Genomic DNA, 60,948 nt, shown 5'->3' on the forward strand with positions numbered 1-60,948 from the left:
GCACACTCCCCCCTACAGTCTGGAGCAGCAGTTCTCAGCCAGGGCGCTTTACTCCCCAGGGGATGTTTGGCAGTGGCTGGAGGTGTTTTGGGTTGTCACACAAGAGTGGAGGGGGCTCCTCCTGGCACCAGTAGCGATCAGGGATGCTGCGAAACATCCCATGTCCCCAGGACAGCCGCCAGACGAGGAATTATCCTGCCCCAAGGGTCGACAGCACCGAGGCTGGGAGACCAGAAGGAGAGGGCAGCTTGTGTAAGGCAGTGAGACCGTGGCGCCCCTCTGCTCACAGCCCTCTCAAAGCCCGCATCTTCCCAGGGTAAAATCCGCAGTCCTCACACCTCCCTTTTTTCTGTCTAACAGCTTTGTTGACATTATAATCTGCACAGAACCCATCCTTCTAACATTTAAAATCCAGTGGCTTTTAGGAATCTGTCATGCTTCCATCGCCACCATGGATTTAATGTTTTATTGGTGTACTTATTTTTTAAAAAATAGTCTATTCATTTAGTTTTAGCTGTGCTGGGTTTTCGTTGCTGAGGGGGCTTTTCTGTGGTTGCGGTGAGCAGGGCTCCTCTCCAGTCGCAGTGCGCGGGCTTCTCAGGGCAGTGGCTTCTCTTGTTGCGGAGCGCGGGCTCTAGGTGCACAGGCTTCTGTCGTGATGGCTCGTGCGCTCAGTAGTTGCGGCTCCCGAGCTCTACAGCACAGGCTCAGCAGTTGGCACACGGGTTTAGTTGCTCTCCGGCATGTGGGATCTTCCCAAATCGGGGATCGAACCCATGTCTCCTGCATTGGCAGGCAGGTTCTTTACCACTGAGCCAGCAGGGAAGCGTTCACCATGGATTTTGGAATACTCTGATTATTCCTCCCAAGAAAACCCACCTACACCCCCTAAGCCATCAGTTCCCAGTCTCGCCTTCCCGCCAAGTCCTAGGCAAGCACTGGTCTACTTTCTGTCTCTACAGAGTTGCCTATTCTAGACATTTCATATAAGTGGAATCATACAATATGTGTGTGTGGTTCCTCTGTTACCAACTTCTTTGACTCAGCGTAAAGTTTTCAGGGCCACTCATGCTGTAACGTGTATCAGTGTTTCATTATTCTTTTCAAGGAATAACACTCTACGGTAATGATTTGCCACATCTTATTTATCCCTCCAATAGTCGATGGACATTTGGGTTGTTGCTACTTTTGGGCGATCGTGAAGAGTGCTGCATGAACATTTGTATACAAGTTTTTTTTTTTTTTTTTGCAAACATGTTTTCATTTCTCTTGGGTGTGCATCTAAGTGGTTGGCTGATCTGAAAACTCTATGTGTAACCTTTTGAGGAGTTGCCTGGCTGCTTTCTCCTCCCTTTTCTCTAAGGATACACATCTGACCAACCACTGCAGGCTGCGGTTCTTCCGCCCGAATGTGCGTCTTCCTCTGTCTCCAGACTTCTCACCTGGATGGCCACAGTGCCTCCTAATAGGGACCCCCGGACAAACAGGGACCCCAGAGCACTTCCTGCACCCTGTCTGGAGGCTGGCCCGGGCATCAGCCTTTCTGATGCTCCCCAGGTGGTGTCGATGGACGGCCTAGTGGGAGAACCACAGCGCCTCCTTCCCTCCAATTGGTCATCACCCTGCTACCTCAACGCCATTTTCTAAACTAAATCTGATCGTATCACCCACACGCTTCTCGAAACCCCTCTTTGGCTCCCCCACAATAAAATCTGAACACCCCGGGATGTGCACAGGTTTCTGTGATCTCCATCTGCCCACCTCCCAGTCTTTCCTCCTTTCCCTTCCTGATTCAGGGCACAGGCACACCCGGCTATGCTGAGGCACACACTCTTTCTTCCGTGTGCCCACTCGCCACATGTCTGTGCCCTTTCTCCAGAGCCTTTTTTCATCTTTCCAGCCTCCTCCGGCAAGTCTTGCCTGACTGCTTCCCTGGGGACCTGGCTCAGGCTGAGTGAGTCTCCCTTTGGGCAGCCTTCCCTCCCCACGCTGTCATGCCTGTGTTCATTGGCCTCGCGTCCGTCAGGGCCAGGGCTTGTATGTCATCTATCTCTGCACCCTCCGCCTGCTGACACCCAGGTGCCGTTTGTCTGTCTGGGTTGATGTGAAGGGTGAAGAGGTAAAAGCCTGTTGATCCACGGGGGCAGGGACCAGGGAGGTGATCCTACCACTTGCCGAGCGGTCCACTCCCGAGTCCCAACAGAAGCCCTGGGGCAGCCAGCAGGCTGCTCAACGGCCTCCCTGCCCGGACCCGTGAGTCCCCATGCCTTCCACCCTGCATCTTCATCCAGCTGCGTCTCCCGCCCCGAGGTGTGGCCAGCAGGAAAGGGGGAGGGGGGCCGGGCGGGACAGTCCTTCTGCAGCTAAAGGCCAAGTACCCCAGCGCAGAGATAAATCAGATGCTTCTACTTTCAAAGGGCCCCAGTGGGGTGGAACGTCCCCTCTCCTGTCTTTGGCCATAAACCTCCAGGCTCAAGAAGTTAATTGCTCTCCACTGGAGAAGCTATAAAGAGCAGGGCTCATCAACGGTCGGCAGAGAACACAGGCCGGACCGACCCCCCGGGCGCGGTCCTGGCTGCAGGCGCCCCACCTGTTCAACCTCCTGGCCTTCCCCTCCTGGGGTGGGCCACACTGTCTCTGGGGGGACCTATTGGAGGATGCAGGCCTTGACTGCTGGTGCTGGAGGCCCCCGGGGGGTTTGCACCCTGTAAATCCTGGGCTCCTTTCTGCGGCTCTGTCTACAGGGACGCTGCTTCACTTGCTGTGACTAAGAGGAGCACTGGAAAGGGTGTCTGGCTCTGCTGTCAGCCACGTGACCGTGGGCGAGTCCCGTCCCCTCTCGGGCTCGTGGTTCCCTCTGAGGTTCGGGGATGGGGTGGGGTGGACCAGGTGACCCTGAAGGCGGCTGTCAACTCCAGTGTCACAGTTTGTCCCACCTGAGCGCAAAGCTGTGTGACGTCTTCCTCTTAGGGCCTGAGTTGTTAGGAAAACTATAGTTGGGAAGATCTGAGCCAAACACAGCAAAAAAAAAGCAAACTTGAAAGTAACTCCTCTTTGTGTTTTCATTTGTTCTACGTCTGGCCTCTGCACACACCAGGGGAGAACAGCACTGCACGAAGCGTCTCCCAGACCTGAGTTCCGCTCCTGCTCTGACAGGCAGTGCCCTCTGGGGCCAGTCACTTTCCCCTCCGTAGGCCTCAGTTTTCTGATTGGAAAATGGGGACACTCATATCTCTACCTGTCATTCAAGAGACACACGCTGAGAGTCTCCTGTAGGCGTGGCCTAGCCCCAGCTCGGGGAGGAGATAGAAGGCGGGTGAGATGTGATGCGAACGCGCAAGGAACTCCAGGTGGAGCCAGGAGACAGCCACATACACGATTGTGGTCCACGATAGTGAGAGATGCAAGAATCGTAGTAAAAAGAACGACAAGAGCTGGCATTCAGCTAGGGCTTCTCAGCACTGGGCTCTCTGCCAGGGGCTTGCTTGTTGCATTCAGTCCTGTATCGACCCTACAAGCTGACACCACAAACATCCTCGTTTCACAGGTGCTCAGGAAAGGTGCCCTAGAGGAAAGGGTGCGTGTATCTGTCGAGACCTGCAGTGTGTGCAGGAGCTTGTAATGTGCAGTCTGAAGGGTGAACCAAGGCCTCGGCCCACAAGCCCATACAGCTGGAGCCCATGTAGGGCTGGGTGGGTTGGGGGCTGGTGATGACAGGGAGGTGGGGGAGCAGCCATGAGGGCTTTTGTGAGCCATGTGAAGGGGTGAGGAAAGCCCTAGGGAACCAGCTTGGTGGCCGATGGCTCAGAGAATAGGTTGAGCAGGCTGAGAAAGGAGACTGGAGCCCCACAGACCTGCCAGTGACTGAGGGCCTCTTGGAGAATGTTGTCATAGTTTTCAGGAAGAGGTGAGGACCTGAGCTGAGGGCTGGAGGGCAGAGGCAACTGATGGCCTAAGCGGGTGACCGTGCATCATGGGGGCAGAGGGTGATCAAGGCCAGTGGGATCATGCACCAGGCAGGCTCCTGGAAATCTGGAGCCCAGGTTCCAGCACCAGGTTCATTGCCAGAATGACCACTGGCCCACCTGCCACCTCAGCTGTCAACATGTGGGGAAGGACCCAGAGGTGGAGAAGGACCAAGCTTTCCTGGCCTGGCAAGGATTCTGCAGAACAAAGATGCCAGGAGGCCAGACCTTACAGAAAAAGAAACTTATGGACATTTGTTAAACGGGAAAATTAAAAAAAAAAATTTCTTCCTCTTACAGCTTATATTCATTTCCTCTTAAATACGAGGTGTTTAAAAGTCAATACTAAATGTTCAATAATGATTAGCTGCATCTGAGATTCCCAAGCGAAAGCTGGAGTCAAGTGCCCTGTCTAGTCAAGAAAACGAGGGCAGAACCAGACTTGTCTGGTGGGTCATCTGGCTACTGAACTTCCTACTACAAAGTCCAAGAGTTAAAGAGGGTTGGGACGAGCATGGGGATAGAGGAGCAGCGGGATGAAGACCAGGGAGCATACACAGTCCTGCGGGAAGATAAGATTGTGGTGACTGGGCAAGGAGGCACGGCAGACCCGGGGGGAAGGATGGCGTGATCACTGTTTCTATTACTATACATCGGTGGTTCAGCACCCGGCTGCCTGCTTGGGAAGGCATGGAGTTATCTCTCTGCCTCACCACACACATCCCCCGCAAAACTCTAACATCTATGGGAGAGTGCATATAAATCAACAAACACCTGGAAAACAATGTCCGATAGAGAACTGGATATGTTATGGGATACTGATGCTATGAACTATTATCAAATCGTTGAAGTCAGGTTTTAGAATATTTAGTGCTCATGGTATATTATTAGGTGAAATGGCAGGCTACAAGAAAGTATACAGGTTATAACCACAATTTTGTTGACTGTTTTCTGACAATATATCTGGAAGACTGTTTATTTATTTATTTTTTTGGCTGCAAGGCACGTGGGGTCTTAGCCCGTGGAGCAGGGATCGAGCCCTGTATTGGAGGGTGAAGTCTTAACCACTGTACCACCAGGGAAGTCCTGATAATAGAGCTAATCTCAAGACATTTTTACTTACATATTTGCTGCTGTTGTTCAGTTACCCAGGCGTGTCTAACTCTTTACGACCCCGTGGACTGCAGCACGCCAGGCCTCCCTGCCCCTCATCATCTCCCAGAGTCTGCCCAAGTTCATGTCCGTTGAATCAGTGGTGCCATCCAGCCTTCTCATCCTCTGTCACCCCCTTCTCCTTCTGCCTTCAAGCATACTTACATAGACTTACTGTTTTGTTTTTTCTTAAACTTCCACAATGAAGATCCGTCACTTGTATAATATGAAAAATCGAGAAATGTTATTTAGAAAATAAACCTAATATTAAAATGATTTAAACCCTTTGGTAAAGGAGAGTGGAAGCAAGCTAGGGGAGCCTCCCTCTTGAAGGCTGGGCTGCAGTTGCTGGAGCAGCTCTACTTCTTCCTGATGTCCTGCGGCGGAATGACCACACACGGCTATAAACTTCTGGAACCTGACACCGCGTGTGGGTTGTGCTTCTCTGCTGAGGGAACCTGCTGGCCCAGTCTAGGAACCTGCTCTTGTGTGACACCAGACAGTCAAGGGGTGACCGTCTCTCCGTTTCCGGGGGTGGGGGGGGAATTATGTTCATGGTTAGCATTTTCTCAATTAAAAATGTTCTCCTATAAAATGTTCTTAAACATTTGATGCCTGATGTTACCCTGATATATTAGCATCCAGTTTTGAGAATGTACCAGATTTAGTCCTCTTTTTTTTTTTTAGCTGCACTGGGTCTTCATTGCAAAGCGCAGGCCCTTCATGGCGGTGTGGGGCCTTCTCTAGTTGTGGTGTATGGGCTTCGTTTGTTGTGGAGCACCAGGTCTAGAGCAGGCGGGCTCAGTAGCTATGGTGTGCAGGCTTCTCTAGGTGGGGGCTCGCAGGCTTAGCTGCCCTGCAGCATGTGGGATCTTAGTCCTCCAACCAGGGACTGAATCTGCACTGGAAGATAGATTCTTAACCACCGGACCACCAGGGAAATCCCAGATTTATTCTTGATTATATATCTAACTGTCTTAAGTCGATGGGCTTCCCTGGCAGCTCAGCTGGTAAAGAATCTGCCTGCAAGGCAGGAGACCCCAGTTTGATCCCTGGGTCTGGAAGATCCCTTGGAGAAGGGATAGGCTACCTACTCCAGTATTCTGGCCTGGAGAATCCCATGGACTATAAAGAGTCACAAAGAGTTGGACATGACTGAGCAACTTTCACTTTCACTTTTTCACTAAGTTGATACATCAACATTTCAGTACGCACTGGTTCTTGAAAGAATGAAGATTACAACAGCCTGGGTGTCTGTTTTTCAAGTTCTTCTACATGATTCTGAAACATTCCAGCTTGAGACCTCCTGTTGGTGTGTGTTCTAAAGTCGGGGGCCTCACAGTTTGCTATAATTAGAATTATTTGTGCGATTTTAAACCTCCCCATGGCAAAAGTACACCCCAGAAGATGGGGGGAAAATGGAAACAGTGGCAGATTTTATTTTCTTGGGCTCCAAAATTCCTCCGGATGGTGACCACAGCCATGAAATTAAAAGACGCTTTCCTTGGAAGAAAAGCTATGAAAAATCTAGACAGCATATTAAAAAGCAGAAACATAATTTTGCCAACAAAGGTCCATATAATCAAAGCTATGTTTTTTCCAGTAGTCATGTATGGATGTGAGAGGTGGACCATAAAGAAGACTGAGTGCCAAAGAATTGATGCTTTCAAACTGTGGTGCTGGCGAAGACTCCTGAGAGTCCCTTGGACTGCAAGGATATCAAACTAGTCAGTCCTAAAGGAAATTAACCTTGAATATTTATTGGAAGGATGGATGCTGAAGCTGAAGCTCCAATACTTTGGCCACCTGATGTGAAGGGCCGACTCATTAGAAAAGACGCTGATGGTGGGAAAGATCGAGGGCAGGAGGATAAGGGGGCGACAGAGAATGAGATGGTTGGATGGCATCATTGACTCAATGAACATGAGTTTGAGCAAACTCTGGGAGACAGTGAAGGACAGGGAAGCCTGGCGTGCTGTAGTCCATGGGTTCACAAAAAGCTGGACACTTCTTAGTGACTGACAACAACAGATCACTAAACTCAGAATTGGTATTTTTTTAAGTCCCCCAAGTAATTCCAATGTGCAGTCCAGTTTGAGAACCATTGTTTTAAAGCAACCTGAAATTCAGGTGCTGTGGTTCCCGAGCCTGAGAAACACAGCTTTGGTGAAAAGCCTGCGTCTGACTCATTTTGTGTCCTCTGTCTCCATCTCTTGGCCATTCTGCTACATTGCTATAATTTGCGGTTTGAGTTTCCAAGACATGCTGCTGCTTTTAAGAATGTTTGTCAACTAGTGAATATAACAAAAACAGGAAGGAGTTTCACGGATACAGAGAACAAACTAGTGGCTATCAATCGGGAAAGTGATGGGGGAGGGGCAAAATAGGAGTAGGAGATTAAGAGGCATAAACTACTATGTATAAGATAAATAAGCCACAAGGATATACTATATATAGCTCAGGGTTTATAGCCAATGTTTTATAACAACTATAAATGCAGTATAACCTTTAAAGGTTGTGAGTCACTATGTTGTATGCCTCAAACTTATATAAATTTATTTATATATATATAACTGCAGCCCACCAGTCTCCTCCATTCATGGGATTTTCCAGGCAAGAGTACTGGAGTGGGGTGCCATTGCCTTCTCCATATATAACATATATATGTATTATATATATTTATGTTTATATATATTATCATATAATATATAATGTTATATATAAAAAATATCTCAACTTTTAAAAAAGAATATTTACTGAAAGAAATTAGAGAACCAAAAAAAGTTAAAACTTTTAAGTAACAGAAATAGCTGCAAAATATATTCTTATTTATAATAGGATGATTTAAGTGTTAGAAAAAGAAGTAATGTAGTGCATCTAGGATCTTTTCTGTGTTTGGCAAATAAAAAGCAACCAATGGGGTAAAGAATCCACCTGCAATGCAGAAGATGTAGGAGATGTGGTTTCGATCCCTGAGTTGGAAATATCCCCTGGAGGAGGGCATGGCAACCTACTCCAGTATCCTTGCCTGGAGAATCCCATGGACAGAGGGGCCTGGGCGGGCTACAGTCCATGGGGTCGAAAGAATCAGACACAACTGAGTGTTATAAATTTCCATCAAAGCCTTGCTTTAACTGTACCTATACATTTTGATATGTTATATTTTCATTTTTGTTAAGTTTCAAGTATTTTCTTATATGCTTTGAGACTTCCCCCTTTGACCTATGGATTAATTAGAAGTATATTATTTATTTTCAAGTACTTAAGAGATTTCCTGGTGATTGATTTCCGGCTTAATTCCATTATGGTCAGAGATCACAGACGGCATGATTTCGACTCTTTCAAATCCGTCCAGGTTTGTTTCATGATGCAGAATATGGTCGAGCTGTTCTGTTGGTTGCTGAGAAAGGAGTGAGTGCTGAAGTCGACAACGGTAATTGCTGACTCGTCGTTTCTCCTTTCAGGTCTATTGGTCTTTGCTTTGTGTGTTTTGAAGTTATGTTGTTAGGTTCACAGCCATTTAGGATTGTTAGGCCTTGTCTGTGACGTGACACTCTTATCTTTATGCAATTTCCCTGTTTATTCCTGATAAGTTTTCTTGCTCCAAAGTCTATCGTGTCTGATAGCATATAGCTACTCCAAATTCTTTTTTATTAGTACTAATATTTGCATGGTATAGTTTTCTTTTTTTCCTTTCAAACTTTACTAATTTTAAATGGGTTTCTTATAAATAGCATATAGTTGGATCTTGGATGGGCTTCCCAGGTGGCAGTAGTGGTAAAGAACCCACTTGCTGGTGCAGGAGACATAAGAGACGTGGGTTCGATTCCTGGGTCGGGAAGATCCCCTAGAGAAGGAAATGGCAACCCGCTTCAGTATTCTTGCCTGGAAACCCATGGACAGAGGAGCCTGGCGGGCTACAGTCCACAGGATCGCAGAGAGTCAGACACGACCGAATCACTAGCCTTAGCACAAATCTTGGGTATTTTTACATTCTGACAATCTCTTTTAATTAGTATATTTAGACTGTTCAAAACTTAATGTAATTGTTGATATGCTTGGATCTACTAGTTTGGGTTTTCTATTTGTCCCCTATGTTTTTCATTCCTGCCTTCTTCTGTATTATTTGAATAATTATTTGAATAATTTTTTCTGTGTGTGTGCATGTGGTTTCTCTAGCAACTACAAAATACTTAACTTTTCATAGGTTGTTTGGAATTAACATTTTATTGTTCAAGTGAAATGTAGAAATCTTACTACCATATAGATCTCTTTACCCTTCCTCTTTAGATGATAATTTTTACGTGAATAATTGGGCTTCCCAGATGGCACAGTGGTAAAGAATCTGCCTGCCAACACAGGAGACAAGAGATGAAGGTTTGATCTGTGGGTTGGGAAGATCCCCTGGAATAGGAAATGGCAACCCACTCCAGTATTCTTGCCTGGAAAATTCCACGGACAGAAAAGCCTGGTCACACACAGTCAGACCCGACTGAGCACACACACACAAACATACCTATATTCACTGAAGATTCTATCAGACAATATTAGAAGTTTGTACATGTTATGAAAAGCTTAAGATGAGAAAAACAGTCTATTTACCCAAATATTTCCCACATCTATTGCTCTTCCTTCATTCCCAAAGTTTCAGATTTCCCTCTGGTGTCATAGTTTTATCCACAAAATGTTCCCATGTCGAGAGGTCAAGTGAGAAAAACGCAGAGAGCAAGAGAAAGCAATGGGCTTCCCTCTCTTGCTGTTGGGACCACACTTCCTCTGGTCAAAGAAGGGCTCCCCTCCCTGAAGCTTTAGGCACCTTCCTGGCTGTGACAGCCATAGCTGCATTGGAATAGCCAACGGGCAGGGGTGGAAGGGGAGAGAAGCAAGAAACAGGGGTGTCCCCCTCTCTCCCTGACCCACACAGTCAGTCCCTCATGCCCCATCCTAGGGCCAGAAACAGAGAGCTTCTCTGGGAGCTCTGTCTGCGTGGTCCAGGATTCTGTCCGTCTAGCTGGGTGGTGCTGAGTTCCCCTCTCCTTCCCTGGTCTCCCTGTTATGCTTTCCTTTTCAAGATTAGCAGCTGCACACATTGAGTCTCGGCACTCTAGCTGTGTTCAGTGGGAGGGAGAGGGTGGACTAGCACTGGAGTGAGAATGAGAGATGGATTTTTATATCACAAACAGAGCCGTGGATTTACAAAGGCTGAACAACGCGATGCACCCTTAGGGCACCCTGTAGTGTATAGTGTATAGTGTATAGTGAAGTCGCTCAGTCGTGTCCGACTCTTTGTGACCCCGTGGACTGTAGCCTACCACGCTTATCCGTCCGTGGGATTCTCCGTCCGTGGGATTCTCCAGGCAAGGATACTGGAGTGAGTTACCATTTCCTTCTCCAGGGGGAACTTCCCGACCCAGGGATCAAACCTGGGTCTCCCGCATTGGATGCAGACGCTTTAACCTCTGAGCCACCAGGGAAGCCCTAGGGCACCCTAACTGAGGATAAATTCTCTCCCTGCACACCCTCCCCCCTTACCCCTGACCCTGCTCCTCCAGAGCACAGTGTGGTGGCTAAAAGTCAAATTCCTTGGTTTGAATTTTTATGTTCGTTTTTCCAGATGAACTTTAGAATCATTTTGCCATTAAAAGTATTTTTTTTTTTATCTTGATAGGAATTTAGCTAAATTTCTGGATTCAGAGAGGAATAGTCTTTTTATAATTTTGGGTCCTTCTATCTAGGAACATGGTATATCTTCTCATTTTTTAAAAATGTCTTCTTCAATGACATTTAAAAAAATTTCAGTTAAAAAATTTTTTTTTACAAAATACTTGTTACAATTTGGTTAGAATACTCCTGATATTTTGTCACTACTGCGATGAGATCTTTTAAACATAAAATCTTAATGGTTATAGTTGATATATAGCAGAGCTATTGATTTTGGCCTAATTTGTAACCAGCTACCTTATAAAACTTTTGGAGTTGATTTTCTTGATTTTCTACAAATAATGATTCATGAATTCAGTCTCTCAGACTGGTGTTTTACAAATAATGCTAATTTGGAATCTCTCTTTGAAAAAACTTCTGAAAAATTCTGCTTTTGGTTTATTTAATCATATTGACCATCAAATCTTATACAATGTTAGGTAACAGTGGTGATGATAGACTTGTCTTGGTTGTGATTTTAGCAAAGTCACTCTTCAAGAAATATTTCATGATGTTAATGAAATATCTTTTTAAGTTCTTTTTAAAAGGAATTTTGATCAGAAAAGGACACTGAGTTTTATCAAACACTTTCAGTATCCATAAAATGCCCATTTGCATTTTCTTACTTGACTTATTAATGTGGTAATATGTTAATAGAACTTCTAAATTAAGAAAAACACCTGTGTTCCTACAGTCAATCCTAGTAGGTCACAGAATAGATTGCAGAGCAATTAATTCTCCAAGGAAGGGCTTTTCTGCAACACAGGTGCTTTTCTTTGAATTATGTCCCGGAGAGGCCATACCACCACCACCTTCCCCCTGGATACTGTTACTGGTGTCAGCATGAGGGTCCTTGGGAGTGTTGGGCAGAAATGGCAAATGAATGCTGGTTTGCTGAGAATTTGGCCCAATCCTAATATAATACTTTGGCCACCTGATGCAAAGAACTGACTCTTTGGAAAAGACCCCGATGTTGGGAAAGATTGAAGGGAGGAGAAGAAGGGGATGATAGAGGATGAGATGGTTGGATGGCATCACCAACTCAATGGATGAGTTTGAGTCAACTTTGGGAGTTGGTGATGGACAGGGAAGCCTGGTGTGCTGCAGTCCATGGGGTCGAAGAGAGCTGGATACGACTGAGCAACTGAACTGAACTGACTGAATATAACATCCTCACCCACTAGAGCTGAGCTTTAGTTTAGACCTGAGGACTCAAGGACTGTACTAGATTAGAAGCTCCTTCCCCAAGATCCCACTCCAGAGATCTCACCCTAGTGAGGAGACAGTAAGCCCAGGGAGGAAGTTAAAGAAAAGGGTAACGAGGGCAGTGTCTGCTTTGTGCTGGCTCCAAGATAATGCTTTACACGTATTATGTGACTGATTCCTGAAACTCTATGAGGTAGTTATCCCCTTTTTACTAATTAGAGGTCTAGAAACTTCCCCAAGGACATAATTACTAAGAAGAGTTGTTATTTAAAAAACGGGTGTAATTCCGAAGTTTGTGTAAACTGGATCTGTAATTTCTGAAGACTGGCTCTCAGGGACGGGTCACAAGGCAGAACTCACTTGCAGTCCTTGCCCTTGCCCATTAGGGATCTGTGGGGACCCACAGGGGACTGTTTCTGGCTGGCCACAGACGTCCTGGGGGCAGTGCCCATCCCACCCTGCTGGATCCAGGTTCACTGCCTAGAAGTGCAGTCAGGGGATTCCAGCTGTTCAACCGGCATCACAGAAGCGCATGGTGTGTTGACAGCTTCTGCCTGGTGCTCTGAAAATTTAAGGAAAACAAACAACTGACTTTATGGAGTACCAAAAGTTGTTTTCGGAGAAGGCAAAGGCACCCCACTCCAGTACTCTTGCCTGGAAAATCCCATGGATGGAGGAGCCTGGTGGGCTGCAGTCCATGGCGTCGCTAAGAGTCGGACACGACTGAGCAACTTCACTTTCACTTTTCACTTTCACACATTAGAGAAGGAAATGGCAACCCACTCCAGTGTTCTTGCCTGCAGAATCCCAGGGATGGGGTCCCACAGAGTTTGACACAACTGAAGCGACTTAGCAACAACAACAAAAGTTGTTTAAAGAACTTTCCATGTATTAACACGTTTCACTGTTGTAACATCCTTGAGGCAGGCACCATCATCCCCATTTCAAAGATGAGAAAACCAGGCATAAGAGGTGAAATGACAGTCACAGATGGAGAGCAGAGCCAGGATTTAAGCCCAGGCTCTCAACCACTGCACTCTGTTAATGACATGAAGGCCGAATGAACCAGAGTAACTAGAACTCACTTAAGCTGGTGGTGAGCTTCTGCTCCTGGTCTGGATTCACGCACAAATATCAGAATCAGGGGAGCTGTTGCCTGGTTTCCTCGACGAGGTTTCTGTCTGACCTCTCATCACCTTAGGGCACTGACTCTACCATTAACTAAATCTGCAAGAGGTTACAGTGCATCTTCCTTGGGCTCTAGAAGTGGGTTTATTATCAGTGAGTTTCACAGCAAAGGTTGGAAGGTAAGTGATGTTTCCTAATGCTCTTGATTCAATGAGTTTGCTCTAGACTTCTGTGCCAAGCTGACTCCTCCTCCAAATTTCTTCTTTTAAATATCAGGAGAAACATCGGTATCATGTATCAAAAGAAAGTTCAGAATGTGGCATTCTGAATCAGAGCCAGACTTCCTACTGTTTCTGCAGCACATAAATCCTGGCCCTTTATTCTCTGGGTGGCTTCCTTCCATGACGGCAGCTTTCCAGAGCCTTCAGCCTGGGTGTACAGCCACAAAGTCACAGGGCGAAGAGAAGTAGCATCCGACCCGGACAGAAGCCCTCAGTCCACACTTACGAATTTCTGGGAGTGCTTATTAGCCTTGGTTTCTTCCTGCACATGAATGTTAATATCTGTTTTCAGAAACCTGGAAACCTCAAAGGCAGTGAAAGGTTTAGAAAGAAAAAAATTTTATTCAAAGTAAGCAAATGGTTAAGAGTGAATCAGCAAGGGAAACCGTTCAAAATCATTTCAGAGATCTTTTATCAAGAAACCCACCAGTGAAAGCTCAAAGAACCAGGCATGAGTTATATATGGCATATTTTTACTTTTATGAAAATAGCAAGTAAACAAGCTGCTACTTAAGAATATACTCCTTCAAGAAAAGGAAGTTCTAAGATTCAAGACAGGGTTGGTACAGGTTCAACTCAGTTCCATGGGCTCTATAACAATTCTTGCCCAGAATCCTCCAAAGAAAATCAAGTCTAGACAATGTTTCATGTGGTGGTTTTTACTGTGCTGGTAGTCTCATGCTGTGGAAACTGGTATTCTACCAACAAAAAGAAGTGAGACTTCAGCTATTTGAATACTCTGCTCCCTAGTCTCTGCCTAAACGTATTTTCTGAACAAAGCAACATAGATGGGAGAGGGTAACTTAAGGGTAAAGGAGAAGAAAAGTACACATGGATGCTCTAAAATACGTATTTTAAGCGAAGTAACTGCAGTTAAATGATATACTGCCAAATATCGTTAGTCACTCGGTAATGTCTGACTCTTTGCGACCCCAGGGACTCTGGCCCACCAGGCTCTTCCATCATTGGAATTCTCCAGGCAATAACACTGGTGTGGGTAGCCATTCCTTCCTCCAGGGGATCTTCCCAACCCAGGGATTAAACCTGGTCTCCAGGATTGCAGGCGGACTCTACCGTCTGAGTCGTAATCTACTGCCAAAACTCACTCTATGTACCCTGATTCTTAATTATCCACATCAAGTGGAAGTGTGGGATCTTTTATCATATATCCCTAAATTCCTGACTGAAATCACTTACAATAAAGTTGGTGGTCAAGAGACATATGCAAAATTTAAACATAAATAATGTTTCAATGAGAAACGACTTTTATAACTGCTTGGGCATTATCAAAATATAATCTAAAAACTTCTCCTTGTAATCACGTAAATTAAACAAATAATCCTTTTTAAGGCACAAATCCAAAGGTGGCAAAATCACCAAAAATTCAGCATAGGGGACCACATTCTCCTAAGGGGCGTTAGGACATTCAAATAGGTGCTGATGTTATGGCCAGGCTGAAATGGACATGGGCCTTGGCCAGAGGGCCCTGAACACTAGTTCATCTTTACAGGGCTGTGGGAAGGCATGGAGGGGGCTTCCAGGGGTGCCACTCGGGGAGCTCAGTGCAATAGCTATTTATCAACCCGAAAGGAACTGATTCAGTATTTTAGCAACCGATATAGCTGAACCAGCATGAACTGGCTGAAGAGCAGCTCTGCTTGCTGCTTTCTATAAATGCAACTTGACAAAAATGGTAGACTACGGGCACACTGCTTTACATGAGTTTATTACAAAAGAAAAACAATTCCCAGAGGCACAAGATACAACATTCTAACTCCTAAATCCTTTTGCTTTTTCCTTTGTTTAATACGCTTCTGAGACCACTCTTTAGAACCCAAGCCTACTCAGTCCACAGGACAACCCAACTCCTTGGCTCCCAGATGCACAAGTCAGAGGTTCCCGCAGCCACAGCCACAGCCACAGCCACAGCCACGGCAGTGGAACCACTCTGCAACGTGGATGAGCCCTCTGAGAAAAATTTCATTAGCTGCTCACCCGTTCTAAATTAACAGTGAAAGGACTGTTTCTGCCCCTAAGATGAAACCCCACACATCTGATGCTCAAGCTCAGGTCTTCCTGTTTCCACCTGACACCTGGAAAGTATGGTGGACTATTCACCGATGGGTTAATCCTAAGGGTGCTACTTGAGATCCAGATGAGTCAGAATAAATGGTCAGGGTATCTTCCAAAAAGGCCACGATGGCCCTTTTGGCTGGGTCGCCAGCCAGTGCCTGGACACTGTTTATGTGCCCCAGGGCCGTTCTGACCATCTGGTCTCTTTCCTGCGGGTGGTGGGGTGCTCCGGTGTCATCTCTCTCTGTTCCTGATTTTAAAAACTGTAGGATATAGGACTGGACCATGTCCCCGTGCAGTTCGAGGGTTTTCCTGATGCAGGACAGGTCTGAGGGGCTGGCCAAGCTCAGGAGGTGAATCAGCGCCTGGCAGATTTGGGTCCGCAGGCTGGCACAGTACTTGAACTCCAAAAAGTCTGTGGTGTCTTCGCTCTTCTGCAAGGCGGTGACCAGGGCATCCCAGATCTGAGCGTACTGCTCGACCGACCCATAGTGCTCCCTCCTGCGGGGGACGGCCAGGGCGGCGGCTGATCTGATGCGCACTTTGAAGTTCTTGCATGATGTCACAACTGATGTCAGGGCGTCGTAGGCCTGGGAGGTCCACGGGGCTGTTTCTAGAAAGAATCCATAGTCATTAGAGCAAATGAAGGTTTAAAAGTAAGTGGGGGGAGAGAGAGGGGAGCTGAGGGAAGCACATACACTAGTGCTCAAGTTAGTCCTTCCATGTTTTCACTTAATTCTCACTTAAAAAGCGGGTCCTGCATTTTATTGCAAAGGAAAGGAAAATACTGTTTAGGTAGTGACTGGGGGACAGAGCACTCAGATTAACTGGAGGCTCAATTTCCTAATACTGAGAAGATGATGCTCAGATTTCTGTCTTTGCTCCCTTCCTGTTGGCCCCAGAACGTCAGCCAGCTTTATTTTCGTCAGAGCTACCACTACACACTCTGTTTTGGGAGTTCTTATTCCTCAAGATGGGCAGCAGAGTAAACTGCAGCTTCCTTAACGCTCCCAGCCCTTCCCGACTCCTCTGCTGCCTCTGAAGACAGGAGGGAGACACCCAGTCCAAAGAGTGCCAGTGCCGAAGGCCACTTCAGGCTGCTTCCTCAGTGGATGAAGCCCCGAGGCTCCCGGCTGACTGGTCTGCCTGGACACTTCTGGCAGTACAAGGAGCAGAACAGACCTCCCTAAGGCGACGTAGGTTCTGCTGGTCCAGAAGAACGTCACCTCTCCAGGAAGACACCCTTGTGTTTCAGAAATGCTGGCAATTCCAGCAAGTGGGATCTGGAGGCTGTGATCCAGACCCCAGAGCAGCTATCAGCCGCTGATGATGTACCGAGGTGCGGGGCCTGTCATCCTCAGAGGCAGATCCCTCCCTGCCTGCAGCATTCCACCCCGGGGCCAACATCTCCTGTGGGATTTCCAGTTAAACCCTCTTTCTCCCATGTCTGTTTCCCCTTTAACTTTTTTTCCTGTTTGCTAAAACAATGTATGCTCACTGCAGGAAATTTTGAAAAAGCAGAAAAGAATCCTACTTATCATCCCATTGAGAGACAATCACTGTCAATATTTAGGTTAATTTCCTTTCAGTCTTTTTTTCTACCCATTTATTGAGATCATACTGTAGAAACAATTTCCATATCTCATTTTCATTTGCTTAACATCAGAACTATCTTCCCAGATTATCAAAAACTTTCTGTAAATGTAATTTTAAGTGGCAACACAATACCCCTTTAAATATATAGACCATGATTTACCTCACTTTTCCCTTAAACTGGGGTGTTCAGTAAAATACCATGAGTAACAATGTGGTTTTATTAATAATGGAGACAGGTGTGTATTGCCCAAAGAAGCCTTCCATCAGAGAGAAGGAGACGTTCTTACCGAGGGGAAGAGCAGGATTTTTAAATACATTTCCCATCGCATAACAGGCATTCCATCGGACTTTCATGGCAGCCTCAATCAGAACAGTAGAAATCAGGGCCTGGATAGCCTCCTCAATGATTTCAGCAAATCTGGGTTTTTCTATATGAGAAGGTTGCAGAAAATGGAGCAAATTCCCAAGGGCTCGGACTGCATTGCTTTTTACCTGGAGTAAGATGTAAAAGCATCAGAAATCTGTTTTGCCAAAGATATGTGTCAGAAAGTATAATTTTAGTTTAAAAAAAGAAATCGAAACACCAAACAGGAGGCCCAAAACATCTTAAAGCAATGAGATAATGAAAAATGTAGCTTGTAAAGGTGTAAGTTCTTAGAACTCTGCAAGGTCTCGTGGGGTCAACATTCTGAGTCATCAGAGAGGTGAGGTTCTACAGTTCCTTGCCCTGATTTTTTTAATGTCAGATGGGACTTCAGAGAGGTCTATCTTCCTTGTTTTACAGAGATGGTGTGTAAGGCCCAGGGGCTAAGGGACACGGTTGATTTGCAGCAAGGCTTGGAAAACCCAGGTTTCATAATTCCAGTCCAATACTTTTCTGCCTAAAGTCTCAAACTTTGCAGCATACTAGAATCATCTGGGGAGCTTTTTTTAAGAAAACAAAAACCAATTCTGATGGAATTAACCTATGGTAGGGCTTCCCAAGTCTTCAGAACCACTGACTAAGTCAAGCACTTGGTTTGGGCCTGGTGCTATGCTAGGTGCTGTAATAAAGGCATCATGTGCTGTAATAAAAGGCATCTTGGAGTCCAATGAGGTATATGGAATGATTTTCAGGTCACAGATGAGGAAATTCACCTTCAAAGAAGTTAAATAATGCACCAAAGGTCACTCAGCTACTAAAGGGCAAGCCAGGATTTGAACTCGGCTGATGTCTGCTGACCCTAAAGTGCACGTCTACACTTTTAAAACTTAATAGTGTAACAGGGAATATTCAAAGCCAAGCTGCTCATCTTTCTGACTTGTCAATTCTACTAAGAGATTTTTGGAAAAAGCAAGCATGGAATAGTCTTACAAACGGCACTGCTATTTTTCATGAGATAGGAAGGAAACTGTCAAGTATGGAGTGTACACTATACACCCTGAGCACTCTCTCCATCTCCTTTGAACAGGGATAAACCTGGTGAGATAGAACTGTAATACACTAAGTGTCTCACTGAGAAACATGAGGCTGTGCCGTCAGCCTACCTTGTCTTTATCCTTGCAAGCATCTACAGCTGACTGCAGCATCTTCAAGAGCAGGAGGCCTGAGAACTCTTCCTGGAAACTTGGGTCTGGTGTTTCCCTGTCCCACCCAAAGCAAGCGAAACATGTTAACTGTAAAACCCACCTACACATACACATGTGCAAATATACTCACTCAGTGTAATTACAGAAACAGCTCCACATATCTGTTCAGATTATACTGAGAACTTATTTAGGGTTTACACCTTTTGATTTAGTAGGTCTACATCTAGGGATATAACCAAAAAGGGTATCTCACAATGGAGATTTCACGCACAAAAATGTTCAATGCATATAAAAGCCTACACTAACACGAACGTTCAGTTACAGGGGAATGGCAAAATAATGAGCACATAGTGAAGACTGTGTAATAACAAATAACAACTTATAAAAAGTCTACAGAAGTCAGCAGAATGCTTATACATGTTACATGTCTAGAGTGAAGGAACAAAAAGCAAGATACTTGTGTATGTGTAAGAGCAGTGGCCTCTGGAGAGGGAAATTAGGGGATAAAGCTGTGAATACATTACTTAAAAATATACAAATACAGTATTTAAAAACAGGGCAACTATTACCAAGGTTTTGATTTTCTACTTTTATAGTTTTCACATTTTCTATAATGTGGATATATTACTTGTATCAGCATACAGTATTTTATATATATATATATTAAAAACAGGTTACTAATAGTATATAAAACAAATATAAATACAGAATATAAAACAAAACAAAGCAGCAAGACTGACTACATAATATACGGGAATTACTGCTAATTCCTTTCTAGTAGGATCAAAGATGTCCTCTTGGGACCTTGGCCTTGGCAGTCAACCAGAGACAATGAGCTGAGTCACCTACATGTTGACAATCAGAGTGTCGGTCAGGTTGCCGAGGGACCAGGCTGCTTTGGCCCGGACATTAGGAGACTTGTCCTGAAGTGACATCAATATTGCATTGGCTGTGTCTGCAACAAATATGACATCCTGTGAGGTAAACAAAACAGAACACTGTAGTCACCTTAAGAGTTCACACTGCTGCCTTCAAAGTTCTCAAATTTGTTTTCAGATAAAGCTATATAAGCCTTTACCACAAACTTGTATTTTTAAATCAAAATTCATTTAATCAATTTACTGTTTTCTTATATGAAATTTAGACACTCATTAAAATTCTACGGGAAGGTCTCCCATGATTCTGATACATGCGATACACACTCAAGGAGACTACAGATTTTGCTCTTGCAAACATCTTATAACCTGGCCTGTGACAATTATCTCTGAATCCTGCGCTTGGCTTGATGATCACCTTGGGAAAAGATGTGAACAATGAAACACACTTGTAAGCACATCCTGTTCACTTACACACTTCTCAGTGAGGTAAAGGTCACAAATAAAAGTGAAGGAGAAATTTGTTTCTTTGTATTAAAATTTTATTAATTTTCTAAATTATTACTATTGTATGGTAATGTCCCATTTCACTTCTTTTTTTCACTGTATATTACTTTAAACATTCACTGGCCTAGGGTCCTGGTCAGAGTGCAAAATAGTTAAATGAACTATCAGTTCAGTTCAGTCGCTCAGTCATGTCCGACTCTTTGCGACCCCATGAATCGCAGCACGCCAAGCCTCCCGGTCCATCACCAACTCCCGGAGTTCACTCAGACTCACGTCCATCGAGTCAGTGATGCCATCCAGCCATCTCATCCTCTGTCGTCCCCTTCTCCTCCTGCCCCCAATCCCTCCCAGCATCAGAGTCTTTTCCAATGAGTCAACTCTTATAGACATTAGCATATTTTAGTAGCAATTAAGGAAACCAGATTCCAAACCAATTTAATCGCCTTTACTGTCCACTTCAGGAGCTCTATATCATCACAAAGAGTAATAAAATGACTATAAAGTGGCACGGTGGAGTTATGTGGGCTCACTGACCTGTCTGAGACAAGGAAAAAGCACATAGACCCCGAGGGCTCTCGAGGTGGCAGCTTTCACTAAACGGTTCTTGCTGTCGTTCAGCCCCAGCAGCATCGTGATGCACAGGATCTGCCTGTCGCTCTGCAATAAGAAAGGGAGGCCACGCAAAAGCGTGAGTGAAATAGTTGTGAGCCACTGCCTTCGACAAGTGACTGTGACATGTCTGTGTTGAATCCACAGTCAGGGAGGTGAACACAACTGAGTCTTTGAGGCTAACTTGGCAGAGAACAAAGGTTCAACTCAGATCCAGTTAACATCAGAGGACCCACTCGAGACAGGGATCACACAGCCTCGTGACTACATGTAACCTCTACCACCGTGGGAATCAGGTCATTTTGTTCTCCTACTTTAATCATGCTGCCTTCCTTATAAAAACTAATTCATATAAATAAGAAGGGATGCAAATGCCATTAAGGGCTAAAGGAAGCAGCAGTCTAAACACAACATGTATTGGGCACCAAAGTAGGCATTTTCACATGCTTCACATTATCACACATATCATTTCCATCTTATAGGTGATAAAACTAAATTTTATAGAAGTTAAGATAACCAAAGAGCTAGAAGGCAGAAGAGCTACTAGGATTTAAACCAACTAGGATTCAAATCCAAAGAGCTAGGATTTTCTAACTTATAGATTTGAAATCCTAAAATATGAGTTCAAAGCCTCTGCTACTCTCCCTCCCCCCACCCCCAATCCTGCCTTCTAAGCACAGGGAGGAAAAGCTCCCCTGAGACATTAAGATTTCAGTGCTGTTCTCCTTTGCCCTCACCCTATACTCAGGTAGAACATGCACCTTTTCCTCAGAGATGATGAATACTGGTTCAAAAGAGTCAAAATCAAACTCAAGCTCTCATGCTTAGCATCACAAATTAAAGATGAGAAAACACCCCGAAGGTTACCGGCAGACTGCCGAAGGCTTCCGGCAAGATGGAAGACAGGGCGTCACAGGCGCTGGCCTGCAGCGTCGGATGCTCTGCGTTCTGCAGGGCTCTGGGTAAAGGACCGTTGAGCATCGCGGTCCAGAACGTCACCACCTGGAACAGGCAGAGCTGTAAGTGCGGCCGGGAGATGACAGTGGAGCCAGCACGCTGCTCACACTACCGCCAGGGACCAGTGACGGCGCGTTTCCTTAAAGCAGTCGCTCGCTGTAAACACCTTCACTAGTACTTCCTAACAGCAATGAAAGGAACTTCAGAAAGCAACTAATTAAACGCTTCCACGGTCTGCTACAGTGAGGCAGCAACAGTGACGGTAGTAATGGGGACAAGAAGAGGACAGCAACAGCTTATACTCTACAGAGCTTCCCAACGCCGGGTGCTGCGCTGCGTGCTTTCCACGTATCAATGCACTGCATGTTTAAAAAACATTTATTTATTTATTTGGGCTGTACTGAGTCTTAGCTGAGGCACCTGGGATCTTCTCTCGCTCGTGGCATGTCAACTCTTAGCTGCGGCATGTGGGATCTAGTGCTCTGACCAGGCATCAAACCCAGGCCCCCTGCTCTGGGAGCATGGAGTCTTAGCCACTGGACCACCAGGAAGTGCCCCCATGAACTCTTTAATTTCAGCCCCACTAAATGAAGAATATATCATTACCTCCATTTTCACACGGGAAACTGAGGCACAAAGAGGTAACCTGCTCGTGGGCAGCAGGGCTGGACTAGAATCAGATCAACCGACCCACAGCCAGGCGCTCGTTCTAGCTGCCCTCGGTGGGCACAGGGTCGGAGCTCCAGGGTGGCCCAGAGGCCGTGTGCTGGATCCAGAGGCAGAGCTGGGGCTGAGGCCTCCAGCCGCTGCTTCCCGTCTCTGCAGCCTTGGGTGGTCGCTGAACCTAAGTTTTGGTTCCTCTTCAGTACACGCAGGGCAAAGGCGTCTACTTGGCTGAGCTTGTGTGATAATAAAATGTGAGACTGTGTGTGAAGTCTCCAGCACAGCGCCCGGTGCACAGTGGAGATTCTTCAACTGAACAAAAAGCTCTGTTTTGAGCACTTGGAAGATGTTCTCACTTCAGTGCCCCTCAAGGGAGGCATCTGCAAGTGCCTTTAACAGTTTCCTTCTTATGCCTTTAAAAGCCCTGAAGAATCACGCCCCAGATGCAAATCTGTCTGGGGTTTTAGTGTCTCCATTTCCTCCCCATGGACCTAGTCCTAAATTTTGCCATGTACCCATGTGCCAGTTCTTTCACCTCCACAATCCTGTCACCCAGACCCCCAATCTGGGCCCTCTTGCCCCAAACCAGAAGATGACAGACAGCTGTGGCTGCCAGCCTTCCAGCTGGCCCCCAAGGATCCTCACCTCCTGATGTTTAGGAGGCCATCCCCTTCCACACTGACTTGGGCTGATCAGTGAGGAACTTCCAAAGCTAGATCATAAAAATCCTATAGCTCTATCTTGCTCTCTCTTAATTAAACTGCTATAATGGTGGCCAGGGCATTCCCTGTGGCTCAGTGGTAAAGAACCCACTGTAGGAGATGCAGGGAACGTGGGTTCAACCCCTGGGTCAGGAAGATACCCTGGAGTAGGAAATGGCAACCCACTCCAGTATTCTTGCCTGGGAAATCCCACAGACAGAGGAGCCTGGCGGGCTACAGTCCTTAGGGTCACAAAAAGTGAGACACGACTTAGCAACTGAACAAGGGTGGCCGGCTGCCTTGTACAGAGAAGACTCCAGCAGGTCCCTAGGGAGGTCCTCAAGGGGAGGGAGCGAGTGGGATCTGCCACCAGGCAGCGCTAACCTGCAAGGTATGTGGCTGAGTGAGACACCGCAGGAGAGGAGCCACCCATCTTCGTCAAATTCGGATGACTGCAGCCCCTGCCAGCAGCTGGCTGTAACCTCATGAGACCTCAGCCAGAACCATCAGGTAAGCTGCCCCCAATCCCTGGCCCACAGAAACTATGTGAGAGAATAAATGTAGGATATGGCTTTAAGCTACTAAGTGTTTAGGATAATATCAGTCAACAGTACATCAGTAATACAGAAAGTCTATCCCTTTTTGGCATATGAAATAATACCGAAGTGTGAGTGGTTAAGAGTCTTGCCCAAAGTCACATGGAGCAAGAGAACGAGTCTGGATTAAACCCAGGTCTGTCTGATGGCGAAGCCCAACACAACTCCCTGCAAATGGTGACACTTCAGTTTTAGTGACTGTCTAGGGAAGGACTAGGGCTAGACATTCTTAATTCCCTGCAAGGATGCGGAAACAGTGAAGAGAAAAGGAATGGGCAGGCCGAGGAGGGCAGAGGGAGAAAACCTCACTCGTGTAGAGCTGCCTCTGCTTTTGGCACTACGTAGAAGGTTTCTCTGGTGGGCTCACGTGTTCCTCCTCCAGAGAATAACTGGCACAGTGTGGAGGGAACACAAAGAATCTAAGTCACAAAATCTAATGGAAATAATGGGGAAAGCGGCTGGCAGTGAAGGGGTTAAGGAAATTAAGATTCATTGAACATCTATCTGGCAGTTTTCACACCTCATTCAATCTTCCAAAAGTCCAATGAGTCAAGGATTTTTATTCTGCTTTATAACATGGAAATTATGTTCATAATATTCATTAAGTGGTTTAATCTCATGACTTGGTATTCCAAATCCTGGGCTCTTCCCAGCATTCTAGTCTGTCTCTTGGGCATAATGAGTAACAGAATTAGGTTTTGTGCAACAAAACTGGTTCTTCCATTGCTGGCTCTATGTTACACATTACCACATATTGAACTGCAAATAAAATGAAATGCAAATAAAACCTACTCATCCTAAATTATAAACCATAATTTCCGATACTGAAAGAAACCAAACTCTCTGATACTTTCTGATACCGAAAGAAACCATCACTGAACCTCAAAATAAAACTGAATGAAGCACTAAGAAAAGAGAAAACCATGAATACACATTTACTTACCAAGGGGACTGGAACTCTCTGATCAGGTGCTACGGAAGAATCTGGTTTATACTGGTGTATTAAGCTGGTACCCAGTTCTTCCAGAAGCTGCCAAGATAAAAGAAACAGATTATCAGAGATGAATATTAGAACCATGGAGGTAAAAAGCAACTTCAATTTACAGACTACTTCAAATCAAGGGGAAAAATAATTTCCAATTGCTTTTCTTTCTTTCCTCAGCAACTCCCATCTCAGAGGCATTCTCAACAGGAGCAAAATCACCAAGTATATTTCATTAATTTATTACCAAATCAATTTTTTTGGTTTATATGTAGAGCTGAAAATAGAAGAACGTATCACTTCCCTCCCTGAAACGTCCTAAAGAAACTCAGAACTCATGGACATGTGGCAGAGGATAGAACCGAAAAGGAGGAAACGAGAAAAGCACATGGCTTTTAATGAAAATTACCTTTGCTCCATGAAGCTGGATAGATGGATCTGCCTCCCCCAGGCACTTGCAAATCACCTCTCCAAGCTCCATCAAGTAGACCTGTGTCATCGAAAAGTAGCCCCTTGCCAGATGAGCCAACACCTGCAAGGAAAACGGGATTAACCCTGAGAACGGAATGCAGGACTACAAGATCCAAAAGTGTTCCAGTATTTCAGAAATCACTCACACTCAACAAGGGGCTTAAACCTGATGTTGAATAACATGAAAAACAACCATAATCTTTATTTTATGACTAAAAATCAACTAAGTGCTATCATATAATTTTATGGTGCTTTATAATCTACAAAATGTGTTTAAGATTATCATTATTGTCTCACTTAAGCCGGGAACAATTTTTCAAAGGTGGTATTAACTAAATAGTCTAGCTGAAGAAACTATGACTGAAAAAGTTTAAGAGGTTAAAGTGTTGTGCATTAGTCGCTCAGTTGTGTCCAACTCTTTGTGACCCCATGGACTGTAGCCCACCAGACTCCTCTGTCCATGGAATTCTTCAGGCAAGAATACTGGAGTGGCTGCCATTCCCTTCTCCAGGGGATATTCCTGACCCAGAGACTGAACCCAGGTCTCCTGCACTGCAGGCAGATTCTTTACCAACTGAACCACCAAGGGAAACCCTAAGAGGTTAAAGGACATGTATAATATCAATCAGATAATTAGCAGCAGACGCCAAGACCAAACCTGTGTCTTAGGTCATACCTGAATACAGAAAAAACCAACACTTTAATATTCAGTTCCCAGTTACAGCCAGCTGCACTGGGAGCCAACCCCATACACTACCACACCTGCAGAAAGCGCGGCCCAGGAGCAACAGAAGGGTAGGCGCCACGCACACAGGGACACTCCTGGAGCACTGGGCTCTGGTGACCTGGGGGAACCACACTCCCGGGCCTCAGAGTTCACCTTCTACACTTAGCCACTCTACCAAGAACAGGAGATGCAGCTGCTCTACCTGATACGTACAAACAGAGGATTAGGCAAAATAAGTGCCTAATTAATAAGATTAAACAAACACTTAAGGGTGTCTACTAATAAAGCAGATATAACAAAATATTTTGTTGTCTCTAAGCAGATACAACAAAACATTTATTCCTTCAAAGGAAGAGAACCACCCTAGATTAAAGTAAGCAGATACAACAAAACATTTATTCCTTCAAAGGAAGAGAACCACCCTAGATTAAAGTATTTGTTTTTTCTGTATTCAGGTATGACCTAAGACACAGGTTTGCCAACAAAGGTCCATCTAGTCAAGGCTATGGTTCTTCCAGTAGTCACGTATGGATATGAGAGTTGGACTGTGAAGAAAGCTGAGTGCCAAAGAATTGATACTTTTGAACTGTGGTGTTGGAGAAGACTCTTGAGAGTCCCTTGGACTGCAAGGAGATCCAACCAGTCCATTCTGAAGGAGATCAGCTCTGGGATTTCTTTGGAAGGAATGATGCTAAAGCTGAAACTCCAGTACTTTGGCCACCTCATGCAAAGAGTTGACTCATTGGAAAAGACTCTGATGTTGGGAGGGATTGGGGGCAAGAGGAGAAGGGACGACAGAGGATGAGATGGCTGGATGACATCACCGACTCGATGGACTTGAGTTTGAGTGAACTCCAGGAGTTGGTGATGGACAGGGAGGCCTGGTGTGCTGCAATTCATGGGGTCGCAAAGAGTCGGACACGACTGAGTGACTGAACTGAACTGAAGCAGATATAAGACCAAAGAGAACTAAACATTTATTTTAATTTTCAAATGTAGATATCAAAGATAAACTCTATAATTTCTTTCAGAATTATTATATAATCTATAACACCGATTGGCCATATAATACCTGAGATGACTAAAATGGCTGGCAATGGATGAATCTGACATTTTACAACCAAGCCCCTCCACCTACCCCCCACAACAAAACAACAAAGCATTCACACCTAAAACGTGAATTCACGCACAATTCCCACTAATACCAATGACACATGGCTTGGTTTTACATTATTTTCAGACTTACTCCTCATGAAGTAATCACGCTGTGAAGAAAGAATGTGTGTGTGTGTGTGTGTGTGTGTGTGTGTGTGTGTGTGTGCGCGCGCGCGTGCTAGGTCACTTCAGTTGTGTCTGACTCTTTGTGACCGGCTCCTCTGTCCAAGGGATTCTCCAGATGAGAATACTAGAGTGGGTTGCCATGCCCTCCTCCAGGGACTCTTCCCAACCCAGGGATCAAACCTGTGTCTCCTGTGACTCCTGCATTGCAGGCAGATTCTTTACTGCTGAGCCATCAGGTAAGCCCCGTGAAAAAGAATGATTACTTCCATTTCAGAGAAGAGGAAATGAAACCTCCTACCTGCAAGGCCTCCAACCGCATGGGGAATGGCTCATAGATGCTTCCTCCTGCAGAACCAGCATCGCTACCTGAACAGGAATCCTCCCTGGGTAGAACAACAATGGAAATGCAAAGTCGAATGAGCCAGCAGGGCTCTGAAGACAACTTTGGTGAGCTAACAGCTCCTTCTTCTACAAAGGGTCCTGAAGGGGCCTTCTTCCACCATTCAGGAGGACTGAGGTGAGGAGTGGCTGAGCTGCTGCCGCTGAGTCCGGAAGAACAGGGCTGTTGTAGAAGTAGCTGGACTTCAGGTAAAGGTGCGTGAGTGGACACTATGGCTCCCAACAGTGTGAGACTTGACACACGAACATTAACGTCTGTCAAAGGGAACAGTAAGAACCTATCACCATGGGAACGGTGACCACAGAGATCATAATTATCCGTGCAGGCAATTAAGAATTATGACTTTCTTGTTTAACCTGAATCTAATTAAACCTCTAGACAGAACTTCCAGTTTACAGGAAACACATGTATAAGTTAAACAATATCATAAGGAAAATATCCCACAAATTGAGGGTGAGACATACTGTAACAACTGGTAGGACTTCCCAGGTGTTCCAGTGGTTAAGAATCCACCTTCCAATGTGGGGACACGGGTTAGACCCCTGGTTGGGGAACTAAGGTCCCATGTGACTCGAGCAACTAGGGAGATGCCCCTGCATACCACAAAGAAGACCCAGTGCAGCCAAAAAAAAAAAGACAACTGGCTTAGACCCTTCCAAAATCAATCATGAAAGAAAGAAAAAGAGTGGTGGGCCACTGTAGAGTCCAAAAGGCTAACGTGAGGGGACAGGACAAGATGGCACAGTAGGCTCTCTTCTCATAGAGAGGAAAATTACAGTCAAGTAGAGCTACCATCTCAGAGAACGACCTGATGACCAGCAGAAAAAATTTTCCACAACTAAATTTTTTTTTATAGCCATATTGAGACAAGTAGGAGGGGCAGAGACATGGTCTGAGAGGGACCTACACCCCTTGAGTGCTACAAACCATAGGCAGGAGGGATTTCACAGCCTTAGAGGTCCTCCTGAGGAGTGAGGGTTCTGAACCCAATGTTGGGCTCCCCAGCCCAGGGGACCTGCACCAGGAAGATGATTCCCCCATAAACCAGTGGGGGTTACACCTGAGAGAGAGTCGGAGGGCTGTAGAGAATTGTGAATCCACTCCAAAAGGCTGTGCACAAAAACTCACTGGCTCCAGGTTATGGCACACAGACAGCAGTTTGAAACGAAGCTGATCAAAGAAGGAGATTCACTGACTACTAATAAAGCATGCGCCTGAGGGTTTCTGAGAAGCTAGAGAGCGCCACTTAAAAAAAAATTTTTTTTCCCCCCGTCTCTCTTGCTCTCTCTACTTAGCCAGGCACCGGCAGGTCCCTGTTCTGACTCTTGCCATTTAATTTATTAGCATGGGATCTGTGGATCCCACCCAACACATGCTCGTCTAATTCAGTTCCCAGTTACAGCCAGCTGCACTGGGAGCCAACCCCATACACTACCACACCTGCAGAAAGCGCGGCCCAGGAGCAACAGAAGGGCAGGCGCCACGCACACAGGGACACTCCTGGAGCACTGGGCTCTGGTGACCTGGGGGAACCACACTCCCGGGCCTCAGAGTTCACCTTCTACACTTAGCCACTCTACCAAGAACAGGAGATGCAGCTGCTCTACCTGATACATACAAACAGAGGATTAGGCAAAATAACACAGGTCTCAATAAGTTTAATAAGACTGAAATCATATCAAGCATCTTTTCTGACTAAAATCCTATGAGACAAGAAATCAACTACTAGAAAAACACAAACAAGTAGAGTCTAAACAACATGCCACTAAACAACCAATAGGTCACTGAAAAAAATCAAAAAGGAAAACCTTGAGACAAATGAAAATGCAAACACAGTGTTTCAAAATCTACTGCGTAAAGCAAAGGCTGTTCTAAAAGAGAAATTCATAGCAATACAGGCCTACCTCAGAAAGTAAGAGAAATCTCAAACAAACCATTTAACCTCATACCTAAAGGAACTAAAAAAAGAAAAACAAACTCAAAGGGAAAATAAAGATCAGAGTAGAAATAAATAAAATGATACACACACACACACAAAAACAATAGAAAATATCAATGAAACCAAAAACTGGTTCTCAAAAAGATAAACAAAATTGAAAAACCTTTAGCCAGACTCATCAAGAAAAATAGAGGGTCCAAATCAATAAAAGAGTCTGAATAAAAGGGCCCAAATTGCAAAGAGTCAGACATGACTGAACTGAACCAAAATCTGTAAAATTAGAAATGAAAGAGAAGATACAACCAACACCACAAAGGATTTACAAGAGATTACTACAAACAGTTCTATGCCAACAAATTGGACAACCAAGAAGAAATGGATAAATTTCTAAAAACATTCAGGGACCAATTACTAGTACTGAAATCAAATCACTGATCAAAAAATTCCATCCAAAACAAAAGCCCAGGAGCAGATGGCTTCAAGGGTGAGGTAAATTCTACCAAACATTTAAAGAAGACTTAATACCACTCCTTCTCAAACTATTCTAAAAATTGAAGAGGAAGAAATGCTTCCACATTCACTGTATCAGGCCAACATTATCCTGATAGCAAAACTAGGTTTTATATTCCACTTCTTTCCAAAAAGAGGAAAATGTCTATATGTCTATCCATTTTCTACTTATATCTAAAGACTATGAATTATTATATACCAAAGCAGAAGTGAAGAAGTGAAGTCAAAGTCGTCAGTTGTGTCCAACTCTTGTGACTCCCATGGACTATATATATAGTCCATGGGATTCTCCAGGCCAGAATACTGGAATGGGTTGCCTTTCCCTTCTCCAGGGGATCTTCCCAACCCAGGGATTGAACCCAGGTCTCCCACATCGTGGGCGGATTCTTTACCAGCTGAGCCATGAGGGAAGCCCCACTAGAGCAGAACCCCTACGATTTGCTCAGTCTTAATTGTAAAGGGATACTCCAGTCACTGCAATGATGCATTGAAAAGGCATTGAACTTAACAGCTGATTCTCCAAGTTATTTCTTATCAAAAGTAGGGTTCTGGCGATAGCTGGTTCCCCTCAAAGTTTGAGGATAATAAACAGAATTATCTTAGTGTTATAAAAATGTTCTGAATATTTTAAACTAGTAATCTAGATTTTATTGATATAAAGAAGCAATCAAACTACCACCAACCTTTGTGGCGGATATAAGGTTTTATCTGGTTCCAGACTTTGGTCAGCAGGCTGAGTTTCAGACGGTTATAAGGTGAATTTGATACCAAGTTTGCAAGACACTACAAAACACAAAGAGTAGCTCATTAATGGGCCTGATTAAGCCGCAGCACAGAGACAAAATTTAAAGCATTTAATTAAAAAAACAAAGTCTTTACATTCATTTGAAAATCAGTCTTTTTTTTCTTTTCCCTTTTTAAAGGGAAAAGGGCACTTGGTACAACTTAAAAGGAATTGTCTTAGTAAATCATTTATTTGGCCATACAAAGAGATCACATATACAAAGATCACATATAGCTGTGATCAGACAAGTAGGAAGAACAGACTTCCAATCAGGTTATCTTTAATAAAATTACTTATATTCTTAAGTCAATTTATTTGTGGGCAATATAAACATTACACAAAACTGAAGTAGAGAAAGTGCCTCTGCCAACTCACTGATATCTTGGCACATTTACCTTAATGATCTGAGTGAGGGTCTGTGAGGATGATTCTGCCACCAAAGCTAACAAAAGACATCTGTGCAACTCTTTAATGCTGGAAGCGATCATTACGGAAAAGGGAGTGAAAGCCCTTTTGTGGTCACTGGTATCTTCAGCAACGGAAAGAAACTGCTTTGAGCCTTCCAAGATGGCAGATAAAACTTGCAGGGCACAGGCACGTGTCTGAAATTTCAGAAGGATTCACTTCAGTGAGTTAAAAATCAGGAGTCAAATCCCCTTCTTCCTATATATACTTTTCATTTTCAAAGTATTTAGATAATTTTAATTAGACGAATAAAGGCAATGTGATTTCTATCACGTCCTAAAAGTAGCTGTGGACTAAGGCACTTGCACCGTCATTCCCTACCCTCACTTAAAAAAAAACAAAGAACTTTAAATCACATTGCTCTTAGGTTTTCTTACTATAGGGAATAAGTCTAAGCTATACCATAGTACAGAAACCTAAAATCACGAGCATGAAAATAACTTAAGGACGAGAAGCCTAGTTTAGTCGAGCATAAAGCCAACGGACAAGAGATAAGTCAACAGCCTGTGGGGTGGAAAAAGATAGACCCATCTACGATCTGTTTTACATCAAAGTTCCTGAGGACATTCTGCTTTACATTCTACCCTAAAGCGTCCATGAGCGCTCAGTGTCAATTAAATAGGATCTTTGGAACTCCATGCATACTCAGCTTGGCAGACACCATTAGTGACCAACTTTCAAAAATATTCTTAGGTACAGAAAATAACACTAGCTCCAATAAAAACCTTTGATACTCAAAGAAATACTATTAAATATAACCTTATGGATGGAAAGGAAAATACGGGCACCTCTGTCAGTGGACTGCTGTTATCTGTCAGGAATAGTGCCTTTGAATCAAGATTTTCTTTATAAGCTTAATTACTTTTAATTGGTACTCTGACAATTCTGCGGCATTAAAAATCAGAAAGGAAAAAATAAATGGAAAGAAAGCCAAATTTAACCAAAATGGAATGTAGGTGATAAATGCAGGACTACTAATGAAACACTACTGTACTGTCTTTGGTCAGCTCACCCCAAAAGGCCAATTGAAAAGACTTTTAAAAAGCAAGGAATCAACATTATAACTTTAGGATCTAATCTAAATATTTACTCAGTAAGAAGCACATCGGAGTTTGGTGTGAAAAAGGTTTTCCAGAAAATCTTCAACTGTGTTATCTCCAAGTTGCTGTTGTTGTTCAGGAGTTAAGTTGAAACAAATCATTTCTACATGCCTTTTAGAGAGTAGAATCATAAACAAAAAAACCAAAGTTTTTGTGAGAACAAATTTATAGTACAGCAGAATGAGTCTTTGGAATTAAGCATAATCACTTAAGAAAGTTAGGAAGTTGACAATGTATGAGGACAGTGGTATGTGTGTGTATGTGTGTGGTGTGTGTGTGGGGGTGGGGTGGGGTGGAGAGAGAGATCTCAAGCACAAGTCAGCTGATCCAAGAACTTAGATAAGGGGTTACCAAAACTCTTCTGTAAAGGGCCAGTAGTACAAATTTTATATTCTAGATTTTGCACACCACAGAGTCTTTGTTGCAACCACTCAACTCTGCTATGGCAGCACAGATGCTGTATAAATAAATAAATGTTTCTGTTTTCAAATAAAATTTTTCTTTTCGACAGTGAAATCTAAATTTCATATAATTTTTGCATGTCACAAAATATTCTTTTTATTAAAAAAAAATTAAAGCATTAAAAACCACTTAACTCATAGATCATACAAAATCTGGTAGTGAGCCAGATTCAGCCCATTGGCCATAGTCTGCCAACCCTCTGATTAGACCACTGGCTGGTCTTAACTGAAAAAGGTAGATGTTATGCTAAAGAAACTGCCATTTCTATAAAATGTAATTAAAATCTACAATTTTAAGAGCTTGCCAACCAAACAAAATTAAAAGCCAAGCCGTAAAAAGAAACTAATATTCAAAATAAAAAGTTTTCAGCTCAATTAACTTTGCTTCCTAACTGGGAAAAAGCATTTCTAACTATCACAGATGAAAACAAAAGAATGTCAGTGAGGGGCTTCCCTGGTGGCTCAGTGGTAAAGCACCCACCTGCCAATGCAGGGGACACAGTCTGGTCCACATCCTGGCCCCGTATGACCCCACCCCTGTGCAGAGCAACTAAGCCTGTGCACCACATTGTCGAGCCTGCACCCTAGAGCCCATGCTCCGCAACAAGAGATGCCACCTGCGCACCGCAACTAGAGAAGAGCCCCCACTCAGCGCAGCTAGAGAAGAGTCCACAAAGCAAAGAAGGTCCAGTACAGCCAAAGTAAATAAATAAAATTATACATAAAAAATTTCTCAGTATGTCAGTGACGACTGTGCTTCCAACTGAATGCACCACAGGTTTATACCAGAGCTGCCATGACCTCCAAACCATCATCAGTGTGCACTTGAGGAGAAGCTATGACACTACCGTCCTGTCACGTTTCATCCTGGCTAAGGGAAACCTCAGTCTATGCTCCCCAACTCCATACTCAACAAGCACCCGAGAAAACGACCACTCAGCTTTTACACATGGCTGCACCTTTAAACCTAGCTCTGATCAATCCAAAATGCTATTCCACTCCAGTGACATGAACTAGGTACTTTTAATTTTCACACATAACTTTCTAGCAGTCTTTCTAAAAAGCCTCTCTCACCAATAAAACACTTCTTAACATCATTAAACATTTCAAAAATAAAAAAGATATAAATATCATGAAAATTATGTCAACCTACTTTCTTCTGCATATTCTCAGATATTTACTGCAGTTCTGTTCAGCTGGAGGGTCTTCAAAAATATAAATACATATATATATATTTTCAATTTTTATAGCAGTTTTCCTTCCAATTACTAGACTGTCCTCATTAGTTATTTATTTGCCACCATCATTTTCCATTTTCCTCCCAGGTTCTCATTTGTTTATGATTCAGTCAGTTGGAAACATTTTTACCAGTTTAACTATTTAGTATAGAGAGTATCTGAAATTACCCTATAAAACATTTTTTGTGCTCATAATTGAGGCTAGTTTATTTTTCTTCACTCTACGAAAAATGTCGAAGGGTCATTTAGAAGTTTCCTTATATAGTAATCAGCTAATCAAGGAGATGATCAAAGGGAGTTCCAATGCATTATGAATTGCTAGCCTTCCTCCTTGCTTTTAAGGGAAAAATTCTAAAAACAGAAAAGAAATAATACTATTGACCTCATTAAAACTATTTACTTTGAGAAAGTAGGTTGGTTACCTGAGGACATGAGATACCATTCAGCATGACTTTTTAATATTCATTATCGTTAAGGGGAATCTAAACAGCAGACTACTTTCCTTATTTGGGTAAAAAGCTAACTTCCGGAGAAGAGTTAACATATCCAAGAAGAGGCAAATATCTGATCAGCCACAGCTACCTTGCTGTAGCTATCCACGACTGCCAAGTTATTTTTTCTTCTTTTTTAAAAACAAGTTTTTCTCATTAGACTATGTATTACTATTTATTACTATGATTTGAAAAATACAGAAAAGTAGGAAGAAAAAAAACCACGTTGGGATCATAAAATTCTCTATCAATACTTTCATAAAACATCATCCACATTCCCCAGCCTTACATATCTTTCATAACCACTATATATCATGATATTCCAGTGTGTATTTAAGCCATTTTGAATTTTTTTTCTATTGTAAACACCATGGCAACACTATCATAAAAGAAACGGACGCACAGCTGCTTCAGTGCAGTTCAGAGAGGACACTGAAGCAGCAACGCAGCGTGCTCATGCCGCAAGCCAGCCCTGGGGCAGGAGGCCGCAGCGTGGTCTCCCTCAACCTGACAGCCACGTAAGCCCTATCCTCCTATCCCCCTGCCCATCGAGTGCTTCTCAAGTCAGGACTTGGGTCAGTAGTAGTAAGAGCCTTGTTCTGATGCGATCAGATGGGGCAGAGGGAACAACAAAGACTTGTGAAGTCGTCCTAGTTGTAACACTTAGAATTTAAACGTTCTTACCCTTGGAGAAGGATCTTTTAGCGTAAGAGTCATCAGGGACACAGACTGTGGGCTTCCAAGCTCTGGTGTATCAGGAACAAAGGCTGACCAGTAGCCATAGAGAACTCTTTTTTCTATTGATTTTATAGTAGAAAGAAAACACGCTAATGCTCCTTGGCGAACTCTGGCTTGGTAAGACCTTTAACAACCAAAAGAAGGAAGAAAAAAGTCTTTTAACTGCTTTTAAAAACATGAGCATGAAACACTATTTTTTACAGGCAACTCAAATGATACAGTGAGAAATTCAGCATTCCACTCCACATAAGTCTGAAAGATGCTAACATATTTTTTAAATTATTTCAAAATGTGGTCAAAACATGTTAAAGCAATTTGTTTACAAAACAAGTTAATAAGGTTGATAGTTAAAAAAAAAAACTACTAGCTAGCAAATAAGAGGGCAACATTTTGATATTAGGAAATTAGTATACAATATGAGATACTCCAGAGTACCCATTCATCCAACAGACAGGTACTGAGAATACCTAAGTATGTGCCAGGCACTGTGCTGAGGCTGGCAGCCAGAAACAAAGCTCCTGCCCTTGACAAGCTTATTATGGCAAAGAAAGGCAGTTAAAGAGACCTTAGCACAGTAATCAGAGACGAGTCACATAAGGGAGTGACTGGAATAGGGAGTCAGAAAAGGCTTCTCAGAGCGTGACTGTTGAGCTCACATAGAAGATGAGTAGTGGTTAATAAGGCAAGAGGCAAAACAAGGAAAAGAAAGAATAAACCCAGGCAGAGGAACCACATGGACAAAGGCAGAGGAGAGAACAATGCAAACTGCAGAGTAACGCAAAATCCCACATAAATGAGAATCTTCAAGTTACAGCATGTGCAATAGACTTTAAGGTTATGAGCTTATACACTCAATTCAGAATATAAAGCATAAAAATATAACAAAATACTACTACCTCACTTTATTCTGCATGCCTCCTTCAGCATCAGAATAGTCTGACTCACTACTGCTGACCCTCTTCCAACTGGAAGAGCTGAAGGGTGAAGAGACTCGGTCTTTTCCTGCCGCTCCACTTGCAGCTAACGGCAAACTCTGAGCACCCGGGGGGGAGGGGCACTGAGTGTCCCCTCTGTGCAGGTTCAGTCTGCCTGCGCCAGCGACTGGGGCCACTTCTCTTTCACCACTGGACTCCTCCTCCTCCTCCTCTCCTTGCTGGATTTTCTTCGCTTTTACTTTTGACTTTTTCTTTTTATTCTGATTTTAGGAGCAAATGAAAACATGTACATGATAGCTATTGGTAACTTCTCATTTGATAATTACTTAGTATGTCCCCAACATGTAGTATGGACAAAGAAGAAGAGAAGAGAAAAAAGCGGCACTCACTCAACACTCTCTGTGTCAGGCACTACGCTAAGTGCTGACGTACACCTTTCTGGACTGTAAGAAACAAGGTGTGAGATACATGGGACAGAGCAAAACGTGTCATCTGGGTTTAAACACTATTGCTGTGAGCCGGGGCAAATCATTTAGCCTCGCTGAGCTTGCCCGTCCTCATCTGTTTAAGTACAAGCTAATGCCACCTGCCTTGCCCGGCTGTGAAAGCATTCAGGCTTTTCAACAGAGGTTCTGCAAGAGATTGAGGTCACAGAAAATGACCTGGGTGACTGTCTTCTCAGTTCTCGCAAACAGGATATACAGCTAGTACCACTCTAGATGCCTAGGAGAAACATGACTCCATTACGTACAATCCATGTTTTAGGGCACTGCTGCTGCTGCTAAGTCGCTTCAGTCGTGTCCGACTCTGTGCGACCCCATAGACGGCAGCCCACTGGGGCTCTGTAAATACAATGTAAACACCAATTTCTTCCTTTCTTCTACTTGCTTCTCTCAGACATCCAAAGGTCTTTGGAATCTGTGCCCTCCTCTGCATGCCCAAGGTCCCTAACCTCATCACCTCTACCTTGGATAATTACTGTGGCTCCAGACTTCTTACCCTTTTACTTGCTACCACTGAGATTTTTCTGAAATGCAAATCTGATCATATCACTCCCCTACGTTAAGATTCTTCATTTCTACCACCTAAAAGATAAAAACCCAACCTCCTTAGCACAGGGTTGAAAGACCCTTATGATTTGGCCTCTGCTACATACCTGCCCCACCTTCCCTTCTGCACACCTGACACTCTAGCCCACTGGTTAATAAATAGGCTGCATGCATTCACACTCCCCATGGTTGTTACCCATTGCTCTCTCGGGAAAAAGCACTCTCCTTCCTTCTCTGTACTCATTCCTGAGGCTCAGGTGAGCCACTGTGTCTTTTAAAAAAGCACTCCTTACTCGTCTATTGGTTGCCCTGAATGTGCCCCTAGAATATGCTGTGGATATTCTGATGAAAGAAATCATAAGACTGCAATATGGTTGTTTGTTTATCCACCTTCACCTTTTCCCTCAAATTCCTAAAACCAGAGTCAATGTTCCTAATGCCTAGCACAATGTCTGGGATATAACAGGTGCTCAGTAAATGATGAGTAAGTCAATGAGTGAAATAATTTCGAATTATAAGCATTTCTCAGGTAATATACTTTTAGGTGCAATACCTAGGCCGTGTATCTGTATGGTACTCCAACAGAAACATGAGGGAGATGGCAGCTGTCTGGAAAGACCGAGAAATCTGACAGTGGCAACAGAGGCCTATAATGTTTTGCAACCAGACTTTGAGAGAAAACGTCTGCTGAGCTGTGGTCCAGAGCATTTGAGGGGTGAGGATGACTGGCTATGGGTATAAAGTGAATGCCCGTGTTTATAGCTGTTATACTGCCTGAACCACTTACAAGTATTAAGATGCTCTAACTGGTATTTTTAGCCATCTGATGAATTTAAACTTACTATGCTAAAAATCCTAAGCTGAAATAAAATTCAAGGTGAGCCTTGGCACAGCAGTGATGCAAATCATAGAAAACACACGGAGCAAGCAAGTGAAAACAGTCCATAGCTTAAATCTAAATAGACGTAAGTGTACCACAGCTGGGCGAGAAGTGCTGGACTCCGACTGCTGCGGCTGGATGGGCGGCCGTCCATCGTACTGAGGAAGCGGAGTTGGGTACAACACAGTGGGCATCTCTATGTTTAGTCCAGGGAGTCCGTGGAACATGGATTTCTAATAAAGATTAAGGAGACACACACACACAATGAATCATAAAACAAGGTTATTCACCATATTCTGAATCACACAGATGAACAAACTGATGTTTAAAAGCTTTACAAAGAAAACTAAAATGGGATAGAAAACAGATTCCCTGAAGGATTAGGGCTTAAAGAAGAGTTTAATCTCATCTAGTCCAGAGAGATCTGGTTTGGCTAGGTTTAAGTTAAAATTTTATTTACTTATTACTTTTGCTTATTAATTTAAAAATTTTATCCAATCAGTTTTACCTAATTATTTTATCTGTGATTTTTTAAAACTCATCTCTCATATCCATATCCAAATCTAGCTCTCTATGTATTTGGAAGCAGGGGCGATGGCACAGGAAAAAAATCAAAATTTTAGTCATAATAAAGCAAAGTTACCATACGTGACTTTGATCTAAGACCACCACAAAGTTCTTACTATTTCCCAGTTGAAATGAAGACAGCTGGATCCTCAGAGAGGCTGACCTGACTTTCCCACTGACTGGCAGGCTCAGAAGCCAAAGGATGACCCCCTAATTATACATGTCTTCTTCTTTTTTTTTTCGGCAGCACCTCACGGCATGTGGAATCTTAGTTTCCCAGCCAGGAATGGAATTCAGGCCCCCTCCATTGGAAATGTGGAGTCTTAACTGCTCTACTGCCAGGGAAGTCCCCCTAACAATACACATCTTGACTGGCCTGCCTACTACATGGGAGCTGAAGGCAAGGAGAATATCTGGTTCTTCTTCCAAGTCCACACAGATTCAAGACAAACTAAAATAATCTCAGATCATACCTCATTAACTAGTCCTGATAAAATTTTAGAATTCTGATAAGTCTACTAAAGCAAGATTTATTCTTTTAGGTTCTTAATTTTAAGTATGTTTGAAAACGAACATTTTATTCTTCTCTCTTAAAATATGATATTCTAAAGCTAGCCTTGGAGTAAAGAGGTAAGCCGTCCTTATGCCTGAGGTGTCCACAGGAAAGACACTAACCACAGTGAGGACTTGGGGTTTAAAGAGGCAATGCCTTACCTTCAGCACAGCTAGAAGAGCTCCCAGTTCATCAGTCTGTGTCAGTTTCATCTTCCCACCATTTAGGAGAGACTGTATACCTTTTAAGGCATTTTGCAACAACTAGGGGGAGAAAAGAGAAAAAGTTAAAAAGTAAATGAAATTTGTTTGTCCAGGGATCAACTTTCTAGCACTTTGTAGGATGGGAAAGGAAAAGACCTTTAGGCGATTAAAAAAAAAACAAACTTTAGATGTGGGACGGGGAGAGAAAAGCAAAGATGAAGATCCAGAGGACAGAGCTGATGATCGACTACCAATTATTTTCTTGAAGAATAGAGTGCTTTTATTGAGTACGAGTGGTCTTTTTGTACATGTTCCTAAGCCAGCATATACTAATGGTGAGCAAGAAAAAAATAAAGATGTTTAGTGGGAAGAATATGATAGGAATAAAAATGTGGTGGCAGAGATCAGAAACAGGAAATCTCTTTTATCATGTAACCACAGGAGCTCTTTTATCTTATTTTTTTTTACAGCAGCTTTTAAAAGCAAAGGAATGCATGTGGGAACAGGATTCTGGAGGGCAATTCTGATCAGCATTAACTTTTTGGCCAGTAATCTCATTTATAGGATTCTGTACTTAAGAAAAACTCTCTACAGGGAAAGGATATGAACTGTAGTCTTGTGTAAAGTAGTAGAAATGCTGAAAAAAACTTTCATTTCCATCATTATGACAATGATTATTTAAGAAGCTAAACCTCTGCTACATATGAAACTTAACAATAACAGCAAGCACTTTCCCAAGCATTTTAAATGCTTTTAGATCATATATACCTCATAAGACCTCTACAAGGTAGTTATAACCTCTGTCCCATTCCAGAGATGAAGAACACATAGGCTCAAGATCTTGCCAAGGTCTCCCAGCCGTAGCAGTTGTAAAACATGAGGTATATCAAGAGGTACTAAGAAGATGTTCAAGATGTATTAACTTTAAAAAGGAGAGTTGCAAAACAGCACACTAAATATGATCCCATTTAAAAATTTAAAATATGCTCATTTTTTAGAAATACAGAAAAAGAAAACCTGGGGGCATGGAGAACAAATTGCTCCCAGTAGTTTTATCTAAGCAGACTTTATATAAGAAATTTTCACCACCTTTGATCTATAATTTTTGAAAAGTGTTACTGAATTTAAATCACATTAATAAACTATCATCTTTGCATCAGATTTTTTTAAAAAGAAATAAAATACTGCAGATTTTGTTGAAATCCACCCCTTTACCTTCCATCTAAAAGACAGTCACTAGTCTGAAACTGTACAGCTTTTAAAGTCAGGAGTGGAACAGTAGTTTTAAGAACTTAGAATTGCAAAACAAAAAACAATGGCAAAACAAAACAAACAAAAACATTTCTTGTGATTTAAATCTGAAAGATGATTTCAGTCTTTTTAGGTTATAATCATTCCCCTATGCATGTATCTCTAGACAAAACTAATACAAGCAACCAAATTAAACTCTTAATAGCAGCTTTCATTCCACTGCTGCTTCTAGACACATCGGTAACCGACATAAGATTAGAGGTAGTCTCACCCACCATGCAGAACGTGATGTCATCCATGTCAGATGATTTTGGAGACTGTAAAGTGGTCAAGAAAACTTGGAAGCAGATATTTTGGTAGGGCTCCTCCAAGTACGGCTGTCCGGGCACACTAAAACACATACAGAGAAAGCAACTCAAAACGCAGTTGCCTTTGAAATAGGGCTTGCAAAAGAGTAACAGTACCATTGACTAATGGAATTGGGATATATCCTGAATCAAACTGTATCACAGAAGATTATGCACTTTGGTTAACTACTGCTGTGGACAGGCACAAGGCTGGAAGGAACAGGAAGAAGAATGGTTTCCTCAGGGAAACGTTACAGAAGTTGGTAGGGAAACAAATACCCAGAAAGAGAAATCTTTTTTATTCTGCTTTTTGGTTCTTAGAGGGAAATAATACAGATGTCCAGCTAGAATCACACCGTTGGACCTGCCTCCTGAGCCACTGGACAATACGGCAATGTGGAAACAAGATATTACACATCCGTTCAAGCTTGGGTTGCTCACTTTCTATTGCATGAATCCAGAACTGGGCAGCTGGTATTGCTTCTATTTTCTTTGAATAAATTGGCCATGACAGATATATCTCACCAAAGCTTAAATTAGTATGAATATATCCTTCTAAAAGATTTAATACGGTTACAATTTATACCAACAGAAAAACAAAACCTCAACACACTGCACATATTATCACTTTCACCATATTTTAGAAATAAGGCCCTAGTCTATTTTTTCCTTTACTTCTTTATGAGCTTTCTTTACAAGCAATGTTAAAATTAAAAATAAACAACATAAGATGATCTTATTAGCAAAGAGCATGAGAAATGCAACATAAGATTATTTTTCTAAGTTGGCTCTGGCTTCAGACAGATTGAACCACCTACAAAAGGCCCATGAGAGGCCCTGTCTTATCACAGCTTGGGAAATGACTGAATCCACATACCTGAGACATAAGTTTGCCATACAATGCACTGCAGCTCTCCTAACTTCAGGGTCCGACTGAGCCAAGTCGCTCAACTTCATCAAGAGTCCACTCTTGCCAAGCAAGTCTGGAAGGTACTGAAACAAAATCACAGCCAATGTTGGCCGAAGGAAAGCTGCTAGGAAAATATTATTTTTTAAACAGATTTCTTTTTTTTTTCAACTAAAGGAAATTTAAGTACCAAGAGACTAGTTGCTAGGTAAATCCTTCAGATAGGCATACAAAAATATGCCAAAAAACATCAGTAAGGATCAGTACTCTCAGCCAAGCCTGCTGCTGAAGCTCTCTCATCTTGGCTTGGCTGAATACATGAAAGGTAATGATAATAACGACTGATATGTACCAAGTCCCAAGCACTTTACAAATGAGACTTCACCCCCAGAGGAACTATTTTACACATGAGGAAACAAGGCTCAGAGTGACTGAGTAAGGGTTACTCAAGGTCACACATTTAAGTAATGGCAGGAGAGAAATCTCAACACATGCCTGCGGGTTTAGAGCCTGTGTTCTCAACCTTCAAAGCAAAGACAGAACACAGTTTACCTTTTGACACTTTGAGCCATTGCAGTAAACCAGGGCTGCCAGAGCTTGGAGAATCTGCATGTGCGTCCAGGAACTGCACTGCTGAATAGCAGAAATAGTATATGCCAACAGAAAATCCAGGTTCTGCTCGTCAACAATCACCTATCGAGAGGGAAAAATAAATATGATCTAACTTTTAAAAAAATATTCCTTTTCAGACATGAATGCTCACCTGAATCAAGCTGTGTGTGAGAGAGTACGTGTGTGTCCATATTTTTTTGTCAAAAAGATCTGATCGAGAGAACCTTCTTCTTGCCCTAGTGTCTGCTCCCTTCTTTCCCTTTAATCCTTCCACTCCAAACAGAACCTGGCAAAGTCCTTGTAACTTTTTCTTGAACTAACCAGACAGTGGCAGTTGTAAATACACAGATGTTAAGTCTGATCCACTGAAAAGAAGTTTTTTAAATTTTATTTTTTTAATGTCTACAATGTTGTATTGGTTTCAACTATGTTTCTTTATACCTGGTAAATGCTTGACAAACACACTGTGACTAAATATGCCTGCTAAATAGCTATTATGTCTTTGCTATGATGTGGGGAATATAACAGGAAGAAATAGCATATTCCTGTCCTTAAGGAGTTTATGATTTTATTGGATAAAGTACACTAATCCAAGTATCAATTCATGGACAACTGAAATAAACTGTCTTCAAATGCCAGAAACTTGTTCAGGGCTATGGGTGCCATGCATGATCAGGAACTTTACTAACTGTCAGTGTTAAAAAGATGATATAGCTAAGAATGTAGGCTTCCCAGGTGGTGCTGCTGCTGGTGCTGCTAAGTCGCTTCAGTCGTGTCCAACTCTGTGCGACCCCATAGACGGCAGCCCACCAGGCTCCCCCGTCCCTGGGATTCTCCAGGCAAGAACAGGTGGTGCTAGTGGTAAAGAAACCAATTGCCAATGCAGGAGATACAAGAGACGCAGGTTCGATCCCTGGGTTGGGAGGATCCCCTGGAGAAGGAAATGGCAAGCTGCTCCAGAATTCTTGTCTGGAGAATCCCACGGACAGAGGAGCCTGGCAGGCTATAATCCATAGGGTCACAGTCCATAGAGTCGGACATGACTGAAGTGGCTTATTAGCACACGTAGCTAAGGATAGCCAATGTTCAGACGCCACCACATTAGTCTGAAAAATTCTAAACTCTAAAACCGTCTTATTTCATTTAGGAAGTCACAAGTATCAGACACAGTTGGCCACCTGCAGCATTCATCTCCTCTTTCCTTGCTGGCAGAGGGCTGATCTTATTTGGATGTCCACCTTTCCCACATGAGACCTGAAGGTAAATCCCAATTCTGCTAAGACAGTGGTTTTCCATCAGTGGCGATTTTGTCCCCCAGGGAACACCTGGCACTGTCCTATAGACACTTTTGACTGTCACAGCTGGAGGAATGCTACTGGCATCTGCTGAGTAGAGGCCAAGATGCCGCTAAACATCTTCCAATGCACAGGACAATCCCTCATAACCCAGATTTATCCAATCCAAAATATCAACAGTGCTGAAGATGAGAAACCCTGATAGAAGGGTTGAGCTGCATACTGTTAATCATTTAGGGAGCAGAAGTCCTCCAGGTGATTCTAATGAGCAGTCGAGGTTGAAATTCCTGGTTTAAGCCATTCACGGTAATTCCATTCCCTGATTAGACTGCTACAGAGGGGTCCTAATACCACCTAGGTCTCTCCAGCCTGGTATCAGGGAAAATTTGCTGGAGAGTCTAGGGGGTAAGCTTCCTCATTCTTAAATAAAAGAGAAAGAAAATAAATAGTTCTTTTGCTTCCGCTGGGTGTTATTTACTTATTTTCCATGGGATTCCTGGATTTTAGGCATCTTATGAGTGTGAGAGATGTTAGCTCAGGACAACCCATCCACTTAGCATGGCAGAACGGAAAGATGCCAGAAAGCTTCTTAATTATTAAATGCCCTTAAAGCTGCATTCCTTGGAGCGTGTGATGTAAGATAATTAAAAAAAAAATTATTTAGCTATTCTGGGTTGTCTCTTCTGTTTCTTGCAACCAGAAGCACCTCAGATTACTTAGTTGATAAGTTTTGTGCTAACTACATTCAAATACTCATGTAGTAGTTTACAGTAAGAGCCTCAATTTTTGAACTGTTCCTAAAAAGATATCAGGGATCTTTTTATCTAGGGCCCCACCCCAGCTAAGCAACTTCTTAGGTTAGATGACAAAAATGGTAGCTTTGGGAGAGGGAAAAAAATATTGATAGGAAAGAGGTTGGGGATATTTCAACTTATTCTTAGATATACGTTTAGTCAAATATTAATACATCTTTCCTGAAAAATTCTAAGGTCTGGGGGCTTGAATGATATTGGTTTCCTGAAACAAACAGACAGGAATCCCTCTGATGGACAAACTGGCAGAAAACTTTCTTTTTTTGGTCAGTTATATTTGTTTTGATATAATTCTTAGTAAGGCAATTGTTTCTCATATTTGCAAAGCTTTTGAAAAGACCAGGCTATCATTCCTAACACAGATGTAGTATCTCAAAGATAGTTACTTATTCTCAAAAGTCATGATCTGAATTCTAAAGTTACCTACAGGATTACCTGTAACGTGTTAAGTAAATGGTGGATAAGCTGAGACAATTTGCTGACAAGATGATTCTGATTAAGAGGCACGAGTCGGCACGCTTGGACAAGAAGAGTACTGACATCCTACAAAAAACAAACAAACAAAAAGAATGAAAAGGTGCTACACCTATTAGTCAAGGGAAGACCCGCCCCCAACAGCCAAATGAGAAACTAAAAGTGAACATTCACACTCAAAATGAGTTAAGATGAAAGCATAAACACAGCATGTGCTAAAAAAGGAGGAAAAGAATCAATGATTTTTATACAGTCAAGGACTCCACAGAGTCTCTACATATGTAGAGACAGTACAAATAAATAACCTAGTAAAGGATTCCAGAATATAATAGCACACACCAAAATTAAAAATACCAAAGGTAAGCAAACTGAATTTGCAATGCCACTGGGAAAATCAGAAATCACACTTGCATAAATTTAATGCAGTTAGAAAATCTTTTTTTTTTTTTTTTAAAGGAAACTATCTGGAAATCACACCTCTCATTCATCTCTTGATGTTTATTGAACTAAAAGGCTCTGAGCACCTGCTTTGTGCCAGGTCTTTGGGCTCCAAATGTGAACGTATTCCTGAACCTCAAAGAGCTCACAATCTAGCGAGGGAGACAGAAATACTGCTCGCACATAATTAAAGTGAATTGGGTGCTGAAAGAATTAACTGCAAATTCTACTGGGAAACAGTAATTAGGGAAGTCCTGTAGAGACAATTTTTAAACAGAACCTAAAATGATCTGAAGGATGAGTACAACTGCCAGTCAAGGTTGTAGACGTCAAGGTCGTAGACAATGCAAGCAAAGGGAATAGAGTGGGCAGGTCTGGAACAAACACCAGTACCTGCCTGAGGAACGGCAAGTTTCAAATGACTGCACGCAACCCACAGAAGCAAGAGTGACAGAAGACTGGAAAGGCACAAATTATACAAATAAAGCAAAAGTCTCTGATTCCTCCCTTAATTCCACTCCGCTCCCTGGTGACACAAACTATTACTGCATTGTAAACTCTCCCATACATTGTTTTGAACTTTTTGCATCTATAAATGTATATTTATTTTCAAGCCCTCCGCCCCCTATAGTGGTCTCATACTGTAACTTTGCTTTGGCCAGTTACCAATATTCACCGTCACCGAAGATCTTCCCAGGTCAGAGTTTCACTTTTCTAGTGAGATTCCTTTCCCACTAAAGAAAAGACCACTCCCACAGGAGAGCAAATAATGGTATGCAGAACGGCTGCAGACAGCAAGTTAGAGGAGACTGGTGAACAGTCCAGGAGAGTCATCTTGCCTCAGGCATTCGCAATGCAAATAGAGAGGAGGGGATGGAACTGAGAAACATTTCCTAGACAGATTCTGAAGAATCCAGATTGGAAGGATCTGTAAAGGAGGGTGAAGAACCAGTGTCTGCACCTGTGTCCTATGTGACTGGGCGCACTCTGTTTGTATGCGTTGAGGCATGTGACAGATTGGGGATGGAGTGGGTGTATGGAGATAAAGAACCAATTTTTGAGAACTGTCAAGTTTGAGATGCCTGTGAGCGCCAGAAGACAGCTTATGACTGGGTTTACAGAATTTAGTAAGTAAGTAGTATCCAAGGCCTGATGCGTGTGAATAATATATACAAAAAGTACTTCTAAACAGACAGAGAGGGTGAACTAGCACGGAGGAACAGAAAATGGCCAAAACTCATAGTTCTCATTCTAGTTCTGCCTTTTGCCAGCAATATTAGAGTGGACCCTTGTAAGCGTCCGTATGTTTATCAATAAAATAGACCTAATAACATCAAGGTGAAAGAGGAGAGTGAAAAAGTTGGCTTAAAGCTCAATTTTCAGAAAACTAAGATCATGGCATCTGGTCCCATCACTTCATGGGAAATAGATGGGGAAACAGTGGAAACAGTGTCAGACTTTACTTTTTGGGGCTCCAAAATCACTGCAGATGGTGACTGCAGCCATGAAATTAAAAGACGCTTACTCCTTGGAAGAAAAGTTATGACCAACCTAGATAGCGTATTGAAAAGCAGAGACATTACTTTGCCAACAAAGGTCCGTCTAGTCAAGACTATGGTTTTTCCAGTGGTCATGTATGGATGTGAGAGTTGGACTGTGAAGAAAAGAAAGCTGAGCGCCCAAGAATCGATGCTTTTGAACTGTGGTCGGATACGACTGAGCAACTGAACTGAACTGAATAACATCCAAGGTTCCAAAATCCCTGGAACTGTGCACGGTGAAGTGAAGAACGTGGTAGTAGGGAATTTTATACACACAGAGTTCCGGACGCGGGGAGCGGAGGGACGGGAAAGCGGCACCAGAGATGACACCTGCGATGTTATCAGAGCACAAGTCGGCAAGGTGGAATTTTAAAGAAGCGACTCTACCAGGCACCGCAGTGTCTTCCGGAAAGAGGAGGCTAGAGACTGCACCATGGTCGGAGGGGGCAAACTAAGCCTGCGACTAAGCATTGTGAAGCAAGGCTGGGAAAAGGCCACAGGCCGAGCTCCCTGAAGGGCGGGGCCCAGGCCAGCGGGCCTACCTCAGGGGCCACGCCGCAGCCCTCGCTGTAGGTCTCGGAGATGAGCTGGTCGAAGAGCAGGTGGATCTCCGTGCGGCCGGAACTGCTGTCATCCGGGCGAAGGGCGCAGAGCCTGGCCGACAAACAGCGAAACCCACGCCCCTGCTCGAAGGGTGGCTCCCCCGGCGTCTCTGGCGGCGGCCCGCCTGGCAGGGAACCCACGACTTGCGCCGCCGCCATCTTTCCTACGTAGGACAACAGACAAACACTTCCGGGGCAGCCCCCCGCCTCCACGCGCCAGTTCCGGAAATGCCTGTTTCGGGTCGGAACCTGAGGTGGGAAGGAGTTCTGAAACTACAGGCTCCCTCTTTGAAATCAGAAATTCTCTGGGAGACTGTTTCGGCGCCCGCCTCTCCTTGAACCCTGACTAAAAAGCGAGGACTGTTATTTGTGTCCGTACCCCCCGGAGGGTTTGTTATTGGGTAGGGCTGACAGTCCCGTTCCTCTTTTCACGCTTACTCCTTGGAAGAAAAGTTATGACCAACCCAGACAGCATTGAAAAGCAGAGACATTACTTTGCCAACAAAGGTCCGTCTAGTCAAGGCTATGGTTTTTCCAGTGGTCATGTATGGATGTGAGAGTTGGACTGTGAAGAAAGCTGAGCGCCAAAGAATTGATACTTTTGAACTGTGGTGTTGGAGAAGACTCTTGAGAGTCCCTTGGGCTGCAAGGAGATCCAACCAATCCATTCTAAAGGAGATCAGCCCTGGGTATTCTTTGGAAGGAATGATGCTAAAGTTGAAACTCCAGTACTTTGGCCACCTCATGCGAAGAGTTGACTCATTGGAAAAGACTCTGATGCTGGGAGGGATTGGGGGCAGGAGGAAGAGGGGACGATAGAGGATGAGATGGCTGGATGGCATCACCGACTCGATGGACGTGAGTCTGAGTGAACTCCGGGAGTTGGTGATGGACAGGGAGGCCTGGCGTGCTGCGATTCATGGGGTCGCAAAGAGTCGGACACGACTGAGCGAGTGAACTGAACTGAACTGACATTCCCGTTTAGCACTAAGCGTTTCAGATTCGGCCTAGGATTGCAGAGCGGCCGCTGTGGATAGGAGTGGCGGAAACTGCTAGTTCGACATTCTTCTTTTCTTACATCGTATTGGAGCCCCTAATTTTTTTCTCCAGACACAAACCACCCAGAATTAAGACTGTGTTGCCCAGTCTTCTTTGCAGCTGACCGTGAATCCTGTAGACCTTAAAGCAGCCTCACCACACAAAAGTAATTTAGAAGTTCAAACTGAACCATGTAAAATGTAACTTGCCTAAGGATGACCTGGTTGAGATTGGACGCCCCAAGATTTCCTGAAACATTGAAAAGAAGAAAAAGAAAATTTAAATGTCCCCATTTAAAATGAGGGGAACAAAATAAACATTTTTAGCGGTGAACAGTTTTCAGTCACCGGACAGGTGAAGGCTTGAAATTTGTATTTGGGCAGACTAGGAAAACCAACTCGAGGGATTTGAGTTATGCAAATATAAAATATAAGTATCACCCATGACTCTTAGAGAAACCCTCGAAGTCGGCTAACTATGCATCTTTTAATAAAACACCTATGTTTAGCAATGAAAATAGGGGCTATGTTTTAGAAGAGGTAGTTGTGGGACTTCCCTGGTGGCCCAGTGGCTAAGACTCCATACTCCTAGTGCTTGGAGCCTGGGTTCGACTCCATACTCCTAATGCTTGGAGCCTGGGTTCGATTCCTGATCAGGGAACTAGATACCCACATGTTGAAACTAAAGTTTCCACATGCCACCACTGCAGAAAATCCTGCATTTCCCTAAGAAGACAAGATCCCAAGTGCTGTAACTAAGACCTGGCACAGCCAAAGGAATAAATATATATTTTTTAAAAGCTAGTTCTCTGAAGACTGGGTTTATTGGGGGAGAAATACTTATTTTACATTTGAATTTGGATTTAATTATGCTTGTCTATTACTGTTTATTCTTGGGGTGTGTGTATACTTATGTATGTGTGTGATAATATGTATCATACATACATATTATGTATGATATTCAAACATCTGCTCAGACATCAGGAGCTGAGAACTAGTCACTGATGTTTTAGTCTGAATTCTAAAGCAGAGCCTCAAGTGAGGTTGATATGTGAGTGATTTACTCAGGAATGAACAGGAAAGGAGAATCTATATGTGCTACCAAGTTGATTATTGCAAGGGGTGAATGATTGCTGGATCTTTGGGATGTTATGAAAAACGTTATGGAATGCTCTCAGAAACCCTGTCCTGAGGAATGGAAGTGGGGAGCTTATGTCTGCCAGCCTTTGGCCTCTATGGTCAAGTGTTTCCCCACTAAACATTAGTTCTGCAGAGCTTCTGGGTTGAGCATACATCTGTGTATGGCAGTTCCTGCAGGAGTCTGCCTTTGCATAGACAAGTCTTGAGGCAAAAGTGAGAGGTGTGAGCCAATAGGGTCAGAAGTCTGACAATTTAGCTTGTGCTGAGCTAGTAGATGCAGCAGATAAGCTGGTTGCAATCCCTGGGTTGGGAAGATCCCCTGGAGAAGGGCATGGCAACCTGCTCTGGTGTTCTTTCCTGGAGAATCCCCATGGACAGAGGAGTCTGGCAGGCTACCGTCCATGCGGTTGCAAAGAGTCAGGCATGACTGAGCGACTAAGCACAGCACATAGCAACAATCAGGATAAGATTGAAAGGCTGAGAATATTTGAAGCAGCACATAAGAGATGTCCAACACACTGGGCTAGAAGGAGGTGAGGCCTGGTCATCACCATAGTGAAGGTGGAGTGAAAGAAACCATGGAAGGAACCAAGGTTTGATGTGGCTCATGTTAGGTTGACACATGGATGACCCACAATTCGTGTTATTCAAGACTGAACAACTCAAATATTGTAAACCATACCAGTCTGTTGATTTCTGATGGAACATATCCTTGTGGATGGTAGTGTGGTTTCTCAAAGGAAATGAACATTCCTACTCCATGGTGATTACCAACTGAAGGAAACATATCAAACTCTCAGGGAGGGCTTTGAAACCCCCTGGAATTGGCTTGTATTTAGACAGTAACCTCCAAACTATGGCATTCACAGCTTGTCAAAAGCACTCCCAAGAAAATCTCACACATCCTCACCTGTCCTCACCCTCAATATTTTTATAATCTTACAGTGACTGTGAGCCTTTAATGGGTGCTAAGTTCACAGACATTTCCTTTTATAAATTCTGCGTAAAGTGATCTGGAGCCTTATTCTGGAATTTAGCCTTTTTTTTTATTTAAAGATTTTTTTTTTTTTGATGCAGACCTTTTTTTTTTAAGCATTAAAAAAAAATATTTCTTTTTAGTTTTGGCTGCACTGAGTCTTCACTGCTGCATCCATGCTCTCTAGTTATGGTGAGCAGTGGCTACTCTGTCGTGCACAGGCTTCTCATTGCAGTGGCTTCTCTTGTTGCAGAGCACAGACTGTAGAGTATAGGCTCAGTAATTGTGGCACATGGGCTTACTTGCTCTGAGGCATGTGGAATCTTCCTGGACTGGGGATCGAACTCATGTTCCCTGTATTGGCAGGCAGATTCTTTACAAATGGACCACCAGGGAAATCCTGATATGGACCATTTTTTAAAGTCTTTATTGAATTTGTTGCAATATTGCTTCTGTGTTATATATATATATATATATATATATATATATATATATATATACACATATATATATACTTTTTTTTTTTTTTGACTCAGAGGCATGTAGGATTGTAGCTCCCCGACCAGGGATGGAATCTGCACCCTGCATTGGAAGGTGCAGTTTTAACCACTGAACTGCCAAGGAAGTCCGTCACTTGTTTCACATTTTGGAACCCTGTTAAAACTTCATTTTTATCACCTCATTAGGGTCTGGATCATTCTAATGGAAGTAGGCTTTATTTTATCCCTTTCCCCCATTTCTAATTCACTTCCTTACTTCCTTCAGAACGTTGACCATAATGTGTAGTTATTGTCTTTATTTACTTGTTTATTACCTGTTTCTTCTTCTAGAATGTAAGCTTTATGAAAGCACAGATACCATCTGCTTGGTTCACTACTGTATCCTCATTGCTTGCGTAGCACCTAGGATGTAACAGGCAACACACAATACCTGTTGACAGAATGAATGGATTCACTATTATTTATTCAGAGCCCCTATTTGCCATTTGTTGGTTAATGTGAATATCAAATGTTCTGTATACTGTAAAGTCCTATAAACCTTAGGATTCAAATGAGGTAGATATTATTATTTCTCCCTTTTACAGCTAAAGAAAGTTTAAGTGGTTTGAAAGAAAATTTAAATGGTTTGTTAGGGGCTACGAAGGTAGTAAATAAGTCAATATCAGACTACAAACAACCTGGGCCAGTTGAATCTTTTTATTTTTTTCATATTTAATTTATTTATTGACTTGGCTGTGCTGGGTCAGTTGTAACACATGAAATCTTCTGTCTTTGTTGTGGCGTGAGGGGTCTCATTCCCTGACCAGGACTGAGCCCAGGCCCTCTGAATTGGGAACACAGAGTCTTAGCCACTGGATAGCCGGGAATATCCCAGGACCAGTTGAATCTTAACTCTGTGACTGTGAAAAACATGGATATGAAATTTTAAGTCAATTTTAACCTCCCACATTTTGTAATGGGGAAAACAGGAGGTGGGGGTGCTGGTTTTTAATATTGAGATAAACTAGTAGAGGCCAGGAGGGAGAATTAGCCTTGGATTCTGTTCTAGAGTCTTAAAAAATTAGGACTAAGAGTCATCAGCTCATCAATTTGATAATAATAACAATCATTTAGTTAACATTTATTGGATGTTTCCCATGTGTCAGGCACTATTCAATGCACTTTACATGAACTCACTGCTTTTATCCTTGCAGCTCTATGACGAATATACTGTTATATAGCGGAGGAAACTGAAGTACAGAAAGGTTAGGACATATGCTAAAGGTCACACAGTTGTATGGTGGGCCTAGGTTTGAAATTTCAAGTTGGATCTCCTAACCACTATGCCATAATGTATAGGACTTAAAGTTTGACGTGGAAATATACTTAAAGCCTTGACACTTGTCTGTTAGATGACTTTGAGCAAATTGATTTCTTCAGACCTCAGTGTCCTTATATGTAAAGCGGTAGTGATAATAAGCATAGTCACAAGGTTGTTGTAGGATAAATTAGATGATACTTGTGGGGTGTATAACACAGTCCTTGTTGAATAGTAAGTGCTCAACAAATGTCATCTATTCCCCATTGCCTCATCTTCTTCCTTATCATCCCTCACCAAACAAATCAAGTACTGTGGGTACTTTTAATGATGATGATTTATTAAAAGAAACAATTATTTTCTCTTCCCAACCGCATCCTTTGTCCACTCCATCCATAGGTCCCTGTCTTCATCTGTCTTCCTGGGCAAGGACCTTCAAACAGTCACATCTTTGCAAATAGGAACTCTAGGAAGGAATGAACAATTGCTAGAGAAAGGGGGCCATAGGATAAGTCTTCATCCTGTGAAATGTACAAAATACTTATGCATGAGACCTGTTGTTTGGGGACCTGAATCCACAGAATACAATTGAGAGACAAGATTTTCCAGTTCTGGGACTCAATAAGAATCTGCCAGGAACCAACAAGGCCATAAATGCCCTAGGGATTGTGGGTGGATAAGGCAAATAATACATTCTGAACACAAGCAGGGTATTTAAAAGTATGTGTTGATTCTGTTGTGTTTAACACAATTTGTAATCAAAACTGAATCCTGGTAGCTTTTTTATTTTTCATTGTTTTCAATCGATAGCTACTGACAGTAAAGGATTTATCATGTGAAGCCTCTGAAATATTTTTATAGGAAAGGGGCTCTTATCATTTACTATGGCAATGTCATCCAAGGCTTAAAATAAGCATACTCCTTGGTCATCAATTGTACACCTTAGAACTTATTCCAAATAAATTAATAACAGTATGTACACCAATCAGTATTCACTACAGCCATATTAATGATATTAAAAATAAGAAATATGTTAAACGTGTCTTATGGAGCTTGCTAAGTATATGACCATACATGGTGGACACACACATGAGCACACATGAAGGGCATTAGAGATGATGGGATAGAAACATCAGTGTTGATATTAAAAGTTGTTTACTAGCTATTTCTCCTTTTTTTAAAAACGACTGTAGTGTACCATGTGTGGGATCTTAATTCCCTAACCAGGGATCGAACCTGTGTCCTCTGCATTGGAACCATGGAATCTTAACCACTGGACTGCCAGGGAATTCTCTCACTAGCTATCTTTAAGTGAAATAATCAAGAAATCAAAATAGGTACATGATTATCTTATTTTCACATAGATATTATACATGTGTGTTATATGTTTAAAATGTGCACCAAAGTGTTAAGCAAACACCATTTGGGGGTGGGTGATTTTTATCTTTTTTTTTTCCTCTCAAATGAATAGTCTGATTTTTCTCTAGGATATATCAGGTAATGAAATTATTTTGAATGAAATTATTTGGAAACCACCATCCTGGGATAGGTGCTTCTTTTTCTTGGGAAGGATGGGTGAAGAGGGAGAGGTCATAAGAGATAGGCTTCTGTCTCATCTACTTCTGGGAAGTTCCACTAGGGCCGAGTGTACTGCCTGCCTGGCTTCAACGTGGAATGAGGAAGCAGGGAAGGACCGGATGTTTTTACCTTAGTTAAACACAGACGTGGCCACAGCCATTGCTGACACAGCGCTCTTCTGGCCCACAGTCCCAGTCGCCATTGCAGAGTTCAACACAGGTGCCTGAATTAGAACAAACCAGCTGAAAACTGCCGTGCTCTAGACACAGGTGTTACGGAGGCCAGCCCATGATTAAGCAGCCATTTCCCCCTTCTTCGAGTTCAATACATAATATAATTTATAAATGATTAATCACAGAGTAGTACTCATCAACATCTTATGTATTTCAATGAAAAGCAAGGCATTCACACAATCTCAACAAAGTAAGGTCTACTTTAAAGAACAGAATAATTAGTTACTCCTGGCACATACCCAGAGAAAAAGTGAAAAAAAAAGAGTCAGTTGTGTCTGACTCTTTGCGACCTCATGGCCTGTAGCCTACCAGGCTCCTCTGTCCATGGGATTTTCCAGGCAAGGGCACTGGAGTGGGTGGCCATTTTCTTCTCCAACCCAGAGAAAACCGTGATTCAAAAAGGTACATGCACCCCAGTGTTCATTGCCACATTGTTTACAATAGCCAGGACATGGAAGCAACCTCAATGTCCATCAACAGAGGAATGGACAAAGAAGCTATGGCACATAGATACAGTGGAATATTACTCAGCAATAAAAAAGAATAAAATAATGCCATTTGCAGCTACATGGATGGACTGAGAGATTGTCATACTGAGTGAAGTAAGGCAGACACAGAAAGACAAATATCATATGAAATCGCTTGTATGTGGAATCTAAAAAAACAAGTGTACCAATGAACTCATTTACAAAACAGAAGTATAGTCATGGATGTAGAAAACAAACTTATGGTTACCAGAGGATAAAGGGGGAAGGGATAAACTGGGAGATTGGGATTCACATATACACACTGCTGTGTATAAAATAGATAATAAGAACCTGCTGTATAGCATGGGGAACTCTGCTCAGTACTCTGTAATGGCCTATATGGGAAAAGAATCTTAAAAAAAAGAGTGTATATATGTACATGCATAATTAATTCACTTTGTTGTACACTTGAAATTAATACAACATTGTAAATCAACTACACTCAAAAATTTTTTTGAAAAGGAGGATAATTGCATCTGTGGAGGGGAAGTGCAGAGAAGCCCACTTCAATGCCCTCTCTTCTCTCTGCAAGGAAAAGGGCAGAGAAGGGAAGACTTACACTTAGCTGAATGTCATCAAGCGTGCCCTGCAGCCACTCTGTGCAATGAGTCTGACTGGCCCCTTTTTACAGGCATGCCAGCTGGGGTGCACTGAGGTGACTTTCCTACTAGTCAGTACAGAAGTCGGATCCAACCCAGACTCTCTGGCCCCTAGGCCAACCTCCCTCTGCCATCCCAGAGGGTGAAACTGACCCTGGCATGAAAAGTCCATCTCCAGATTTCAAGGAGTCACTCCTGACCCAAGTGGAGGCTCTGCACACTCCCAGAGCCTCAAGGTTAGTCTTTGAGGACCAATGAAATAGGTCCAGGGAGCTGTTTAAGACCCTGCAAGCGTTTCTAACAAAATGCGTGCAAAGCTGTGGATGAATGTGTGCCATGCTTGGGTGGGTGACTCAGCTGTGATCAGGAGATTCTCTACCTGATTCTGTCTCTGAACCTCTCTGGGCCTTTGTTTTCTCAAAGGTAAAATGAAGTCCTTGGATCCAGGAGGGCTGGATGAAGTTCACTCTCCAGTGTCAGCTCCAGTCAATGGAGGTGACTGTTCTCATGCTGTGTGGAGAAGGCTGGATCGCCTTGTTCAGGCTCAAAGAGAAAGAGTGCTACAATTGATTAGCAATGTCTGATGATGTAAGATGGGAGCCTGGTGGGATGTCTACAATGTACTTGCTGACCTCAAAGAAAATCAGTACAGTCCCTCCATGCTTTTATTAACTGTTGTTGATTTATGGTGAGAGAATGGGAGAATTCTTGTCTCCACTCACAGGAGTTTGGTCATTCATTAATACCTGTTGATTTCTTACTATGTAAAAAGCAGAGGTTAAGTAATACAGGAAGTATGGATATGTGGACTGGATTGGTCTGTTTAGTTGCTAAGTTATGTCTGTCTCTTTGCAACCTCATGGACTGTAGCCTGCTAGGCTCCTCTGTCCATGGGGATTTCCCAGGCAGGAATACGGGAGTGAGTTGCCATTTCCTTCTCCAGGGATCTTCTCAACCCAGGGATTGAATACGAGTCTCCTGCATTGGCAGGCAGATTCTTTACCACTGAGCAACCTGCGAAGCCCTTGGAGATGTAAGATTAGGTTATTACTTTCCAGCAGCTTAGAGCCTCACAGTGGAGATAAAGTTTATGTTTAAAGTACTAAAAGCAAAGCAGTATGTGACACACGTCCTGAGAGAGGTTTATCCAAAGGACTAAAGGGGCTCGCAAAAGAGAGGACATCACTTCCAGTGAATCAGGAAAGGTAAGTCTTGAAGTATGGGAATCTTTTAAAGGCAGAATTGAGAGGGAGGGTGGAGAAGAGAAAAAAATTACTAGCAAAAATTCACAAGGGGAAAATGCAACAGGGTGGGCCTAGGGAAAGGTGCGTGATGCACCCAGGACACAACACTTAAGGAGGCCCTTGAACAACTCTGAGAGTGAGCGCCTCCTTCAATTGTGCACCCTAGGTGCCTCATCTTCCCACTCTTCACCCTGAAATACAAGGAATACAGGAAGAGTAGCAAACAGAAGGCTGGATAAGTAATAGGGAATAGTTGGAAGTCAAGGCAGACAGGTTTGCAGCGCCTCCCTTCCCCACCATTCAGTCATGTCTGACTCTTTGCAACCCCATGGACTGTAGCCTGCCAGGCTCCTCTGTTCATGGGATTCTCCAGGCAAGAATACTGGAGTGAGTTGTCATTTCCTTCTTCAGGGGATCTTCCCAACCCAGGGATCGAACCCAGGTCTCCTGAATTGTAGGCAGATTCTTTACTGTCTGATCTTCTAGAGAAGCCTACGGCAGCAGGGGACGAAGCTACAGAGGGACCTAGGACTGAGATTTCACTTGGTAGGTCAAGAGAGAGATGTGATGGCAGTTTACTTACAAAGATTAACTGGTGTGAGAGCATAGCATGGACCAGGATTCACCAAGCAGGCAACTTTCAGAAGAAAGAGAGGGACAGGGAGAGCTGTCAGGAATCTACTGCACTGCCGGGCGTGGAGTAATCAGGGCTGAAAAGGCAGTGTGACAACGGGGGTCGGAAAGGAAGGAACATGTGTAAGAACCAGTTTCAAAGAATGACTGGTATTTGGCAACCAATGTAAGGGAAGGAGAACAAAGAGAAGAGGGCAAGAGTTTCCAATGACATTTAGGGAGAAGAAGATACAGTGAAGATAATCTAAGAGAAAAAAGCTGGAGAATTGATGGACTGGCAAGCAAAAAGATGCTGCAGAGCTTAAAGACTTTTAACCTTTAACTGGTTCCTCAAGACAGTTGTGAGGTTTGTTAAGAAGGTCTGGGAGATGGACTTCCCTTGTGGTCCAGCGGCCAAGACAGTATGATCCCATTTCGGGGAGTCTGGGTTCAATCCCTGGTCAGGGAACTAGATCTAACATGGTGCAGCTGAAGATGCTGCATGTTGCAACGAAGATGGAAGATCTCGTGTGTGGCAGCTAAGACCTGGCACAGCCAAGTAAATAAGAAAACACGTGTGTGCTAAGTCACGTCAGTCATGTCTGACTCTTTGTGACCCTATGTAGCCCACCAGGCTCCTCTGTCCATGGGATTCTCCAGGGACGAATACTGGAGTGGGTTGCCGTGCCCTCCTCCAGGGGATCTTCCCAACCCAGGGATCGAACCTGAGTCTCTTATGTTTCCTGCATTGGCAGGCAGGTTCTTTACCACTAGCGCCACCTGGGAAGCCCAAATAAGTAAAGAAAATAAAAAAAAAAAAAAAATTTTTTTTTAAGAAAAAAAAAGGTGAAGAAGGAGAAGATCTGGGAGAGTGGTAGAGGCAGCAATAGAGACTACAGTCAGCCTTCAGGGGATTAAGGGATGAGTCATGGGGAAGAAAAGGCAGAGAATGAAGATTACTCCTTTGAGAATGTTGGCAGTAAAAGGAAAAGATGAATCATGTTTCACATCTTTAAGAAAATTTTTCTGTAAGCAATCCAACTTATTTGTAGCAAGAGATAAACTGGTGAAGAGAGAGAGGGGCTGGAGAAATGGATGGAGGCCAATGAGAGGGCAAAAGGCTTCCCTTTCGGAGAGTCCAGATGGAGGGATGACCAGAGGAAAGGAGGGGAGAAAGTCAAAGCAGAAGCACAGAGATCCTGCAGTCAAGGCGGGCCCCTGCAGTGACTCCTTGCCTGGAATACCTTCCTCTCTCTCTTTTCTTCCCCTCCTTCCCCTGCACCCACTGGCCCCCCGTGGCTTACATTCTGGCTCCTTCGTTGCAAAAAGGATAGGGCTGCCTTCTGCATGGACTCACCAAAAACTCTGAATGGTCTCACCGCAGCCTGAAGCTCCTGTATGACTAAGCAGAGGATGACTAGGGTCACAAGCAGGAGGAAGCCTGCCAACTTCATGCTGCTGTCGGAAGTCTTCGAATAAAAATGCAACAAGGCTCAAAGAGCAGAAATTTATCCTCTTCCACCCTCTGAGCTGGAATGAAAGGCTGAGGGTGGGACTAGGAGCTGCCAGAGTCTAAGCCCTGCCCAGAAGCTGACACTTCCTGAGAAATGTGACACACACACCTTGTGTACCTTGGGTAATGCCACATTGTTACCTAAGTCTCTGAGCCAAGGGAACACCCTCCTCTGACCGACACATAAGACTCCTAAACCAGGAAAGCAATGAGTGGCTGAGAAAGGGGGTGAACTGGAGTAGGGGAACTTTCATTCACTCCTTCCTTTTTGAACACAAGTATCAGATGTCTTCTCTGGACCAGGCACGTGCTGGGCATGAGGAATAGGTCCTGACAGTGATTACAACGTAGGAGCGGGGGGCTAGCTGGGGAAGCTACAGCCTGCTCTTCCCCTTCACCCCGCCTTGCTCTGGGCCCTGGTGCCTCTGGTATTGAGGGCAGGGAGGAGCAGTAAGCCAGCCACAGGGGTGCTCCTCGGCCACCTGCTGGTGGCAAGGAGGTGACTCTAGTCTCCTTTGGGTGGGGTCTGCTTCTCTCTTCTGCTGAGGACCTAAGTAAAGGTGGTATGGTATGGTAGCCTTTGCCTGGATGATCAGTGTCATTTTCCTGGCCTGGCATTCCACCTCATCCTGTCCACCTTCATTTCTGAGAACCCAGATTCCCGATACACGTGTTAAACTCTTCCAGAGAATCTCTCATCATGAAGCACTGGGCTGAGGGAGGGCTACAGTAACCAACCAGCTGGGGAGTGAATTTCATTCCCCACTCCTCATCTGAAACACACACTCCCCTTGGGTTTTGGAGGAACCGGCCCTCTTCCCTCCCCAGTGTTAGCGGGAATGGAGGGGAGGCATGTATGAATTTTGGTCATCAATACTGTGTCCTGTGTGATCACTATTGTAATGTGAGATGAGGATGATTGGACTGGTTGCTAATGGCAGGACCAGTTTATAGTCTCTTAGTATGGCCTCAACGAGATGGCTTACTTCCCTTTAGAGAGTGCAGTACTCGACGTTTCACCAGGGGCCCTGGTTCCTAATTCTGGGGCTACAGGAAGAGATCTGCCCTGTTATGCTCCATTTGTCCCTTGAAATACACCTGTCAGAGGTCCTTTGGGCAAACCATTGACCTCATTCATTGCGAATACTCCTAGGTGGGTTAAGGGCTACATTTATGGGTTATTCATCAAACAATTTGGCAAATTACCTGAACTCAATCCTATCTGTCCCAAAGATTGGTTGCTGTCTAATTTCTGTAATAGTTCAGAGCCAAAAACTTTTAGAGATGCTAAACAGTGAAAAGAATATCACTCTATATGCAATTTCAATTTTTAAAAAAGGCCAAAAAATGTTAAAAACTGCCCTAAACTCAAAAGTATTGTTGAAATTAAATTCATTTCCTTTTAGATGTTCTCTTTTCTGATTTTATTTTGGGTTCTTTGTTTTGCTGGTGCTGAAAGTACATGCTTAGCTTGTCCTCTGGATTCCTTAGAGCCGAGCAGGGCCTTCAGAGCCTTGGTAATGAGGCCTTAGTCTTCCCTGGATTTGCCTTGGCATGCAGCTATTTGATGCTGTGAGCTGAATAGACATTTAAGCCTTATAGGTCTATAAAGTCAAAAAATTTTTTTGCTTTGTCACACACAAAAAAATCAACAAAACCTTGATCTGAATAGAAGCCCACCACAGATGTGAGCGAAGGGCATAACAACTTCTACATGCCATTTAGTAAGCACTGGTTTTACTCTTGGCTTGGCTCCTTAAAGACCTCCTCGTATTTAATTCTAACAAGGCTGTGAGGTGGTTTGTTGGTTAGGAGTCCGATTGCTAAAACAGGAAATTAAGTATGAAAATGCAAAGGAGCCATCTCTGCTTCACTTTCACATCTATTTCATCATTTTTTTCTCTGCTGACCATCTTTCTCAGTTTGTCAAACCATATGGTAGGGGGAATATGACCTCCTCTGAGCGCTCGAGTTCAAGATGAGTCCAGAAAGTGCTAAATTTTTCCCAATCCCAAATCTAAAATGCCAGGGCAGAGAATTTCCTTGCCCTGGTTTGAGTCA

At 43.4% G+C, this 60,948-nt stretch overlaps 1 protein-coding gene and 1 long non-coding RNA gene across 2 annotated transcripts; both read right to left on the reverse strand.

Moving 5' to 3' along the window:
• Positions 1-15,139: 15,139 nt before the first annotated feature.
• Positions 15,140-47,798, reverse strand: HEATR6 (HEAT repeat containing 6). Its single transcript, XM_019981779.2, has 20 exons — positions 47,572-47,798; positions 45,012-45,119; positions 42,410-42,550; positions 41,828-41,943; positions 40,879-40,993; positions 39,311-39,412; positions 38,125-38,262; positions 36,062-36,360; positions 35,112-35,289; positions 31,068-31,274; positions 30,572-30,671; positions 27,338-27,693; positions 24,970-25,092; positions 24,522-24,608; positions 21,529-21,663; positions 20,587-20,709; positions 19,520-19,644; positions 18,629-18,725; positions 17,389-17,593; positions 15,140-16,118 (listed from the first exon to the last, which is right to left on the reverse strand). Exons 1-20 carry the CDS (start codon positions 47,788-47,790, stop codon positions 15,547-15,549), a joined length of 3,546 nt encoding a protein of 1,181 aa, XP_019837338.2. The 5' UTR covers positions 47,791-47,798; the 3' UTR covers positions 15,140-15,546.
• Positions 47,799-52,900: 5,102 nt separating this feature from the next.
• On the reverse strand, positions 52,901-58,926 carry LOC109573420 (uncharacterized). The gene is made up of 3 exons (XR_002182912.2): positions 58,732-58,926; positions 54,289-54,382; positions 52,901-53,102 (listed from the first exon to the last, which is right to left on the reverse strand). It is a non-coding gene; the product is annotated as an uncharacterized lncRNA (long non-coding RNA).
• Between the last annotated feature and the right edge of the window lie 2,022 nt (positions 58,927-60,948).

Source organism: Bos indicus, chromosome 19 (assembly GCF_029378745.1).
Source record: "Bos indicus isolate NIAB-ARS_2022 breed Sahiwal x Tharparkar chromosome 19, NIAB-ARS_B.indTharparkar_mat_pri_1.0, whole genome shotgun sequence".
In the NCBI taxonomy this organism is placed as follows: domain Eukaryota; kingdom Metazoa; phylum Chordata; class Mammalia; order Artiodactyla; family Bovidae; genus Bos; species Bos indicus.

Excerpts from the sequence above, each read along its gene's own strand:
- HEATR6 (XM_019981779.2), bottom strand. The coding sequence starts at position 47,790 with ATGGCGGCGGCGCAAGTCGTGGGTTCCCTGCCAGGCGGGCCGCCGCCA. Across the intron at positions 45,120-47,571 it reads GCTGCGGCGTGGCCCCTGAG|GATGTCAGTACTCTTCTTGT; the intron begins GTAGGCCCGCTG and ends TGTTTTTTGTAG. Across the intron at positions 18,726-19,519 it reads GACACTCTGATTGTCAACAT|GGAAACACCAGACCCAAGTT; the intron begins GTAGGTGACTCA and ends TGGGTGGGACAG.